Source organism: Homo sapiens, chromosome X (genome assembly GCF_000001405.40).
Source record: "Homo sapiens chromosome X, GRCh38.p14 Primary Assembly".
NCBI classification, from domain to species: Eukaryota; Metazoa; Chordata; class Mammalia; order Primates; family Hominidae; genus Homo; species Homo sapiens.
The window spans coordinates 112622447-112694535 of NC_000023.11; the positions used below are offsets into that span (position 1 = coordinate 112622447).

General features: G+C 40.1%; 1 protein-coding gene and 1 pseudogene across 6 annotated transcripts, besides 3 other annotated features; one reads left to right on the forward strand and one right to left on the reverse strand.

The window, feature by feature from the left end:
- On the reverse strand, window positions 8202-57492 carry LHFPL1 (LHFPL tetraspan subfamily member 1). Of its 6 annotated transcripts, none has more exons than NM_178175.4 (4): window positions 57383-57492; window positions 48563-48958; window positions 38181-38279; window positions 8202-9155 (listed from the first exon to the last, which is right to left on the reverse strand). In NM_178175.4, the coding sequence occupies exons 2-4, from the start codon at window positions 48942-48944 to the stop codon at window positions 8974-8976; spliced, it is 663 nt and encodes a 220-aa protein (NP_835469.1). In that variant the 5' UTR covers window positions 48945-48958; window positions 57383-57492; the 3' UTR covers window positions 8202-8973. The 6 variants fall into 6 exon arrangements, with proteins under 6 accessions (NP_835469.1, XP_011529245.1, XP_016884974.1 ...); XM_011530943.3 differs by having other exon boundaries at window positions 48563-49201; XM_017029485.2 differs by having other exon boundaries at window positions 48563-49396.
- Window positions 19102-19151: an enhancer, noted in NCBI's record as "active region_29862". NCBI's record gives its function as "activates an Ori minimal core promoter by ATAC-STARR-seq in GM12878 lymphoblastoid cells {active_cell/tissue: GM12878}" and the evidence as "EXISTENCE:reporter gene assay evidence [ECO:0000049][PMID:35858748]".
- Window positions 21620-21669: an enhancer, noted in NCBI's record as "active region_29863". NCBI's record gives its function as "activates an Ori minimal core promoter by ATAC-STARR-seq in GM12878 lymphoblastoid cells {active_cell/tissue: GM12878}" and the evidence as "EXISTENCE:reporter gene assay evidence [ECO:0000049][PMID:35858748]".
- Window positions 46195-46840: an enhancer, noted in NCBI's record as "OCT4-NANOG hESC enhancer chrX:111911869-111912514 (GRCh37/hg19 assembly coordinates)". NCBI's record gives its function as "activates a minimal SCP1, AML or CMV promoter by ChIP-STARR-seq in naive H9 embryonic stem cells {active_cell/tissue: H9 hESC(naive)}" and the evidence as "EXISTENCE:reporter gene assay evidence [ECO:0000049][PMID:30033119]".
- HMGB3P30 (high mobility group box 3 pseudogene 30) lies at window positions 67446-68198 on the forward strand (annotated as a pseudogene).
- Window positions 68199-72089: the final 3891 nt, after the last annotated feature.

Consider the following 72089-nt stretch of genomic DNA (forward strand, 5'->3'; position numbering starts at 1 on the left):
ATTGACAAATTCTTCTCCAAAGCGTCTATGCCAATTTATATTTGAGCCAGCAATGATGACAGTTCTTATTTCTTTCCAACACTTGCTATAAATGGGCTTTTACATTTTTACCAAACTTACGGATACAAATTGTATCTTCTTGTTACTTTAATATATATTTCCCTGAGTTTAGGTAGTTAAGCATCCTATCAAGTTTCCTCCTAAGTTAATTACTCAATCATACCCTCTGCCTGTGTTTTATTTTTATTGAGTTATTTATGTTTTCCTTATTGATTTGTAGCTCTTTAAATTGTTTTCATATTAATCCTTCATTAGCTTTACCTTTACGAATATTTTCTCCCAGTCTGAGGCTTACCCTTTCATTTTGCTTATGATACTGTTCATTAATGAGGCTTTTTAAAGTAGCAAATGTATCTTTTTGATCACAGGTGCACCATTAGTTGGCTGGGAGTGCTTCCTCACTCCAGGATCCAGGCTGTTTTCAACAAGAGTACTTTGTGTCACCGTGGGAGAGGGAAAGGAGATCTCTAGAAGGACTCACACTGGCAAATACTAATAATCCAGCTTGGAAGTGGCACACATCACTGCTGCTCACAACCCACTAGCTACAACTAGTCACACGGGCCACTCCCAACAGAAGGGGACCAGAAAAGTCAAGCTGACCTTTTCATTAAACAGACGTTTTCAAATTTTAATTTGGTCAAGTGTATCATTCTTTTGATTTATGGGCTGTGCTTTTTGTGTCTTTTTTAGAAGTTCCTTTCTATATTAAAGTCAAAACAATATTTTTTCTAAATTATCTTTTCAAAGTTTGAATTGTTTCACATTTAGGTCATTAATCCATCTGGAATTAAGTTCTTATAGATAGAGTGTTTTAGGGATATAATTTCATTTCCGAAATATTATCATTTATTGAATTTGTCTATCCTTCCCTCATTGATTAATAATGCTATTTCTATCATATCTATCTAGTTTCCTTATAATCATGAGTGTGTTTCTTGATCCTCTATTCTGTTCCATTTATCCATTTGTTCATCTCTATGTCACTACCACACTTGTTAATCATTATAGCGTTAAGTCTTGAAATCTGAACACAAATGTGAAGATGAGCATGTAAATTTACACTAAAAAAAGATAGAATATTTATTGGAACGGCCTTGAATTTATAAATTCATTCTGAAAAAAACCTGACATGCTTTAAAAAAGATCTCAAGTCTTTCCATTCATGAAACCTATTTATGAATCCTTTTTGTCTTTTCCCATGTTGCTTTATAACTTTTCTGCATCTTTTGTAAGATTTAGTCTTAGGTACCCTATATTTTTTGTTGCAATTGTGAGCTGCAATATCTTTGTCCTTTTTTTCTGTTTTAAACTAGAATGCTTCTAATTTTTTTTTTTTATTTAGTACAATGTTTGCTAGAGGCTTGACAGATATCTGTTACCAGGGTAGAATATTCCTTTTTTAATTTTTTTTTTTTTTTTTTTTTTTTTTTTTTTTGAGACGGAGTCTCGCTCTGTCGCCAAGGCTGGAGTGCAGTGGCGTGATCTCGGCTCACTGCAAGCTCCACCTCCCGGGTTCACGCCATTCTCCTGCCTCAGCCTCCCGAGTAGCTGGGACTACAGGCGCCCGCCACCATGCCCGGCTAATTTTTTGTATTTTTAGTAGAGACGGGGTTTCACCGTGTTAGCCAGGATGGTCTCGATCTCCTGACCTCGTGATCCACCCGCCTCAGCCTCCCAAAGTGCTGGGATTACAGGCGTGAGCCACTGCACCTGGCCAGAATATGCCTTTTTAGTCTCAGTTTGCTAAAACTTTTTTGTCATTGATGTCTTAGAGTTGTAATAGTAGAGATAAGAGAAGTGTGTATATAAGGAATATATTTTGGAAGTAGACTTGTTAAGATTTGCACATGGATTGGAGGTAGCAGCCCAGGGAAGGAAAAACATCAGAGATTATTCCCAGATTTTGGCAGAAGCGCTGGTGGGGTTGGAGGAGAAAACTAATAATTTCCTGTTGCACAGGTTAAATTTGAGCAACATGACTATGTTTAAATCAGAGCATCATCAGCATGTAAATGAGATCACCCGGGGAGATTCTAGATATCGAGAGGAGCTGTGTACCCTGGATCATTTCAACACTGGGAGGTTGAACATAGACAGATGATCCAAAAAAGGATGAGAAGGGCCACCCAAGGAGGTAGAAGGGAAAACCCGGTAAGTATAGTGCCCTTTAGTTAGTAAGATGCGGATGATTACAAGGAATGGGTTTAGGATTGGAAGATTTGGATCTTGGTTATGGATATGTACACTCTGTCAAGTCTACTAGACATCCAAGTAGAGACATGGAGTAAGTAGTTGAACATTTGAGCCTGAAGTTCAGAGACGTTTGGCCTAGAGATATTAACTTGGGAGTCATCAGTACTTAAGTCAGTGGTTATCAGTCTAGGCTGAACATTAAAATCACATGATGGCTTACAAAATTTATATATATCCAGGCCCTACCCTAGACCAATTAAATTAGAGCTTCTGAAAGTAGATATTGGCACTAGAAAATCATAGTTGATTCTGGTTTGCAATAGAAGATGATAACCATTGATGCAGATCAGTGCCTCTCAAACTTCAATGCAAATGAATCACTTAGGGATCTTGTTAAAATGCAGATTCTGATTCAGTAGGTCTGAAGTGGAGCCAAGATTCTAAATTTCTAATACATTCTCAATGTGATACTGACACTTTTGGACCATAGCCCACCCTTTGTGTAGCAAGGGTATAGATAACATGTAAAGCCATGAGATTGAATGAACTCACCAAGGGGGTGAGAATAGACAAGGAAAAGGTGCAAGGTAGCTAGTTTTTCTCTCTAAATAGTTGAGAACTTAGTGCAAGCATCGAGCAGGGAAATTATTACGTTTAACCAGGGCTGGGTTTTTTTTTTTTTTTGATAAATATATGGCAGAATTAAAGAGGGGAAAAGAGTGGAACATTTATGCAAGGGGTGATTACAATGATAAACTAGGGACTCTAGTTGTGTAACTAGGATGGGGTCAAATAGTTGGTAGAGTTGGGATGTTAAAAATCATGAGATGAAAGAATAAGAAGTGTTGGTCAGGAATGGGAGATTTGACATCAGGACTTTAGTGATTGTGTGTTTATTGTTGATGTCAAGAGTGGGAGCTACAAAGGTTGGGTAGAAAAAAAAATATTATTGGAGGTAAAGAAGTCAAAGAGTTTAGAGGCCAGTAAATTGGAAGAGTGGTTCACATGATGTTGAAATTTCTAAAAGGATGAAAGAAATAAAAATAGAGAAGAGACTGAGCCAGGTGCTAAAGTCCTTATGAATGAGGGATGACTAGGAGGTCAGTAGATGATAGCAAAAATAAAGAGAGGGTGGAAAGGTGTAGTGGCATCTACAGATTCTGACTCAGTTGAACTGGGATGGACAAAAGCATGAAAATTTTTAAAAAGCTTCCCAGGAGATTCTAATGTTGACCAGGATTAAAAATCACTACATTAGAATAATCAATGCAAATTAAAATGAATGGGGCCACCGAATGATTAACTCCTTCTATAGTTGCTGAGAATTGTGGAGTCAATAGCCAGTGTTATCTTAGAATGTTAGTAAGCTCAGTTAACTGCCTTGCCCAAGGACACACAGCTAATAAATGTTTGAGCTGAGATTCAAACCTTGATTTGTCCGACTACAAATCCTGGACCGACTTCACTTTACCATGTTGCCTAGGAGGGCAATATTTTAGTGCAGAAGATACTGAGATATCTTCGAAAGAAAGTCGAAGTGTCCCAAATGAAATTCTAATAAGCCACAGTGGGAGGAGACACTGTTTCTCTGGAGTGGTTCTGATATTTACCTCTTTATTTACCCTTTGTCCCTCTTGAACTTTCTACCAGCTTTGATTCTCATCTGTAGTTTCTACCACCTCTTCTAATGTCTCTTTCATGTAGCAGAGACACTACATGAAAGGGAGGCAACATCAGGGTCCTGCCAATGTGGATGCTGGCTGGCCCTGATACCCCCCACCCCCGCCACCCCCTGACTCCCAAGTACTGTTCTCTGGGCCTCGTTTCTAGAGGGGGAGGAAGGAGAAGAATACAGCATTGCCATCAAAACCTAGCATTTTGTCTCCCCCTACTTCTGCCTCCTAACATATCAGCAGCTCTGTATAATGAAAATCTAAATTATTTGTGTGCACACATAGCAACTGTTTATTTGCTGTTAGCTTTGAGGACTCAGTGGGGGTTTGACGAGTTTAGAGAAGAGATCTGGGAGATCTCCCTGGGAGAGCCAAATCTCAGAAGTAGATGAAAAAATGAAGCTTAAAATGCATTTCTCTACATCTGACAGAGAGGCCAGTAATAAGTATCTTTCAACTCCAGCCTCACTGCAGCTCAGAAAATACTCTTTAACCAAGGACACAAGGTAGCTATGATTCTTTGGAAGAGCCCTGACTGCTGTCTACTAAGAAAGCTTTACTGGGTATGGCTGGAGATTGATTGTGAGTTCTAGAAATAGCACACCTTTCCCCTCAAGCCAACAAGTAGGATGCCTTCCATCCTTTACAAAATATATTCAGTATTAGTTTTCTTGAAAGTTCCATTTTTCCCATCACTGGGCTTCCTAGGGACCAAATACCATCTTGAAACTACTTTAAATTAATACGAATGTTTCTACAGAGAGTGAATACCAGACTCAGAAGAAAGTGTCCCCATCATATATTGAAGGAGCTAGACCTTTCCTTAGTACAATTTGTTTGACAAATTTATAAAGCCTCTGCTTCCCAGAAGCTTCCTCATTCCCTCATCCTCACAGGGTTTTCCCTCATCCAGCCAAGGCTTCGTATTGCCATCTACTCTTGCATAAGCCAGAACTCCTTTCCCAGAGACCAGAACCTTTCCATCTTGGCTCAGGTCACACGCTCGCTCCCGCGAGGCAGAACCCACTGCCTGGAAGTCACTAGCAGCTGTAAGTGAATGAAGGAAGCTACTCCTCTGAGAGCAGAGGTAATGAGGTGTGACATTAGAGAGACAGCACCACTGAAGACATACCCTAGTGACTTAACACTTGCTAGCCCAGGTGTAGAAATTTCAATCCTCTAGACACAAAAGCATGCCAATTGGGAAGTTGTTGCCCATCTGAGATTATTTTCTGAAAGGAGTATCTTGCAAAATGGGCTCTTATGAAATACTAAATGGACTGTGAGTTAGCCCAGATGAATCACCTCCTATCTCTCACCCCTCCCCAAGATCTAAGTGGTTCCAGGGTCAGAATGGGCCCATAGTTAGGCACTCGACCTGCATGCCCAGGTAAAGAACATGACAGCCAGCTAGGCATGGGACAAACTGCAGAGTCTCTTAGGTTCTCACTTCATTCATTCAGCCTCCACCTGACCCATGGACTCTCCTTCCTTTCTGTACAATAGCAGCCCAAGATGCAGATTTAGCTTCTAAGTTTGCTCCAGGCCATGGGGAAAAGAACCAAGTCTTGTCAGGCGTCTATGTAAAAACAAGGCCTGGCAGGAGGCAGGAAAGAAACCAGACATAGGCAAGGAGGAATTTTAATTCGAATTGAACATGGGGCTAGATACCTCTTTGAATATAAGCCCCTGAAGACCTGGTTTCTTCACAGAAAAAAATATATATATATCTTTTAAATCCAGTTTCCTTTCATTGGAAAAGAGGAGAAAACATTCCAACTTACTTCACCTGCAACTAACTCCTCCAAGGTGATAGTTATTTAAAGTGTTCTTTCAAATTAACCCCTTCCTCTTCAGTCTCCTTTCCAGGGTCCAATTACTTCACAGTGTGTTTAAGCATCTGGGCCATGGAGGAAAGCAAAGCATATACTTCCTGGGAAGCAGTGCATAAGGCAATGGCATTGTCTGGTGGCTAAGAGCACTCACTGAAATGTTATTTTCCATTGGCCCCTCATAACCCCAATCCCAAGCTTCATTCTCCACCCTTCCCTGCCATGCTCTGTGCCAAAGGAGTCTGACCTCAATGGGCTATTGCAACAGGCTTCTTTGCCAGCTGCCATTTGGCTGGGTCTGGCCAATGATAGGCACTGGCAGGAGATCAAAGAGTGGAAAGAGAGTGAGATATGGGTGTTCATTCCCCTCTCTCCCTCCTTACTGCATTTGGGCAGAGACTACATTGTGCTACCTGAAGCAACAGCTCCTGTGAGGCAGCCCCTCTTGTACATGTGCAGTGCTTACTGGGTGCCAATAACACTGTATCTTCCCTTTGTCCTTTCAGTGTTAGGAGTAATAATAATAACAGCCCCTCACTGTTCATAGTCTTTCTATGCCTCACAATCACTGGTAAGTTCCCTTAACCCTGCACACGCCATCATAAATTGTCCCTTCACTAAGCTCATCTCAGCTAAACTCCTTGAGTATACCATCTGTTTCTCAGCAGGATTCTGACTTATACACTCACTTTGACAAAGTCTATCCTACAGAATTCCAGAAGGTTGCCTAGCCTGAAAAGAGAGATCACCTGATCCAACTACCTTTTCTGAAGTGAGCTATCTGCCTTTTCTCAAATATTTGACATATTCTCTATACAGTGGGTCCTCCTAAATTAAGGTTACATTATTGTGTCTACACAATAAAACTGAGGTTTAAGCTAGTTGCATTTTTGTTTTAGCTGTTCTTAGTCATCTTTCTTAAAGAAAGGAGATGCTGCAAACACATTACATTGCTTCCTTCCCAGTGAGGTATGTTCAAGTTGGCCTTACCTTAAACACTTAATGCAGTTCCATGAGGGATATAATACTTGACATGAATTCAATCACCAGTTCCCTACCACCTGTTATTCATCTTGCATTTGCCATCTTGATGATAGGAGTCGCCCACATACCGGAGTGGTCATCCCAAAATTTTCACTTGCCAATACCTACACATATCCATTAGACAATAAATCCTGTGGCATGTACTTCCTAAATATCTTCTTTCAAATTCATCCATCTGCTCCAGCCTCACAATCACTACCTTCCTCCAGGCCTTGACCATTTTATAGCTAGATTATTGAAATATCTCTAGTTCTCCTTGTCTTTTCTTTCATTCTCCTCACTTTAGCCAAACTTATCTTTGAAAGCTACAAGTTTGTTCATGTCACTTCCCTTTCAATGACCCTTCTTTAGGATAAAATTCAAACGCCTTATTCTGGAGTAAAAGGTCCCACAGAATCTGGCTACTACTTCCCTTTTCAACTTCAGCTTTTGCCACCCCTCTTTTTACACCCATATGTCATTCTAATGCTGTCTCCATGACTTGGGTGCCATCATTGCTTGTCTCGTGTACTCTTTACCTTTTCTAACAAAGCTCCTGCTATTCATCTCTTGGACCCATCTTCTTTGCTAGGATGCTTTCCCATGAACCCTTTCATGCCAAGTTGGTTTAATGGCTTCTCTGTGATCCTTTAGCTACTCTTCTTCACTTTTCTAGCACTAAATACACTGACGAGTACTTATTGACATGTCTCTCAATACCTCACCACTATCCCTTTTAAGGTGAAAAACTGTCTTTGTCCTTTTATCCCCAGAACTTAGCACAGAATCTGTCATAGAGTAACATGCTCAAGAAATGTTTTCTAAATGAGTGACTCAATGAATGAATCAACTATAGATGGAGGAAGCATTTAAATTCACTTACCTATGTAAAGCCAATATAAGAACTCTGACCTCTCATGAGATAGCATATAACTTATGAAGCCAGTTTTTTTCTATTTTCTATCCCTCTAGGTAGTGCTGTACCAAAACCATGCTGGAATTATTAAGAATAGAAACAGATGAGCTGGCCTTTTGAATCACAGGCCCTCCCCATTCCCTAAAGCTGTAGTTACGGAACAATAGAGCTGGCCTGAATTAACTGGGGGGGAGGAGCGAGACAAAGTCTGCCCCCAGGAGACACCAAGTTCTTCTACACCATCCATCGACCTTGAGCACAGATGGGATGGAGTCCAGGCCTAAAAATACATCAGCCCTAGGTGACATCAGTGCTGTGTTCTTTTGTGGCTAACTCGCCCCAGATGGAGGAGAGATCATTTGATGAACAGTCTTTGAAACAGGCAGATGAACTTATGTCACATTAAGAGTGACTATAGGGGGTAAAAGGCCACTGTGGATTTCCTAGTCAATAAAAATGATCTCTGATAGAAATTTCAATAAGTATCTAGCAGAAACATCCTTGTCACTGTCACCATGAATTTAAATTTATTGAGTGCCCCACAAATGCTAGTCTATTCTCAGTACATTTGATGAACACCATTTCTTTATCTCTAAAGGATGAGAGAATATTTGCTACTATATATTTTTTTTGCTCATCACCCAGCCAGAATACAAATGGAACTCCTATGAATATTCTAAAGCATAATGAGGAAGGGGCTCCAGGCTAAATGCAAGTATCCTTGATTAATGTTTTCCCCACCACTGGGAATCACCCTCCCCCGCTCCCCTGAAGCTTCCCCACAAGGTGCGGGGGGAAGCAGGAGAAAAAAAGGAAGAGCCAAGGTATACTCCTGATAACGACACAAAAATTGAGCAGTAGTACTCCAGAGATGTTTGGGGGTGACAATAAATACTTGGGAATGAACTGATGAACTGTGTGAATGGAGTGGTAGGAACCAGCTCTGCCCATCTCGTGCTCCCTCCCTGCACAACTATTCTTACCCAGCCTTAGCTTTGGATCCTATTTTGCATAAAGGGGTACTTTGGGTCTTCGGGTTAGCACGACTTGCCAGTTGGGTAAATGTCTGAGAATGTTTCCTCTGATGAATTTTATAAACAGCCAGTGACCTACTGGCTTAAAGATAAGTGAAAATGAACGACAATTAGTTTAAAAAGCATGCAAACACTAGGCTATGCTAATGACAGTCAGATGACAAATGGCCTAATCCTTAGTACCTCTTTTCAGGGCTCCCTCCTCCCCTTTCCCACCCTCTCCAATCTTCTTTCAAAGCTCAAGGTTTGAGGCAATGGTCAAGCTCCATAGCATAAGAATTGGTATTCCTCATGATGCTCTCCACCAATATGACAGGCTTGGGGTTTCTTCCAGCAAAGCAAGAGAGCCAGGTGCAGATCAACATGGCTGCAGCTGCTCCACCTCCAGCACAGTAATAGGCCCAGCCAAGCCGACAGGTACCTGTGAGAACAGGGACAGAGAATGAGGATTGGGTTGTCTTTTCATATTTTCTCTTTGGTAATGAACTATAGAAATGATTCCAGAAAGTACAGTTTTTATACATTCTCTTTGGGATGCTATGGTTAGGGTGAGAATAGGAAACAGCGAATGTCCCTGGGCTTCCTATTTTCTTCTTTCCTTCTGTGCTGACTGCTGATCTTTGCTTCAGCAAGAGGTTGTAAGATTTTATTTTTTTGTTAGAGTAGGAGCCTGGGGGTGGTATGGGTGGCAATGCTAATGACAATGATGACAAGAACAACTTGATAAGATGTCAAGCATTATGCTAAGCTCTTTAAACATATACCTCATTGATCATTACAGTAATTATATGAGATAGGTACTCTTATTATCCCTGTTTTACAAAGGACGAAGCAACTGAGGCACACACAGCTACAGAAGATGAGGCAACTGAAAACCACACAGCCGGCAAGTGGTAAAGATACAAATGCTGACTCATCCTAACTTCAAAACTCCACACTTTGAACCACAGTGATAGAATACTGTACATGGGCTGCCTGCATCATCAGGGGATTAGACAGGTAAAATAAAATCAACTCCCTCTTACATCATGTCTCTATCCTAACCTAGCCTTTCAACACCCAGGAAAGCAATATGCATTGGAATCAAAGCCAAGCTTTGAAGTGGGTAGTTTTCTCTTTAAAAGGTAATGGGAAAGGTCACCTGCTCAAAAACATCCACCCCGCCACCTGCTATTCCATCAGAGACAGGTTCCTTTGTCTGAAAGATTTGTGACTTTTCAGCCATCCTTCAGAAAATGTCAATGCCTAGAAAAATAAGAGCTATTACTTTACAAGGTATCAAAGTGGCTAACTGCTAAAATAAAGTGCTTAAGCAAACAGGACTCCAGAAATTATGGTAGGGTCCCAGTGATACAAAATTGCAGAGAGTCCCTGAGAAGAGAGATAGGCAGCAACTTTCACCTATCTCTCTCTATCTAAATCTTGAAGAAAGTTAATCCTGACTACAGTCAGTGGAGGATGTCAAGATTGATCTGTATGACAATTTATTTTTTAAAGGCTAAATTCAAATAACTAATTATTTATTTTCACATACTACCTGGTGAACCTTAATTTTACTGCTTTTAGTTGATTAGTTGGTGTCTCCTAGAAAGAGTCTAAGATGGGCCCAAGCTTGGCTGCTTCGCTTTCCCATTCAGGCCAGCCTAATTTATCCCCACATTTCCCATCTCAGAAATAAAATAGTCTACCACCAAGTCATGTCTCATGCTGTTTCTCCTGCCAGAAACATCTTCTCTCCTCTTATTCACCAATTTATAGCTTCCTCAGAACACTATCCAGAACTTGGCACCTGCTTGAAGCCCTCCCTTGATTCACTCCGCTGGGCTCATGTCACCTCAACCAGGTAGCCCTCCCGGAATGTATCCGTATACTCCATTGACAGATGTACCTGCTGGACAAAATATTGGGAGAAAGATTTACATTTCACATTTTTTTATCTGCCCTTTCCTCTCTTCCAGATTGCTGGCTCAATAGTACAGATGCATTTGTTTCTTTTCGTGATTATGCTTTCATGTGCTCTATCCACTGTGGGTACCATTTCAGTATGTGTGATTTAGCCTAACAGTACTTCAAAGCTGAGGACATTGGCATTTTCAACCCTTAACACCTAAAACTATGGCTTAAATTTTGAATTAAAGTTGAAAAACCAGCGAATATAGTATTTTATTTCTTTCTGGAATGTGCCCTGATCCCTTGTACTTTAAGGCTTATGCACATTCTGTTTCCTTTGCCTAAAACATTCACTGCATGTGCACGTGTACGCATATACTTTCCACTACTTTCTTTACTTAGTCAATATTTAATAATTCCTCAGAACTAAACATAATCATTAATTCTTCAGTGAAGTTTTCTCTGACCTTCCTAAGTCAACTTCCCTCATCAGAGGCTCTCACAATACCATGTATCCTTCCTTTCTACTTGAATGGGTGAATGGATCCCTTATCCCCTCTTATGACCAGTGTCAAGTGTTACAGTCCTTCAGAGGAAATAGTACTTTACCAATAGACCTGGGCAGTCTAAAGTTCCTGAACTCCTGTGGTCCCACCCAAAATCATGGTGAAAGCCCAATTACAGCAGCTATGAAAATAGTGCCTCTGAAGGCTCAGAAAGAGCAAATTTGAAAGAGAAGCCTCCTTTGAGAAAGGAGCTCAACTATCTCCAAAGTAGTTTAAACGTGAACAACAATGGTGGACTCTCAAGACAGTAAACTGAAGAATACCATATAGAGACAAGCAGCCTGTAGAGCTGTATCCCCTCCTTGTTGCTCCTCCCCCTGGACACACACACACAAACACACACACTCCCTGGTTCACATACACAAAGTAGGAAGGTTTGAAAAATGTTTTGGAATTCACAGAGTGAAAACTCCAGAGACTGGAAAACCTTCAACTTCTGCCATCAGTGGGAAGAAGACTGCAGACTTTATTGCACCTACTTCACAAACCATAATATGAGGCTCCGGTGATAGCCCTGGGAACTCTCTCAGAAGCAGAGAGGTAGAGGCAGAAATCCAGACCAAGTGTCTTTACTCCCAATTCAGTGCTCTGCCCTCTGCAGTTTTGTTTTCATCACACCCAAAAGCATTTTTCTCTTACAGGGCCCTTGACCTGTAAGCCCTAAGGAGGGGGGGCTCCTAAGTCAAGTTGTAGTAGACTCACCTGAGCTTCTCTTCTAACCCCCTTCAACAAAAATCTCCTGTAGTCACCTGGCAGAGCAGACAGGAGCCAGCTCTGAGGTGGGCCCATTGCCAAGCAACTTCATCCTCCCCAGCTTATTCCAAATCTAGTCTAGACAAGGCATCAGAACTCTCATTCTGTTTCTTCAGCTGCTTGTCAGGTCATCCCCTCATTTGAGTAGCAAGGATATTTCTATTAGGTACATGCCCCATGGGATCAGGGAAAGACTCATTTCTCTGAATGAAGAGAATAAATGCATAGCATGCCATTAGCCCAAAGCCCTAGGCAGGAAGAAAACTGACAGAGTGGTCAGCTCCAGAGTGAAGAGCTGGCTAGAAAGGCCCCAATAAACCTCACTGAAGTCAGAACCAGGTATCACTGAGCTAGGAGCCAACACTAAAGTGCTCCTATTGCCACCCCAAGTGCCTTGTGAATTCCCTCTCACAGAAATTTCTGTTAGACCTCTGAAGGCATCTAAGCCCCAGACTGCTGTCATAAAGGAAACTAAGGAGAAAGAGGGGAAATGTATCTTCCATCCACATCCCTCCCCACAACTCTACCTGTTATCTACCGGAGGAAAAAAAGAGATTATATTCATTGGCACTGTAAAAGAAAAAGAAAAAGCAGACCTTTTAAGAACTACCTTACCATTTGGAAAGCCACTGTCAGCACTCAGTTACTTCACAGAAAACTTGCATGCTGATCTGATGGCCCACTGAGGAAATCGTCTATGGAAGGGTGCAAAAGTAGGGAGCAGGTGGCAATGAGTTGCCATATTTTGCCTCTTGTTGCCTTTTAGTGAAGTCCTATGGACCATCATCCATTCCCAAATCCCATTATTTAAACTACTATTGATCCTTATTTTCATCTGACAAACATGTATTGAGTACCGACTATATGCTAGGCATTTTTAATACACAATCTCATTTAATTCTCATAACAGCCATGATTATTTCCATTTACTGCTCAGGGAACTGAGTTTCAGAAAGGTAAATGACTTGGCCCACTTATAAGTGTCAGAATTGCAATTTGACTGCCAGACCTAACTCAAAGTTCATGATTATCCATTTCAACCATGCTAGGAGAATGAAACCAAGAACACAAATTACTACAGTCCAAGTCTTGCGAGAATATACAATGCCTTCGGCCAATTACTTCACCTTTCTGGACCTCAGTTTCCTTTACTTTCAGTGGAAGGATTTACTGAAGAGAATCCTAAAAGCCCCTTCCAGATCATATTTTCTATTGTAGTATGAATATGATAAGTGCTTTAAGAGATATATTTGTAAAATACTATAGGAATATCCAGGGAAGGAGGAATTATTTGCAGCTGGGAAAATTTGAGCTCAGGTAAGCCTTTGTAGATGCTACATTTCATCTTGGCTTTAGTAGTAGGAAGTGGGCATTCTAGGCAGAGGGAGTGGTTGGCGTGAGCAAAGTTATGTGAGTGAGAAAGCACATGACATGTTTCAGAGAAAGCATAACATTCAGAGCTGTTTCCAAAAAGGAGCTATAGTTGACAAAATAATAAACTGAATCTACACCAGGAGAGGCCATGAAATCTGTCATCTTTCCTACAAGCAGTGTGAAACAATGGAAAGTTTCTGAGCAGGGAACGATACGCTAGAGCAAGGTTTCTCGACCTTGGCGCTATTGACATTTTGGGTTGGACATTTACTTGGTGTGGGGGCAGGGGCAGGGGGCGGTTTTCCTGTACACTGTAACACCCTGGCTTCTACCCACTATATGTCTATAGCAACTTATTCTTCCTCCCCACCAAGTTGTGAAAACCAAAAATGTCACCAGACATTGCCAGATGTCCCCCGGTATGAGGGGAGGTTGCTTTCTATTGAGAACCACTAAGTTAGAGGTATTGCCTGGAAATATTAACCTGAAAGGTCTGTGTCAAATAGATTGGAGGCAAATGGAGGATATAGACAGAGAGAGTTACCAGAGGTCACGGACACTGCTACACATCCAACAATACATAAAAGAGTTCTCCACAACAAAAAATGATCTGGCCAAAAAGTGTCGATATTGTCTACGTTGAGCAATCCTCATGTAGACAAACACCAGATATTTATACTTTAAATTCTATTCAAAATAAATCTTGATGACTAAAAGATTAGCCCAACAGAATGGAATTTCCTCCCTTAAGAACGGCCATGCATGGTTCCTTCTTGACCTGGGAAGCAGACTGGGACTGAGGCATGGTCAGTCTTGAGCATTCTAGTATGTTACCCCATGGAAGGCAAGGGAAGCTCAAGGGGAGAGATCTCACAAGGTATTGAGGAGGAAGCACTGATTCCCTGGGAGTAAGGAGACAGGATAAATATTTGAATAAATGTTTTAACTCCACCAGGTCTCAGCTCTTTAACCCTTAAAATGTGGAAAAATAATTAAGTACCTGGCTAAAGACGTCACATTAAGACCAGATGCGTCCTTAAAGTCCCTTGAGAAACACCAAACTAACTGCTTCCTTGCCTTCAGATTAAATGCACTGACTCTACTTCCACGCTAGAATTGTTTAAAAGTCTGTGTCCTTAGAAGATACTGCAGGGAGATGACATCACACCTAGAAATTTTCTCTATATCCATGCATGGGTGTCTGTGAAGAGAAGGATCGGTGGCAGGATAGGGGGAGAAAAGAGGTTCTAACTGCAAATGAGCTTTATGCAAAGCTTCTGGATGAGCCCTGAGATAAGCCTATTCCTTTTTGTGCTCTTCTGTATCATTTCTAACACTCTATCTGTGAGTCACTGAATTCCAGTGTTGAATTTGCTGTGACAGAATCTCTCATACAAGTTATTAAATCATCACTCAGCAGTGGGCCTGACATTTAAATCAAGACACGTTGCTTTTATTCCAAGTTGCACATCAAATTGGATTGGAATTTGACTCTGTTTCCTTTGATTCAGCACGATGTTATGTTTTACAGCTCACTGTTTAGAGATAAATTGTCACTGGCGGCCACTTAAACTGACCACCCTCCCTAGAGCCGCAGTCCTATGCCCTTCAGGGTTGTGGTGTCTGGCTAGCTGTCAATGGGTCATGATGAGCTATGGGGAGTTAGCCCCAAACCAATGCTTGTGGTGGGATCTAGCATTGCTGTGGGCATCAAAATTATGGACCGGAGTGAGTCAGAATCTGATAGAGTGGCTCCCCCATTCAGGGAGCATGTGCAGAATGCCAGCTTAGAAGCCAAGAATGCTGGAGAGTGAATCCAAAAAAGGAGTTCTCTTTGGAGGAAGAAGGAAACAATGTTGAAAAGAAAGGGCATAAAAAGAGAATGAGGTAAGTCTGTCTTTTGAGTGAGTTGAGTCTTCTCTTTCAGAGAATCATCTGATGAAATTCCAGGCTCCTGAAAGGTTGGAGGAAGAGTCAGGGAAGCAGGGATATAGCAAGCCCATAATGACAACTAACACCTCCAAAACTGAATAGGGCTAGATGAAATGTAATGGAACCTTCAGATATATGAAGATTTAATTTCGCACAAGTGTTGCCAACAGTCATGTTCTGAGAGCTGCTACTGTAGAAGGAAAAAACAAGCATGCTAGGACCCCGGATTATGGTAAGAAGTGTTGGATATTGGTGTGGCAGGGGAGAGGCTCATGAAGATGGGGTAAGAATTGTGAAGTGGTTTGGAGTTTCAGGGTCAGGCAAGAAGGGAAAAATCCATTTGGACAATGTGAATAGTTCAAGGGTGTAGATTGTATTCCACCAGAAAGATAAGATCCAAATTCTAGGAATTATTGGAATTAGAAGACTGGAGGGTGTTTCAGGTAAGGGGCAAAGAGAACAATATTAGCATTTGTTTTTTCGTCTAATATACTCCAATAATCAGGAAGTTTAAGAGACACTGCCCTGGCCTTAGATAGGCAAAAGAAGGGAAGGAATGACACCAAGGATAGAGAAGAACCTAAAATGGGAACCTGCATATCATCCTCAACTTCACCACCCAGTGTAGAGGAGCAGGACAGATATACAGAGAAATCTGCCTGGGAGTGACCTGGGGGCCTTGATGGCTTTCACAGGCTTCCACATATCAAGCCAGGTAGCCTATAGTGGCCCTGAGGACAAAAACCTCAGCTACAGAGAAGCACCTAGGAATCCTTTGGAATTTGATAGAGTAGGGTGTGAGGGGAAGGAATAGAGAGAAATCAAAGAAGAGAAAGGGACTAAAGGAGAATCAATGGGGTGGGTGGAAGATTAGAACAATAGAGATACTAAAGGAGAGTTGATGGGGTGGGTGGAAGATTAGAACACTAGACATAGAGATCATGGCACATGGAGACTGATGGCTGGGGAGGGTTAAGCTTTTACAGACCTCTTCCTATTGAGGGTATTATTTTTTTCTGAAAATAATAAAACAAGTTCAGGAAATAATAAACAAGTTCAGGAAATAATAAACACAGTTCAGGAAAGCCAGCTGTTCTTCTCATCATTGTGGCACCATCTAAAGTCATGAAACCAGGTAACAACCCATCTCCCAAACTACCGTTTGGTACACATGGTAGGGTAAGGGAGGGGTGGTTGCTATTTGCTGACTCAATGCATTTTTGCCATGAAGACCTGAATTTTATGTTAGCAAGAAAAGTAGGGGTTTGGAAGGAGCTGGTGGTCCCATCTATTCAGAGACATACTGCTGACTTTAGGGTCTTTATAGGTAGCAACATAAAAACATTTTTAATGCAGCCAAGCTAAATGAACAGAGAACTTTCTCTGCTAGGTTCAGCAAACACAGATGAATAATCCACAAAGATAAAGCAAAGCCAACGAATTCAAGAGCAATTGCCAAACACCCTACCACCCCCACCCCGGCCCCCAGTAAAAAGACAGCCAAAGCTATGAGAACATCTCTCTTCTCACTCTCCAAGCTGGGCGTGAGTGTCAACAGCAGCCCAGATTGGAGGCCCAGAACCTACTGAAGATTCCAGAAGCCTGCCAGGCTCCTTTGCCAGAGAAGAAGAATAAAAAACAACCCACTGAAAACTTCAGTTGTTCAGGTAAATATGTTATTGTGAGTAGCCACTGACTTTTTGGTCCAGTCAGGTCTGCTGGAGGGGTAGGACATTCTGGGTTTTCAACTTCATCACGGTTCAACCCAATGTTCCAAAGGGTAAGGGAAGACCAGGACACTTGCTAGAAAGTCCATGGGAGTACTCAAAGAAGAGCCAAGTCCTCATGACGACAGAAATGCCCTGATTTGGCTGATTTTTCTTTTCTCTCTCACACACTTCTGCCGAACAAATTGAGTCCTTCGATTAAAATCTTCCTCGCCACTATTGAGCATTAGCTTCCGACCTTTCCTCATGTTTTGCCAACCTGTATTGCTTATTTATATCACTTTTCATATAGCTATCCTGAGTTTTAGCTACTCTGCTCATCTTCCATGTCTCAGGCCAAGTTAAATTGTGCTTCTAGGTCTTTCTCCAGATTTACCTTTAGCTGCCTCTGAAAAACACTTCTGGGTCACCCCGTGTTGCCTTTTATACAGCCTGTCAGCTACACCTGGAGCAGATTCTCAGAAGAGCTTTGGGCGCTCTCCTCAAGGAGACGGGTTAAAACCCATCTGACCAAATATTGGATGTATTCGATTCAGCGCTAGCTCTTGAGGACACTTAGCCTCTAGGAAATTGGTTCCTCTCCCCTAACATCTGCTCAGTAGTCCTCTGCTTGCTTCCACTTGAACTTTCTCAGCTAAATAAGTCAGTTACTGGAATAGTAATAGCTAATATTGGTTAAATGTTTCTATATGCCAGTCACTATAGTAAGCTCTGTAAACATATTGTTTTCTCATAGGTAAGATCAACAAACTAGATGAGTGAAAGGGAGCCAGAAGCAGAAACGGGACAAGGAAATAGACTATTAGTGTGACAAGCGCTCCGATATGGACTGCCACAAGGATATAGGTGAGAGATATCAAATCCAGTTGAAAGGAGCTGGGGAGTTTTCAGGGAAAAATAAGAAGTTAGCTAGGTAAGGAAGGGAAGAAGGGCATTCCCAGCAAAGGGAGTAACACATGCAAAGTTGCAAAGGGGTGGAGGAACATGGTATTTTCGAGGTGGCTGGGCAAGAGAAGAAGACAGGGTGGTGATGGAAGTGATAGCCAGAGTCCCTGTAGGCCTTGCTAAAGAATCTGGACTTTATCCTGAAGGCAATGGGGAACCACTGCTAAAGAAGGATAATGACATCAGATTTGCATTTTAGAAACATCAGTTTGTCCACAGGATGGGAGATAGATAAAGGCGTTGATGTGCAGTACCTTTGTGGAACAGGGAGAGAGAGAGTCAGGGGCTATTTTCAGTAACCTAGATGAGAACTTACATAAAGAGAAGGAAGATAGATTCTAGAGTTCTCATTGTGTGTCTTAGCGTAACAACAGTAATTTACTCCTTCTGACGACACTACACATTTGTGATTGACATCATTATGGCTGCTTTTGTTAGATTCCATCTGTGTGTGTGTGTGTGTGTGTGTGTGTATGGATCATGTCTCCTCAAATTAACTACAGGCTTGTTGAAGACTATATCCTTAAATTCTTTGTAGTTTTTACAATGCCTTATTCAGCATCTTGAATACAGTGAATGTTCAGAATATGCTTTTTGAGTGACTGTTATTAATTTTTGACATAATCCTTGAACATTCAAGAATGCTAGAAAGCCAGACCCAGTGAGCTGATTTACCTCAGGACTCAGAAGTGCATGTTCCCTCATTCTAGCCATTAAATTAGCCCCATACCAGCAATGCCAGCTTTGAACATTAGCTATTTCCATCCATGCTTTATCAGCCAACGGATATACACCACAGAGACTTTTCCAGGTCCAAGGTTCCTGGGTAATGACAAATGCCACAAATAATACCACCCAATATGAGTTTAGTACTTTATCATTTTTAAGGTATTTTGTGATCCATTATCTCATTTATTTATTTTTCATTTGTTTTATTCATTCGTCAAGTCCCAGCCAGAGGCAGGAATTATTATAGAGGAAAGAATCGAACAGCCAGATAAAGTGTCTGACCAAGGTCCCCACTTAGAGAAAATAGAGACTGAGCCCAGGTCTGTGTGTGCTCAGGAAGTCAGTGTGGTACAGGGAGAAGAGTCTGGGATGAGAGTTACAGGGAACTGTGCTAGAAATCACGTCCTTTCACAAAATGAACCTGTGAGGCAAGCCATTTCTCCTTTCTGTGTTTCAGCTTCTCCGTGAGTAAAATGGAAGTGATACCACCTATCTCACAGAGCAGCTCTGAAGGCCAAAAAGATGACACATACAAAGCACTTAGCACCATGCCTAGAATAATTAATACTTCTCAGATCCTCTTTATCTCAGCTCAACACACTCCCAACTGGTCCAACAAGTTCCCAAAAGTGTCTGAGAGAGCTGTAAAATACAGATTCCTAGGCTCCACTCCAGATCTACAAAATTAGTATGTCTGGGGAGAAGGCCCAGATGATTCTGATACACATTTCCATGGGGAACCACTGGATAGGACCATATCATTAGCCCACATCAGTCTAACTTTCAGAGGAAAAGCAAGAGGAATCCACATTTTTTGGAAACCTACACTGTGCTTGATGCAGTGCTAGCAGCTTTCACTTGAAAGATACATTTGTCTCTTTCTCATAATTTCTCACAGTTCACCAGGGTGAGGCTAGGTGACAATGATTTGAAAAAGTTATATGACACAGAACACAGATATAACATATATTTTCATCCCTGTAACTCTAGCCTCGCCAGGGAATTGCTCCTGGGATTACAGTTGACCCTAGTTTTCCTCCTGGTTCCTGCGTTTGAAACCCATTTCACTTTATTAAAAAACCTTCTATATTGTCCAACCTATACTAATAACAATAGTAATACTATCAGTTAATGTCAGGCCAAGCAGCTCATGCCTGTAATCCCAGCACTTTAAGAGGCCGAGCTGGGCAGCTTAGATGAGTCCAGCAATTTGAGACCAGCCTGGGCAACATGGTGAAGCCCCGTCTCAACAAAAAATATTAAAAAAAATAAATAAAAATTTATATTTTTTGTTGAGACGGGGCTTCACCATGTTGCCCAGGCATTAACTGGAAGAAACAGAAACAAGGAATTAAGTGTGTTCACATTCTTTGATCTAAGGACTAGAGGCAGGACTGAGAAAGCAGCAGAGAATGAATTCACCTGACTTTACTGCCATCGTGTGGTCGTCTCATGCATAGACAACTGGCTCACAATTCTGCATTCATTTTTCCAGTCATTGAGCCTACTAGGCCCTCTGCAAGGCAATGTGAAAATAAGGCCAATTGAATCAGAAGACCTGACCTTGAGGCTATTGTAACAGCCTTGCTTTCCTCTGGAGTCACCAAGCTGGAAGTCACCTTAGTCACCAACTACTCCAGGGGTGAGCACCTCATTCTCATGCAGACTATGTCAGAAAAGATAGAAATGTTTATAAGCACCGTCATTATTTTTCTATTCAAAATGAAAGTAGCTTAGTGGCCTATGGGATGTATAGAGTCTCATTACTTTAAGCACCTCACTATTTTTAATAGAAGATGATCAGTGAGAAAATCTAATGGTAAATTAGCTTTCTAATCTGTTATGCCTTGTACCTGTAGAGCATTGTTTTCATAAAGCACATTTATCTGCATGTTGTCATGTTATGGCCAAAACAATTTTGGAAGGTAGGTATATTAGTCCATTCTCATGCTGCTATGAAGAAATACCTGAAACTGGGTAATTTAAAAAAAAAAAAAAAAAAAGCCGGGCGCAGTGGCTCACGCCTGTAATCCCAGCACTTTGGGAGGCTGAGACGGGTGGATCACGAGGTCAGGAGTTCGAGACCAGCCTGACCAACATGGTGAAACCCTGTCTCTACTAAAAATACAAAAATTAGCCGGGCGTGGTGGTGCATGCCTGTAATCTCAGCTACTCAGGAGGCTGAGACAGAAGAATTGCTTGAGCCTGGGGGTCAGAGGCTGCAGTGAGCCGAGATCGTGCCACTGCACTTCAGCCTGGGCTACAGAGCCAGACTCCGTCTCAAAAAAAAAAAAAAAAAAAAAGAAAAAGAGGTTTACTTGACTCACAGTTCCACATGGCTGGGGAGGCCTCAGGAAACTTATCATCATGCCAGAAGGCACCTCTTCACAGAGCAGCAGGAGAGAGAATGAGTGCAAGCAGGGGAAATGCCAGATGCTTATAAAGTCATCAGATCTTGTGAGACTCGCTTATTATCATGAGAACAGCATGGGGGAAACTTTCGCCATGATTCAGTTATCTCCACCTAGTCCTGCCCTAGACACGTGGGGATTATTACAATTCAAGGTGAGATTTTGATGGGGACACAGAGTCAAACCATATCAGTAGGTATTATCATCCTCACTTTAGTCGTGGGGAAACAGGTTTAAAGAAGTGAAATTACTTATCTATGGTGATACAGTCAGATAGCAACAGAGCCACCCTACAATTTGTTCGTTCCATTCAGTGCAACACTGAGCATGCCAAGCACTACGGACGTGCGGTTGAAATCATGTCCTGTCACAAACTTAACCTCTGGGGCAAGTCATCAAACCTTTTTGAGTTTCAGCTCCCCATGAGTAAAACAGAAGCGATACCAACTACCTCCTCACAGAGCAGCTGCTTAAGTTGCCTTTTAACTGACTGATTCCCCCACTGCCTGCTCCAGCTCAGCACAGCTTCTTCTCTGGCTGGATACTCCTCTCTGTGTGGGCTAGATGGGCAACTAAAAAATCTTAAGCAACACCTAAGCCATGGATTTTCAAGGACTGCCTGCCAGGGCATTCTAGCTGATGCTGCAGGAAAATTGTGAGGGGCGGATGGCCTCCTATGGATGAGTTGCTTTGGACAATCCCTTTGGCCAATCTCTGGCCCCTCCTTCCATGGGTGGGTATTACTTTCTTTTTTTTTCTTTTCCTCTATAACTTAATCTTGATGGGGTGGGTATTACTAAAAAGCTCCTCTCCTCTAGAAGGGATGCCTTAAGTAGATTGCTTTAGTTTTTATTGTACATTTTTAACATATACAATATGATGTTTTTATATACCTATAGTGAAATGATTACTACAGTCAAGCAAATTAGCATATATTTCTCCTGTTTGTGTGTGTGTGTGTGTGTGTGTGTGTACACATTAAGAGGACCTGATATCTGCTCTTCTGTTATTTAAATACAAAATAGGTAGACGTGAAATTAGATCAAAGACCTCACCATAAAAGTAGGCATATCACAACACAGGGAGCTAGGCATGTATCTGGGGCCTCTGAGTACTTATCGATCTAGTCCAATGCTCTCTATGTGAAAACAAGGAAACTAAGGGTCAGAGTGCCAAAGTGAGGTGCCCAGGCAAGCTTAGGAAAATCAAAACCCAGGTGCCCTGATACCCTGGCCATGGTTGTTTCTACCACACTTTGATGCCCTGCTATGGGCATGGAAATGTATTAGACTGCTTCTTTGTGCTGTGGTGAGCACAAGAAAACAAACTGTCCATAAAGAAGGAAACTGACAGAAAGAAAAGGTAACAGGAAATGCCTGGAAACTGAACCCACAAAGGTCAAACCCCAAGTCACCATAAAAGGCTTTGAACTGGCAAGAATGAGCAGAAATGATGGGAGAGCAAAGGAAATGAACCTCCAGGAGAGGAAACACAGGGAGCACACACATGGCTTTTGGGTAGCCTCTACTGCAGGCCTTTGCCAAGTGTGTGTTGGAGGGGGTCCCTCCTTCCCTCCCAGAAGCCAAGTCTGGGGCATCCCCTCCAAAAAGGCTCTTGAGACCTAGGCTGCTACTAATAGCAAGTTACATATAATGCAGCCTATTGTGCTTTGTATGTGTCTATACTTCACTTAATCTTCTCATTAACCCTACGGAGAGAAATACTATTACCAATCCTCATTAATGGAGGCTTGCACAACTTGTAAATGGTAAGGCTCATATTTGAACCCAGGTCATTCTACTATTAACCTGTGCATTTAGCCTTCATGCTGCATATACTGGCTCCTTGCTGTAATAGGTCCTTTTTCTGAAAACTAAAGTACTGGGAACATTTTTATTTTAACAACTGGTATCAGGATGATGATGATGATGATGATGATATCAGATATCAACTATTGACTGGTTACTATGTACCAAATACTATACTGTATGTATTGCATGCATTATCTCATCTAATTCTCACAACAATCCATGAGGTAGTAACAAACTCACAAATGCTGAATAATTTGCCCAAGGTCACAGAGCTAAGAATGTAGCTATGCAAAAGCCCGGTCTTACAACTAGGCAATCTATGCCCAACCCTCTCTTTCAATTAGAGGCTTGATGAAGAATAGCATCAATTTAGAATTGGACTTCTCAAGAATTCATCTGTGTGGCATCAAGTCCATAAAATCTTCATTTGATGGCTGGAGTTCAATTAACAAGCAGCAAAGCATTTTTCTCAGCTTGAATTTTTCATTTATTTAATAAAATTAAGGTATATGAAAAGCATTGCACTTGACAGGGCTGTTGCAAGGAGCCTTTACCTGTTTTCTCCCTCTTGTTGAATGGGTGATTCATTCAAGAAACAGATACTGGGTTGCCATTAAGCAGCATCTACCGTATACGTGGGAGTAAGGAAACTAGTCCTAGGTCACTAGTTGTGGGGCCTTCAGAAAGTCACCTGCCCTTATTTGCCCCACTGACTGATCTCAAGGTCCCTCTCAGTTTAAGTTTCAGTGCAGGTTCCCGGTTAATGTTTGTTCATTTTCTGTTTTAAATATTTGGCTGTTAGTTTCTTCTTTAAGTGAAGAAAAGAAGTAAAGGAGTCAATTTCCTAAACTGTTCAACTGAAGACTCTGGTGGGACAGGGTCAGGTACATAATTTTCCAGGAGGGTAGAGTGGACACCAAGGGAGTCCCGGGACAGCAAGGGACCTGGAAGAAGGACTGGAAGACACAAGAGAAGAACCTGGAAACAAAACAGGCAATGGAAGGAAGGAGGTCAAACTTTCCTGGTTTGCGGGGGGAGGGGGGGTGCGGGGGCTGGTAGATTCTTTTTGCAATTGTACGGTTTTGTTTTCAAGGCTGTATCTTCCCCAAACCCCCTCCAATCTTTCATCCTCCCTATCCCCCAAACACATACCCCAGAAGACCAGAGAGAGGCCCTAGATAAACTGTATATAATCTTAGAACATGTGGAACACAAAAATTTTTGTAGATCTTTCTTATTTGATTGACTTTAGCAGGACCATTTAGGTTCCTTTATTAGTGCAAGTCAAATCTAGAGGCATTTAAGAATTTCCCATATATATTCATTCCAATGGGGATCTCTTTCAGAATCCCATCAGGTCCAGCCACTTCCTGATTTATGTTTAATCTGATTATACTAAAAGATTGATGGGGGACTGGGGGTGGAGATAGGGGTTGAGGTGGGGAGACAGGATGCATCACTAGGTACTTTCCATGATGTTTCAGACATTTGTTTCTGAAAACAATAGAGCTGAAGTGTATCCTAAAGAAAAAAAATTCTCAAATGACTCAAGACATACCCTCACCAATGGAGAGGAAAAAAGTCATTGTAGCACACAGGCAGTGAGTTAGAAGATAGGCTCCATTCATTATTCTGCCTTTAATTTGCTGTGTGACCTTACACAAGTCACTTTAGCTCTCCATCTCAGGTTTTCCTCATCATAAAAATGGCATATTACTGTCAGCCATGGTTGAGTTTTTTAGGGTCTTATTATATTGTGTTCATGAGAACATGTTGCGAATGTGATCCATTGATGGACAATACAGACATTACCCTAGAATTAAGTGCTATTTATAACACGACAGTTTTATAAGCTTACTTAAAAGCAGCTGTGTCTCATTAGAGACCTGGAACCATAAAAACCCTAGAAGAAAACCTAGGCAATACCATTCAGGACATAGGCATGGGCAAGGACTTCATGACTAAAATATCAAAAGCAATGGCAACAAAAGCCAAAATTGACAAATGGGATCTAATTAAACTAAAGAGCTTCTGTACAGCAAAAGAAACTATCATCAGAGTGAACAGGCAACCTACAGAATGGGAGAAAATTTTTGCAATCTATCCATCTGACAAAGGGCTAATATCCAGAATCTACAAGGAACTTAAACAAATTTACAAGAAAAAAAACAACTCCATCAAAAAGTGGGCAAAGGATATGAACAGACACTTCTCAAAAGAGGACATTTATGCGGCAAACAAACATATGAAAAAAAGCTCATCATCACTGGTCATTAGAGAAATGCAAATCAAAACCACAATGAGATACCATCTCACACCAGTTAGGATGGTGATCATTAAAAAGTCAGGGAATAAACAGATGCTGGAGAGGATGTGGAGAAATAAGAACACTTTTACACTGTTGGTGGGAGTGTAAATTAGTTCAACCATTGTGGAAGACAGTTTGGCAATTCCTCAAGAATCTAGAAACAGAAATACCATTTGACCCAGCAATCCCATTACTGGGTATATACCCAAAGGATTATAAATCATTCCACTATAAAGACACATGCACACCTATGTTTATTGCAGCATTATTCACAATAGCAAAGACTTGGAGCCAACCCAAATGCCCACCAGTGATAGAGTGGATAAAGAAAATGTGGCACATATACACCATGGAATACTATGCATCCATAAAAAAGGATGAGTTCATGTCCTTTGCAGGGACATGGGTGAAGCTGGAAACCATCATTTTCAGCCAATTAACAGAGGAACAGAAAACCAAACACTGCATGATCTCACTCATAAGTGCTAGTTGAACAATGAGAACACATGGACACAGTGAGGGAAACATCACACACCGGGGCCTGTTGGGGGGTGGGGGGCTAGGGGAGGGATAGCATTAGGAGAAATACCTAATGTAGATGATGGGTTGATGGGTGCGGCAAACCACCATGGCACGTGTATACCTATGTAACAAACCTGCACGTTCTGCACATGTATCCCAAAACTTAAAGTATAATTGTTAAAAAAGAATATCCTTAATAATGTGGTTTAGGGACAGATGGCCATACAAAAATAACCAAGTTTACCAAAATGATGGTTAAAATGCCACATTTCTCTGAACATTGTCACTGAGCAACAGGAGTGAAATTCAAGATTTTTATGTCCTCTTCCTCAGAACTAAAGAGTAAAGGAAAATAACAGTATAAGAATCAGCTAAAAAAAATCTGTTTGCTGATCATTTTATTTTAATTAAACTAAAGCTTTAACATAGGAATATTTTGACTTCTACCTTAATAGACTAGAACTTAAAGTATTAAAAAAAACAAACTCACAAAGCTGTGTTCTCTTTTCCCCTATGCTGGACAAAATAGGACTTCTTAAATTATTTTATCTTCCACCTTTTTCATCTGTAAAATAAAAATTTCAACATTAAAAAAAGAAATTTATGTATTTATTTATTCTCCAAATATTAATGAGGACATTTATTATGGACTCTGTGTTAGGTATAGAAGGTATAAGTTGAAACATATTATTTTTATCTTGCAATCACAACCTAGTCTCCCATACCTTGACAATAGATTGACTCTATTACCAACAAATAGTGCTTTCAATAATAGGAAGTAGTAAATATTGTTCAACAAGGGACCAAGTTCTCTACTAAGATACTTCTCACTTCTTGCATGTACAGTGTTATTTTCTTAAGCTAATTTAATATAAATGAACCCATATTTAAAATTAAAATGTATTCTTACTTTAGCTCCCAATTGTTTTAAAGCATACTTCTTTTTTTTTATTATACTTTAAGTTTTAGGGTACATGTGCACAACGTGCAGGTTAGTTACATATGTATACATGTGCCATGTTGGTGTGCTGCACCCATTAACTCGTCATTTAACATTAGGTATATCTCTAAAAGCATACTTATTTTTCATTTGCTTTATATTTGGACCAGGACTTTCTTATATATTTTTATTGCATGTTTGTTTACCTGGGCATTTCTAATCTTCTTTTTATCTGTCATCTGACATTTTCCTATTCACAAATTATCCTAACCTTTCAGTTAGAATTTCTCCTTCTTCAAGACTCCCTTTTCCTTAGCAACCTTTTCACTGAAGGCCATAAGCCTCCTCCAATTGTGAACAATTGCCTTCTAATGTGTTACAGAGGCTTCATTCATGCTATTCTTCAAAGATTTGCACACTTTATGGTTTCCTGGATTACTTGCCTTCCTCTTTTGGGATTTATTCTCTCCTTTGACTGTAATATATCTTCCAATATTCCCCTATGAAAAATACACGAGAGATAAATGTTATGTGGCCTTCCATGTTGAAAATCTTCATTATTTTATTTTACTTGAATGACAGTTTTTCTGGGTATAAAATTTTAAAAGCATTGTACCTTTTTCATCTAGCATCCATTGGCTTTGATAAAATATATTATGCCAGAATGATTTTGTTATTTATATGTATTTTGTCTTTTATAACTTTTTTCTTCTCTACAAGTTTTTAAGGTGTTCTGTTTAATGTTCTGAAATTTTGTCATAATATGTATATTCATGAATCCTTTTATTCTCATTGTGCAGAGTAATCAGGGAGGCCTTTTATGTTGCTGGACATGACTTCTCACATCCCTTTTTTCATGTGTGGAACAAATAAACATCTAGTTTTTTGTGAAAAAAAAAAAAGTATATAGCTTCTCTAAGTTTTTAGTGGGACCTATTTGGGTGTCCCCTGTCTATATGCCATTGGGTATGAAAGAATTTTCTAGTGGTGTGTGGATTTAAGAGGATTTTGAAAATCTCATCAAAGTTGCAATTAGTGTATTAAGAAATCACTTGAAATATCTGTTCAGGGTTCTTACTTAGATTTCTTTATAATACAGTAGAAAAAAAAATTCCTCCTCATTGCACCCTCGGTTTCTCAGAGACTTTGCTTTTTTGCATCATTCTCTCTCCACTACAGGATCATTCCCATCAGCATCCAAGCATTTGGTCATCTTAGAAAAGGCCTTTCTTCATCCCGCATTCTCCTCCAGCTGCTGCTCACTTTCTCTGCTCTCCTTCTTAGCAAAATTGCTTGAAAGAACTATCTACACACATTGCCTTCATTTTCCTCATCTTACAATACTACCAGTATCTGTAACTCCAAAACTTCTCTTCTAGGTCACCTTTGTCTGACTGACTGCAATGGTCACTTCTCTGTCCTCATCGAGTTTAATGCAGCAGCATTAAACATAGTTGGTTACACCTTCTTTTTTGACATACATTTTTCTCTTGGCTGCTGTGACCCCCACATTCCTGATTTTCTTTTTTATGTTTCTCTGGCTACCCCTCTGAGTCTCCTTAGTAAGTTTCTGTACAGAGAAGCAACTAACAGCACAGACTCTCTCAAGTCGTGCTGTCCAATATGGTAGCCACTAGTCGCATTGTGCCTATTACACTTAATAAAATTACATCAGATTAATTAATAAAATTAGATATTTATTTAATAAAATTAAAAGTAACAATTCAGTTCCTCAGTCCCATTAGCCATATTTTAATTGTTCAACAACATGTGACTAGGAACACATGAGACAGCAACACACAGAACATTTCCATCATTGCAAAAACTTCTGTTAGATGGTGTTGCTTAGATCAGACTTCTATCTGCCACTCCACAGCTGAATGACCTTAGGCAAGTTACTTAATCTCTCTTAACCTCAATTTCCCTTTCTGTAAATGAGGCTAATAATATCTTCTTTATAGATTGTGGCAAAGATGTAATGAGCTCTTGTATGTATAGTGAGTGCCATATAGGAGTTCGCTATGATTGCCCAATCTTTATACATGAAGAATTTCCCATTACTTAGACTGGGCTCTCTTCTCTTCTCACTCAACTCTTTCTCCCTAGCTAAATTCATCTTGGATAAGTCTCTTTACCTTTCTGTGAACTTCTCATCCTCATGATAAGATGAAGATAATGACAGCACCTATTTCACTTGGTTGCTGTGAAAATTAAATGAGATGATACATATAAAACACTTGGAACATTGCCTGGCACATAGGTCATAGTCAGTAGGTGATAACCACTGTTAGTATTACAATCCTCTTTCCCATTACTTTAAACATCATCTATGTACTAAGAACTCCCAATTTCTAAACTCAAGGTCAGAGACCTCACTGAGCTCCAGACTGCTTGCTTGACATCTCCACTTGGATTTCTCACACAGGTATCTCCAAAACCTATCTAAAACTGAGTTTCCTTCTCTTTTCTCAATCCCAGCCACAGTTGCTTCTCCTCTAGTCTTCCCCATTTTTGGACATCTCTTCCATACCCATATCAAATCTATCACCTGTACAATTGATTACACTTTAAAATATATTTTGAAACAGCCTACTTTCCCCAGCTCCACTGTCACCTTTGCAACCCTCATGTCTTTGCCTAGACTATGGCTCAGCCTCCTGACTGGCCTCCTGCTTCCACTCTCGTCACCATCCCCATAGCCATTCTCTACAACACTGCCAGAGGAAACTTCCTAGAATAGAAATCATATCTTATCTCTTTTCTTCCTCAAACCCTGCAATGGTTTCTCATTGCAGTTAGGATAAAATACAAAGTCCTTATATTCTGACTAATGCCTACGTCTCTGAGATCATCTATTACTCTTCCCATTACTCACTCTTCTGATTCAGCAAAACTGGCCTTAGAGTAGTACCCAAATACAACATGTGCTTTCGCACATTAGAGCCTTTATAGCATTCTACTTCTTTGTGTGGAACTCTCTTCTTCATGTAGTTCACTTGGTTAAGCCTACCCACCCTTCAGGTTTCTTCTTAAATCTTACCTTCTTAGAGAGGCCTTCTCTAATAATCCTCTAATTTAAGTCAGATGCCCCTCTAGAATTCTCTCACCAAACCCTGTCTCTTCCTTCATATCATTTATCAACACTAATTAGACACCATCAGAACATCTACCATTTTTATAACCACCGAAGTTCCTTCCCTCCTAGCACAGTGCCTGCCTGCGAGTCAGAAAGCCTACGGTGTGTGATCTTGGCAAGTCCTTTTCCAGGCCTCAGGTTTCTTGTCTTTACCTTGAGGAGGTTGGATTAGATTTATTTGCTCAATAAGCCTCTGTTGAATGTGAAAAAGGACACACAAGGTCTGGGCCAACATGAAGCTTACATTCTAATAAGGAACACAGGTAATCAAATAAGCAAATCTAATAATTATATATTGTGATTAGTGCTACAAAAGACACCAAAAAGATGTGTGATAGAAAAGTATGATGATGGGGGACTTTGAGGTGGTGACATTGAAGATAAATGATAATAAAGAACCAGCCAAACCCAAATGATAGCTAAGATCTATTTTGTTTGGACATTCTATGATTCTGTATAAAATATGCCACACATAGCTAAATATGCCAAGCATCATAAAGGAGGGAGCTGCCTCATTAAAGCTGGCACCAAGGGCTTTGTGCTATCAGTTGAGGTATATGAGAGTCTTATTCTTCCTCTCAGGATAATGTCAGTAGATGAAATCAACCTGACAGAATAGTTTTAAGAAACCAGTATGGTAATGAATTTAACGTTCATAGCACAATCACCATAATAAGTGTATACAACATTTTTAAGACCTCCAAATTCAAGATTGTAGTTACTTCTGGAGGCACAGAGATGTAATTGGGGCAGGATATAGAAAGATTCAAACATATTGGTAAGGTTTTATTTTCTAACCTGGAATTCAAATCCCACCTCTGCCACTCTACCAGCTGAGTGAGTGAACTTAGGCAAGCTACATAACTTTAAGTAGCTACTTAATCGGTAATAGGTACGTGGATGTTCATGGTATTACTTCATATCTTTAAAAATATTTGAAGTATTGCATAATAATTCTAAAATGTAATTAATATGAAGCCTATGCAAGCATTCAATAAATGATAGCAATTATTATTACGTAATGATCACAGCACCTAAGTAATGGTTGAAAGCTAGGGCAATGGAGACTCCCAGGCCTGGGTTTAAATCCTGGTTCTGCCAATTACAAGCTCTGTGCCCTGGGGTAACTTAATAACCACCTTCTCAAGAATTTTGCTCCTTCAGTTATTCCCTCTCTAACTGTCATCAAGGTTTAAGTAAAATAATGTATGGGATATAGTAAATGCTCAAAAACATATTAATTATCGTTAACATCATTTTTATTCTCCTCAATCCCATGCACAGAAAAAAGAAAGAGTTAGGAACAAGTGAATGGAAAGGATAAAGTGGGTCTCCTATTCTCTGCTCCCTCCCTTTCTATTCCTTTTCCTTGCTGAAGGAAGATGGCATATGCTGAAAACTGTTCTCTCCAAGAGAAGCAGCATGAGGTCCTTCGATGGCAAGCCTGCCTGGGAGTTGGAGATGAGCTGCTAGAAAGGGCTTTGACTCCAAGTTAAAATAGACCAAGGCAAATCTCAGGAACATTCTCATCAGGGTCTGAAATCAAAGTAGACTTAAAATAAATGGATAAAAGTTAAGAATTTTTAAAGAATTGTAATTGCAAATTAGACACTGTTACCTTTTAAAGTTGCTAGAGTTGAATATATTATTTGAAATGAGCAATAAAAATGAAATGTTATTTAATCCTTTTCATAATTATTGAAATGCAGATTAAAAGAAGATACCAGAGTGGAAGAAACTGAAATGTTGACAATCCACAAAACTGAGGAGGCTATGGGACATCAGGCAAACTCACATTGTGGGTTGGAGAATAATTTAGTACAGTCTCTTTGGAGAGCATTTAATTCATCAATGACTTCTGAAAATTTAAAATAACCATTAACCCAATCATTCCACTCCTAGGAATTTGTCCTACAGATAAACTAGTATGCTAAGACATATACATAAAGTTGTTCCCTGAAATATGTTTTGGAAAAGCCAAAAACTGGAAGCAACCTAAATGTGCATAAAGAAGTGGTTAATGATCATATGATTCAATCATTCAACAAATATTCAGTACTATTTGGTACTCTTTAAGCAGGCACTGGGGAGATAGCAATAAACAACACAGACAAAAATCTATGCCCTCACAGAGCATGTTATTATGTTATCCCTGCAATGGAAAAATATGGCATACCTAAAATATAGAAGGAAGATCTATAAACATTGATAGGTTTTCAAGAGATATGAATAAGCGAAAAACGCAAGGTGCAGAACAGTGTAGCTAGATAGATAGAGAGCTAGATAATATGATCCCATTGGATATTGGAACAAATATTGGAAAAAATATTTTATATTTATTAAAAATTATATTTATATTTATGTTTATATTTATTATTTATATTTATTAAAAATTCTGGAGAATATAAAAGGAACTTAATGGTCATTTTGGGGAATGGTATCGAGGTCAGAAAAAAAGACTGATTTTAAGTTTTAAACCTTTATATATGTATTGTTTTATTTTGTCACATACATGAATTATTTTTATTTAAAATAACGATCTGAAATATGGTTTGGCATTTTTCTGGTTATCCATTGTTGTATGACAGACTACCTCAGAGCACAGCAGCTTAAAACAACCATTTTATTATATCTCATGGTTTCACAATTGTTCAGAGCTCAGGTGGGCAATTCTTCTACTTTAAATGGCATTAACTGATGTCATTCAGTGATATTCAGTTAACCGGTATGGAGGGTTCAGAACAACTTCACTCACATGTCTAGTGCCTTGGCAGGAATGGCTGTACTAGCTGAACTTTTCTGTCTTTAAGTAACTCTTGGAAATCCCATGTGGTCTCTCCAAGATAGTCAAACTTTTTATATGATGACTCAGAGCTCCAAGAGACCAAGAAGGAAACTGCAAGTTCTTTAGACCACAGGCCTAGAATAAGCTTGATGTCACTTCTGTCATACTCTATTTATCTTCTATAATGAAGCTAATTAGAGTATTAAGTCTAATGATCCAATTAGATGTAATTAGATTAACTTAAAGCAGCTGTACACCAGTGAAGATTTGGGGAATAGGAATTGGAGACAGACCCAGCTTCTCTATGGGAAAAGTATCAAGAAATTTGTGGCTATCTTTAATCCAATGCAGACATCAAGATCAGTGCCTTAATATAAGTTGTATCTTTGATCATTCAAATTAGGACTAAAAAATAGTGTGGATGGTTTAGGATAACTTGAATGAAAACCTAAGAAAAGATAGGTTGAAGACATGAATGTGATCTCTTCATATAGGAGGCTGCAGAAAGCCTATCAGAGTAGCAGAGTGGTAAATCCTTTTTACTTACTCTGATGGATTGATAATGCCCGCCTCTATTCTCCTCCCTACCTTCTTCATCTCTCTGAACCATGTCAGGGTAAAAAGCTTATTCCTCTGGTAGGGACCATGTCTTTTCTTTTTTGGCTCTGTGTATCTCCCTTCCCAAGTAGCTGGGACTATAGGTGAACATCACCATGCCCAGCTAATTATTTTTATTTTTTGTAAAGAGAGGGTTTCACCATGTTTCCCAGGCTGGTCTTGAACTCCTGGGCTCAAGTGATCCATCCACCTCAGATTCCAAAAGTGCTGGGATTACAAGCATGAGCCACTGCACTCAGCCCAGAACTACTCATTTATGAACTAGGTCCTTAGGTGGTGATTAGGGCAAAAAACAAAGTTGGTAATCTCCATGCAAATCACATATCCAACTTTTTACTTTGGCATTTTACCTTAATCAAAGTAGAATCATAGGAACTCATTCTGTAAAGCCAATATTACCTTAATACCAAAAGTCAATGAACACATCACAAGAAAAGAAATATACAGGTCAATATCCCTAATAAATATAGATGCAAAAGCCCTTAACAAAATCGTAGAAAACTAAATCCAGCAAGGTATAGAATGAATTATACACCATGACCAACTGTGATTTATCCAAGAAATGCAAGGTTGGTTTAACATATGAAAATCAATCAATGAAATGCATCATATTGAAAGGATAAAAGACAAAAATTACATGATTATCTCAGTAAATGAAGAAAAGGCATCTGATTAACTCCAACACCCTTTCATTGTGAACACAATCAGCAAACTAAGAATAGAAGGGAACTTCTTCAACCTAATAAAGGTCCTCCATCTATTAAAAAAAAAACATAGCTAACATCAATGCTTAATGATGAAAAACTGGATATTTTACCGCTAACACCAGTGATAAGGATCTCCATTCTCACAAGTTCTATTCAACATTGTCCTGGAGGTTCTTGCAAGGGCAATTAGGCAAGGAAAACAAGCAAAAGACATCCAGATTGGAAAGGAAGAAGTAAAATTGTCTCTATTCTCAGATAACATGATTGTTGTATCTAGAAAATTTTAAGGAATACACTTAAAAGTTATTAGAATTAATAAAGGAGTTCAGCAAGGTTGCAGGATACAAGGCCAACATGCAAAAATCATTTGTACATATACTCCTCAATTTACAGTGGGGTTACATCCCAACAAACTCATTGTAACTTAAAAATATTGTAAGTCAAAAATGTATTTAATATGCCTAATCCACTGAATGGAATAGCTTCACCTAGCCTACCCTAAAGGTGCTCAGAACACTTATAATGTTACAGTTCAGCAAAACCACTGGGCAACACAGTATGCTGTAGAGTATGGGTTGTTGGTGCCTGACTGAGAGCTGTGGCTCACTACTGTGGCCCAGCATCTCAAAAGTGTATCATACTCCAAATCTCTAACCTAAAAAGAGGTCAAAATTCAAAATTAGAAGTACAGTTTCTACTAAATGTGTATCATTTTTGCACCATTGCAAAGTTGAAAAATCATAAGTCAAACCATAGTATGTTGGGGGACCATCTTTATTTCTGTATAATAACAATAAGGAATCTTAAAATAAAATAAAAGCATAAAACAATTCTGTGTTAATAGGCCTGCTTTACTTATTAAAAAATAACAATAAAATACTTATGAACAAATTTATCCAAATAAGTGAAAATGTTCTACACTGAAAATGACAAAACATCATTCAAAGGAATTCAAAGTGACCTAACTAAATAGAAAGTCATCTCAGGTTCATGGATTGGAAAACTTCATATTATTAAGGTAGCAATACTCCCCAAACTAATCTACAGATTCAATACAATTCCTATCAAAATATCAGCTTGATTTTGTGTAGAAATTGACAAGCTAAATCTAAAATTCCGATGGAAATGCAAAGGAATCAGAATAGCCAAAGCAGTATTAAAAGAGAAGGAAAACTCATACTTCCGATTTCAGAACTTGCTACAAATCTATGATAATCAATACAGTGTGGTACTGGCATAGGAATACACATATATATCAATGGAATAGAACGAAGAATCCAGATATAAACCCTTACATTTATGGACAATTGACTTTTCAACAAGGATACCAAGACCATTCAATGAGGGGAAATAATAGACTTTTCAAGAAATGGTGCTACAACAACTGGATATTCACATCCAAAAGAATGAATATGGACCTATATCTCATACCACTTTCAAAATTAACTCAAAACAGAACAAAGGCCTAACTATAAGAGCTAAAATTATAAAACTCTTAGAGGAAAACCTAGGGGTAAATCTTTTTGATGTTGGATTTATCAATGTATTCTTAAATATGACACCTAAAACAGAAGCAAAAAAAAAAAAAAGAAAAAGGAAAATAGATAAATTAGATTTGATCAAAATTATTTTTGTACTTCAAAGAATGTCATCAAGAAAGTGAAAAGACAACCTACAGAATGGGAGAAAATATTTAAAAATCATATATCCAAAAAGGGTCTTGTATCCAGAACACATAAAACAATCTTACAGCTCAACAACAACGAGGACAACAACAGCAAATAACCCAATTAAAAATAAGCAAAGGATGGCTGGTTGCAGTGGCTCACACCTGTAATCCCAGTCCTTTGGAAGCCGAGGCAGGCAGATCACTTGAGGTCAGGAGTTCAAGAATGCCTGGCCAACATAGTGAAACCCCATCTCTCCTAAAAAATACAAAAATTAGCAGGGTGTGGTGGCAGGTGCCTGTAATCCCAGCTACTCAGGAGGCTGAGGCAGGAGAATCACTTGAACCTGGGAGGCGGAGGTTGCAGTGAGCAGAGATCGCACCACTGCACTCCAGCCTGAGTGACAAAGTGTTACTCCATCTCAAAAAACAAAAAAAAAAAAGAAAAAAGAAAAAAAAAAAACCAAGCAAATGATTTCAATGCACATTTCTCCAAAGGAGATGTAAAAACAGCCAATAAGTACACAAAAAGATGTTCGAAATCATCAGTCATCAGGGAAATGAAAATCAAAACCACAATAAGATAGCACTTTACTCCCACTAGGACAGCTATAACAAAAAGTGGAAAATAAGTATTGAGGAAGATGTTGAGAAAATTGAAACCATTGTACATTGTTGGTGGGAATGTAAAATGATGCAGTCATTCTGGAAAGCCTGGCAGTTCCTCAAAAGGTTTAAACATAGAGTTAATATTTGACTCAGCAATTTTGAGATATATACCCAAAAGAAATGAAAATATGTCCACACAAAAATGTGTACACAAATATTTATAGAAATATTATATAATAATAGCCAAAAAGTAGAAACAATTCAAGTATTCATCAAATGATAAATGGATAAATAAAATGTGTTACATTTATACCATGGAATATTATTCAGACATGAAAAGAAATAAAGTACTGGTACATGCTACTACATGTATACATCTTGAAAACTTCTCGCTCAGTGAAAAAGCCAGACACACAAAAAAACACATATTATATGATTCCATTTACATAAAATATCCAAAATAGGTAAATCCATATTGACAGTGGTTACCAGCAGCTGGGAGCAAAGGGAAATAGTCACTGACTGCTAATGGGTAAGAGGTTTCTTTTTGGGCTGATGAAAATGTTCTGGGGCAGGGTGCGGTGGCTCCCTGTAATCCCAGCACTTTGGGAGGCAAAGGTAGGCGGATCACCTGAGGTCAGCAGTTTGAACCATGGCGGAAACCCCTCCTCCACACCCTGTCTCTACTAAAAATACAAAAATTAGTTGGGCGTAGTGGCGCGAGCCTGTAGTCCCAGCCACTTGAGAGGCTGAGTCAGGAGAATCGCTTGAACCTGGGAGGCAGAGGTTGTAATGACCTGAGATCGCACCACTGCACTCCAGCCTGGGTGACAGAGGGCGGCTCCATCTCAAAAAAAAAAAATTCTGGAATTGGATAGTGGTGATGGTTAGACAATGTTGTGATTATACTAAAACCCGGTGATTATATGCATTAAATGGGTACATTTGATAATATAAGAATTATATATCAACGAAACTGTCATTTTCAAAAAGTAGAATCAGTCCCACAACCAACTAGGAAAAATTTGCTGAATCTTTAGCTTTTACCCCAGCTAGCAGGACTAGTGGCTTGCTTCCCTTTCTTCAACACCTGCCCCAAGTATTTACTCATTCTTTTATCTATGGCAGAAATATTATGTTTACCAGTCAGCCTTGTCCTGAGTGAAGAACACTGGACATTTGAGCATCCACACTAGTTACACCTTCCCTCATGTTATGTTTGCACAGGGAACAACTTTCTCAAAAATGAGTCAAGCAAGACTCAAAAATCAATCTGAGGCAACAGAGAGAAAGGGAAGTATTGGAGCACAAGCTATATGTGGTTGGATGGCCTTGTTGTTCCCAAATCCTTTTGTACAATTGAGAATACCCAAGGAAACCTAGACATTCCCTCTCCTACTCTCTTTCATCATGATAGGTGGGGGAATATTTCTGAAGTCTTCCAATTAGAATCTAATATATTATCAACTCACAATAGTGAACCTGAGACATTCTCAGTGAAAACTGGCAACCAGAGAATGGTTCAGGGCTACTTCTGTCACCTACTCTAATATTTAACAGCTCTTGCCGTTAGAAACAATTTTGAATATTTATCTAGGTTCCTCATGCTTCAGGTAAACTAAATAACCTCGTGTTACATCTTCAGTGGAGATTGACAAACGATACTGTTGACTTACATTTGAAAAATGGTGCCTAGAAGGAAACACCAGTAGGAACTAGGATTTATTCAGAAGATGGCAGATTGTTAGTCTCCAAGCATTTTAAATCCCTCTGAAGATAGGGTTGCCCTAAACTGGTCATAGGTCCCCGGGCAAAACTGCATAAATTGTATGGAGAGATAGTTAAAGAAGGGGAATTTACAGCCAACTCTTGTGAGTTAAGCTACCACTTCCCATAAGCTAACACAGTGAGAGAGATTCAGGCAAGTACCACTAGCAGAGTGCCCTCCAAGTGGTAAAGCACTTTGGAAAACACATTTCCCATGAACCATCACTGCCATCTGCCCAGGCCACCTTACCTAACTGAAATTGATTGGAGACATTCCCACATGTTTGCATTATCTCCGGGCTATTCCATCCTAAAGGGTATAAGGCACAGCCTGAGCTTATCAGCAGCCCTAGAAAGAAAGCATACACACAGACAGAAAAAATATAACGTCTTCTGTCACCCCAACATTCCCTTTGGATTAGTTCAGCTCAAATTCTGCCTCCTCAACTGAGCTTACACTTCCCCCTTTACCCTAAATTTCTATGAGAGTACCAACTCAACAGGATTTTATTTTTGGCCATGCCACAGGTAGTGGAGTGTAATAGGTAGCAGAGGGGACAACTCATAAATTTAAAAAATGTTGAAAAATGAGACAGGCCAATATACTTTTTACAGCCAAAATACTTTTGTCAATGACTTACAAGGCTGGGTTGGCTTTTCCAACCTCTTTTGCCTTGGTCTGATACACAGAGAATAACAATGTAAATGTTACTACTCTTTCCCAAAATCCAGCTGTTTCTAAACATCAGGCAGGTCCCTACCAGCTGAAAATATGTAATGATTCCTGTAACTTGGAGTCAGCTGCTGGACCGATGAGCAGGGAACCACACTCCTCCCCCGATAAATCATTCCAGCTTTATACCAAGCAGTCCTCCCCTCTTTGGTTTCCATATGCCTTACACCATGACGCCTTACGCTAAATAAAAGGATGAAGGCCCTTTTATTTAGGTTTTTTAGTCATTACAGGGAAATTTTGTTGTACCTTAGTGATAATCTTATTCTTCCAACCAGAGATACAAATCTGGGTCTGCTTGCCAACACTGCCTTCTAAGGGCAACTATGTTGCTCACAACTTTTTCTTGCTGCGTACGTTTTCACATTTTATATCCTACGGCTCTTACCCTGCCTCTGGCCACAGAGGATTGTATCAAGCATTGGCATCTGACAACTAAGACAAATTCATTGGCTGGTCAGTGATGGGTGACATTGTAGCCTGGCATGAAGAGGTGACCTGGGCTAGTTTCTTGTTTCTGGAATTTTTAATTGAGAAGCATAAAGATGACTGGTCTGAAGGTAGTGAGTTGTCTCAATTGATTGTTCACAGTCAGTTATGGATTGAACTTATTGTTCTACTCTTTCCCCGTTCTCACTACTGCACTTGACTAGTCTGTTTAAAAATGGAGGGGAAAAAATCATAAAGATGCTGAGCTAGTTAACAGATAATGCAGAAGTTGAAAACAACCCCACAACACCAGAAGGTAGAATCAAGTCTGTGTCAAGCTAAAGCCAAGTTCAATTCAAAGTTATGAGTGAGTATCAATTCTGGATAAGCTGAGCAAACTGATTGGTAGAGGGAGAGAATAGAGGAGAATAGTGACATGAAACAGACATACCATGAGAAAAACTCCATACTGTCAGTGAAACTGCTAGAAAAAAGAGAAGCCAGGCCTTCCTGATGGCTTTCCAAATCTACTTTCCTTATGTTATAATAAATTCCCTTTTCACTGAGGCAACTCAAGTGAGTTTCTGCTACTTGCAACCAAAAGAGCCTAATTACAATCACGCCATACTTGGGTGCCACACTAATGAACATGGGAGGGACACTTGTCATGAATGTGGACACAGAAAGTAAGACATAGCACAGAACCATCACAAAGCAGCTGCTTGATCAATGGTGAATGAATAGCATATTTATAGGTTCCAGAGCTCTGGGGCTCAACTGGACAGTGAAAAGCGGGCTGCTCTAGGGACTGCCAGCTTCATCTTCACTTCTCTTTCCTCACTGAGGAAGAGTCCATATATACTCTAAGAAACTCATATTGCCTTCAGATGAATCCTTTAGGAAGATCTCAAAGTAGCCTCCAAGCTTGGCTGCCCCACGGCAACTAGCTTTTCTCAGTACTCATTGAGGCCGCAGAAGAAGAGAAGGACCTTAAGAAATAGCAAGAAGGATTTAAATAAGAAAATAGGGAGAATTTACTGACAGTGAGAATGGTTTTAGAAACTAAAACAATGACCAATTAAGGTTAGAAATTCTCTTCAGTGGAATGCTTAAAATTAGAAAGCATTCTTATCTGTCTCGTGGTATCACAGGAAGTGAAACTGGTCACTCAAAGACCTTTCTAGGCCCTGGAATTCATCCAGTGGCAATACAACAACACCCCCTGTTTTTTCCACAGATAAACTGAAATCCTAGGATATGAAGAGGTCGTCCAGAGTACGCACATTGGGTTAAGGACAAAAGTAGAAATGAAACCTAAGCCTTTTCCTGCTGCCAGTATATACCCTTTGAGGGAAAATTTAATAAAGACTGAGTTTTCCCACACAGACTAGGAAGAAAAGAACACAAGTTTATAAAAGAACACCAGCTCTATTTTCTAACCTTCACATTCAGATCCCTGGGACTGGCACGAACTCTGCCTTCTCAAGCGGAAACTAGAGCTGGCCAAGTGCCTTTCTTGGCACAGTAGAGGGAACCTTCCATCTTCTTCAGACCCCTGCCCCTCAGATCTTACCATACTGAGGAGCCCAGGTCAAGGATTTCCTTCTCCAGGAAGTCTTCCCTCGCTATCCCCAACCCCCAGGCTAAATTACACGCTCCTTCTTTCTGTTCCCATAGCACCCAGTGCTTACTCCTGTGACTAAAATAGCCTGTAATATATATTCTTTACAAAAGTTTATCATCTGCCTCCCTCACTAGAGTGTGTATTCCTTGAAGGCAGGAGACATACTTATCTTCAATTCTGTGTCCTTGGCACATGGTAGATAATAGGTACTCGATAAATGCATCTGTTTCAGAGTATGCACAGTCTATATAACAGACAGCTTCCTTTGCCCACACTGCCCAAGGGGAAAGTCCCTTCTGAAGGGACTTCCATGTCAGGGCTGGGAAATCATCCCAGACATCTGACACCATAAAAAAAAAATAGAAAGGAAAACGTTTTTGGACATAACCTACGCTAATCTCTCCTTGTTACAGATGTGAATGTTGAAACACAGAAAGGGAAAATGATTTACCCAAGGTCACATAGCTAGTAACTAGCAATGCCCTTTTTCCCCGATCAAAGAGATCATCAACAACCCTTAGAGGCTCTGTCCTTCTAGAGACATGTGTCCTGGGATGATTACCTCTTGGCAACAATATCTCTAGCAAGGCACTAGGAATTTGCTAGGCATTAGATTGAGAGTTGCAGCACAACATGGTGGCTTAAAACAATGGGTTCTGTAGTCAGACTGCAGAACTAGACCTGAATTCAAATTCCAGCCCTGCCACCTGAAAGCTGTGTGAGTTTACGCAAGTTACTTAATTTCTCTGTGCCTCATTCACCTCATCTGTAAAATCAGAGTAATAATAATACACTTGTCCCTCGGTATTCACAGGGGATTGGTTCCAGGACCCCTGCAGATAGCAAAACCTGTGCATACTCAAATCCCTTATACAAAATGATGTAGTGTTTGCATATAACCTAGCACATCTTCTTGTATATTTTAAACCATCTCTAGATTACTTATAATACCTAATGCAATGTAAATGGTATGTAAATAGTTGTTGTATTCTTGTTGGATTTTTAAAAATATTTTTGAGTTATGGTTGGTTGAATCTGTGGACACAGAACCTACAGATACGGAAGGCTGACTGTATTTTATGGAGGTGTTCCAAGAATTAATATACATAAAGTGCCTCGTACATAGCAAGTGCTCAAGAAAAATTTATTATTCTTATACAGCTGACTCTCCCTGTGGCTCCTCTCCCAGTTTCTACCTGTGTTCTCCATGCTAATTTCTTCCTCATCTCTTTAACCTCATAACAAACAGCTAAAAAGTCAAAACCTGAACAGGGCTTGATTCAAAAGCTGCCTTGTTGGAGTTATCTTGCAATTTTGCACAGGTACCCGCTGAAAGAACAGGAATCTCTGCAAAGCATTTGTTCAGGTCTAGTGCATGTAGCTCCGTGCTCTGCCCAACCTGCCCTCCCACCCCCGCCATCTTCCCCAGTACTCCATCCTCCCTTTTAGACAGGTGAGCACATTAGGTTGTAAACATACTTCATGGACATATTTGACTTGTAACTGACAGCTGATTCCATTACATTTTATCATAGCTGGAGAAAGATGCCCCTGGGAACACATTAAAAATAAAAATGGATTCATAGAGTAATTCATTCTCAATTATATTTGTCTCCAGCAGTTCTCATTAATTTGGAGTTGTGAAGATGTGCTTCAAGTAGCAACAGGGAAGTCATTTACAAGTGTCAGTCCCTGCCACCTTCTGAAAGAATGGAGGTTCATTAAAAATGTGGATTCTTGGACCTCAGCCCCAGGTATTTGATTCAGTAACTGCAGCCCAGGAATATGCATTTTAAAAGCACCCTGTAATGTGGACGTATCTTGTCCTGGTACCAACATTTAAGAAAAACACCACTAAAAATGTTAAGAGCAGAAGCTCTGGTGGCAGAGAAAACTTGTTTAAATCCCAGCCCTGCCACATATGAGCTGCAGCCCTGGCTCTCACTTCTCTTCTGTGTCATTGCTAACTCCCAGTTTGACTTCCCCTCCAACCACATATGCCCCTTGAAGAAGTCTGTCTCTTTTTTTTTTTTTTTCCTTTTTTTTGAGTCGGAGTCTCACTCTGTCACCCAGGCTGGAGTACAATGGCACGATCTCCGCTCACTGCAACCTCCGCCTCCCAGGTTCAAGCGATTCTCCCGTCTCAGCTTCCCTAGTAGCTGGGATTATAAGTGCGTGCCATCACACCTGACTAATGTTTGTATTTTTAGTAGAGACGGGGTTTCACCATGTTGCCCAGGCTGGTGTCAGACTCCTGAGCGCAGGCAATCCACCTGCCTCGGCCTCCCAAAGTGCTAGGATTACAGGCGTGAGCCACCGCGCCAGGCCTGAAGAAGTCTGTTTCAACTGCATATGCTTAGCTGGGAACTTTTCTAATCTCACATGCCTCTAGGAAGGAAAAGAAAGCCTTTAGAGTGTGTTACTGTCTTTACTCCCCTACTACACGTGGGAAGATGTCCAATAGGCTGCCATTTTGTTTCTCTTCCTCAGCTGCTCCCCTCCCTAAGAATCCCCTATCACAAAACATACCAAATGTTCTCCCCGACATAGTTGCCATGGTTTGAATTTACTGAGCTGACCAAGAAGAGGGCTGGAGTTAGACATTTTATTCAGCTTCAGCCCTTGTGGAAACTGGGACACCAATACACACCTTCAGGTGCAAAATCTGAGACAGAACTTGGAGCCCTCCTTCCAGCCACACCACAGCTGCCTTCAACTTTCCCCTGTTCCCAGCATTACTAATTGCCCATATCCCAGCTGCTATATAATCCTCTCCCAACTACACATTCTCAAATAGGTAGATGCCTAATCTTTGTCTTCTGGCAGGGATAACCTCCTCATTGGGTATTACCAACTCCCTTTGCACACCCCTCCACTATTCACAAGTGCAACTGTTGGGTGGGCATTTGTTAAACTTCCTGCTCTTGTTCTCAATTCCCTTGTCTTTGCATAGCTGCCAATCCTACTTTCCAAACATAATTATTGGGTAGCTTGGATTTACTGCCCTGAGCAGAAGCCTAGTATGGGTTAATTTGTTATTATAACAACTTCGACTCAAACACAAACCAGTGGAAAATTTACAAGCCTGACTTTCAACTATATCTCAGCTTTCCCTTCCTAGGGAGTTCCTTCACTTACCACCCCCCCAGCCCCCGCCATTCATTCTACCCCATATTCCTCTTGGAGTTACAGGATCGTTCATATCTGCTAAAGATGTCAAAAGTAGATCAGGGAAGGCTTCACAGAAGGGCTGCATTGGACCTGGCCTTTGAGAGATAGGTAGATATTTACAGGGAGGGATAGAAGAAAAGGGAATTCCAGAAAGAAGCAACACCCTAAACAAGGCTGAGCAGAGTTTCTCAAATTTTAGTGTGTACTGGAATCATGATAGTGAATGATAAATAACAACTCCCAGACAGTTGTTACCTTTTCAGTGGGGACAAGGGAATGTGATCAGGGTATAAAGGAGGCTTCAGCTATATTGCTAATATTCCATTTCTTACACAGAGTAGTGAGTACATCTGAAATATTTCATAATATATTTTCAAAAATATATGAGCATGAGAGGTTGTGTAATACGCACTTTAGCAGGCACTGGTGCAGTCTGCAGCACTAAGGAATCTGTAATAACAAGCACCCCAGGTAATTCTTAATCCAAGCGGTTCATGGACCACTGTGGAAAACACTGTGATAGCATTTCTTTTCCAAAAGAGAAAAGAAAAAAAATTCAAGAGCATCAGTGTATGAAGCACAGGACTGAGAGTCAGGAGCACTGGACCATATTCCCAGCTCTGCTCCAATTTGCTACATAAGTCTTTGCTAGTGGGTTAACTTCCTTGAATACCACTTCCCAAACAGAAAATCGCTTTCATAATCCTTTCTCAGCATGGTAAGGATAAATAAAATGATATCTGGTAAAACTCTGAAGGACTTTCCAGGAAAAAAATAGTTTCCAGAGATGATGATGGTTTTTAGAAACATGGCACTCTTCCTGAAATCAAGTTCTCAGTGATATGTCTCCAATGGCAACTTTTATTCAGTTTGAAGCATGTAATATTAGGACCTTACATGGAGAAAAGCACTGGTGTGTTGAATGCTGTTCTCTTAACAACAAAAAAATAATGTCCAGGGTAGTGATCCTCCCTTAGGCTGGGGAAAGGGAACACACATACACATCAAAGTCACTGGGGAGATTTGACTAAATATGCAACCTTACACCTGTTGTTGTGTACATCAGAATGGGAAACGAGACCAGAGAGTTGGAAAGCTCACATTTTTAAGCACCCCAGGTGATTCTGATACATTCCTTGGTCGAGAAAGATTCTTGGCCTCCCATGAGTAACCTGATTCAAGATCTTACATTGTTTTTCTGCCAAGAAGTTCCTTATGTGTACTACTCACCTATTTGTTCTTTGTTTAGCTCTCACTGAAGATAGAGGATCTCATAAGCATCTTGCATATGTATAAACAGGGGAATGTGAATAGTGGCTATGTTCTCAGGGACTGGGGGCCAGCTGTTTAGAAATCTCAGCATCCCCAGTGTTGACATAATCTCCTGGCCAGGTGTTTCCTTCATTGATTGGAGCAGGGCATGGAGGTCCCAGTGGAAGGCTCTCTGGACCCTGGGCTTATCCAGATGGATCAGCTACAGGTGGAGCAAATGGGACCCATGGGCCCCATCAGGTCACTTTGCTGAGTATGAGTCAGGCCAGCAGCTCTTTATTTCTTCCTGTCTCTCCCACTTCCCACCACTCATCTCTGTGGGCAGCCGCCAAACTGGGGAGCAAGAGTCAGGCAGGGGAAGGGGGTAGTTCTTAATGGATACTCCATCTCTTCAGTGGTTTGGGGTCTGGCAGAGAGAAACCAGACCTGACAAAAATTGACTACTCCCCCAATGTATTTCGGTTAATGCGCTAGCTGCCAAGAAGCAGCCAGACCTGAAGCAACAAAATCAATTCCCCTCAGCTACACAAGTTTGAACTTAATCCCCCAAACTCTTTCTCTTGTGTCTTTATCCATGGGGCCCAAAATGCTGCCCAGCCTTGGTTTCCTTCCACTGGCAAAGCCTGTCTCAGAAGGTCAGGCCGAAGATGTCCAAAGATCCTTAGGTCACAGTCATATGTCAAGGGGCTCCTAGTGAGTTCATCCAAGCAACCCTCACCATTCTTTCACATCTGATATAACCTGGACAGCCACCAGTCTCTAGAAAGGAGGCAGGAATGGTTCTTAATTGGCTGGTGTTACAGATGGGGAAGCTGTGGAGGTCTAGCGATCTGTCCCAATATCAATCCCCTGCCCAGGGATAAACCTGATAGCACACCCAGGGTCTTGAAGACTTGTAGGACTACTGCCAAATGGCATTTTCTTCTTCAGCTTTAAAGACCCTCATCTACATGTGAACACTGTGACTATGTTCCTATGAGCAAGGCTCACGTGGATATAGAATGGCAGAATCATGTGAAACTAAAATGATGCTCGTGTTTTTATTTCCTCTATGTGACACCTGCCACTCAAAGTTCTGTCCCGCCTAACCTGTGAATATCCAAATCTCCACTACCTTCCTACATCCCCTATCAACAATTTCCTTTGAGTTTCTATACCTAGTAGGTGAAATCAACTGAAATGCATCATATGGAGAATTATGAATGCTTTGTGAAAGTCTCAGTTGAGCCCAAAAGAGGAAGCAACCTGGGGGTATGGGAGCCACTTTAATGTGTGGAATCTGATGGAGGCTGTTGCTAGGCTTTCTGATTCCTGACAGTTAGCCCCTCCTCACTCTGCTGGAAACTCTTAGAAATACAAGTGAAGCTAAACTGTCACTCTTTTGTCAGAAGAGAAGAGAGCTCAGGGTGCTAACAGCCCTGCATGGAAGCCTGGAAAAAGAGGAAAGGATGTGAACTAATCCAGCTCTCACATATTCAGTTTATCCCAACATATGCTAGATATTGCCTTAGCCATGCATTCATTCTTTCTACAGTTACTGAACATCTGCTTTGTGCCAGCCAGGCACGGAACTGGGCTCCAGGGCTATAAATATGAATTGCAAGGATGACCCCTCTGCCCTATCAGCCAAGTGTCACTTCCTGAAATAATGTGTTCATAGCAGTGCTGAGTTAATTATAGCGTGTTTAAAAATAAAAGTGAAAGGTAAGCCTAAGACCTATTTGTAATACCCATGGAGCTTCCAAAGCCAGCTAAGATAATTGGCTTAGATCAGCCTTAGCAACTGGTTTAGTATTACAGTTTTCAAAGGGAAGAAACTAACTTAATTGTACATTCCAATGTGGCTAAAAACCCATCAGTGGCTAAACGGTGGGAAAAATTTTAGAAATGACGGAGGCTAGAATGGTAATTCAGATTTAAAACTTTTACAGCTAGTCTGAGAAAAGAGGAAACCAGAAAGCATCACTTTAATTGGTATCACAAACAGAATCTGATGCTTTTCATAATCAAGCCAGGAAAGCTTGGTAGCCTAGCCCAGGGTTTCTCAAACTTAGAACTATTGACATTTTGGCTGGATACCTCTTTGTTGTTGTGGGTGAGTGTTGTCCTCATCTTGTGCATTGTAGACGTTCATCACCATCCCTCACCTTCACCCACTTGATGTCAGTAGGACCTTCCCCAAGTTGTGACAATTTAAAATGCCTTCAGACATTACCAAATGTCTTCCAGGGGGGAGGGGCATGCAAAAGTAGTCCCCATTGAGACCCACTGTCTTAGCTCATCACTGCCATCTCACTCCAAGGCCACATGAATGCAGTCATTGGACAGAAGAAAGAAAGATCAGATCTGGGCTATATCACCAGGGGACAAATTCAAAGGAAGTGAAGCATAGGAAAAGTCATGTCATTTTCCCACTATGGTCACAGAGCAACTTGGTGAAAAAAACAGAAGTGAAATCCAAGTTTCCTGGCTCTAGTGACCCACACTGTCATGCTAATGGAGATAATAATGATAATGAATTGGGTAATAATTCTAAAACTCTGTAACAACAAACTTCAGCAGTAGATTCTACCAGCACTTTTTCCCAGTGCCCAATCTAGGTTTTGCAAAATACTCAAATATTCACATATATGTTTTCCTGTCTTTCTAAATTTGTTTTTTCTTCTCAGACAGTTCAAATTATACAGCTGTCACTGTCTTCCTGAAGTCTGCCATTTTTGCATTTTGCTCTTTTCTAGCCAATCCAGACACTGCCAATATCTCAGGTTCCCTGCACTAAAGTTAGGGGGAGCCTGAATGAGGGGAAGGACAAGTAAGGTGGGTCAAGGTCACAAGAAATCTGGGTAGACTGCTAATAGCTGCCAGACAGGGCTAGCCTTAGATGTGGTCCAGATAAGTAGTCATCTACAGTTTTTGTGGTACACAACATTTCACTATTAGAGGTGTATTTCTTTGATGAGAACTGTTAGTAATTTGCACCTGTGTGTATGTGTTTATTAGATCACTGTTCTCTGAGATAACTACCAGAGAGCAGGGCTCCTAGAAATTAAGTTTATGTTGGAGCAGTAATACTACAGTGTATGTTGCTGACTCTGGAAGGCAGACATATTAATAGATAATGTTTTTAAATGGGCAACCTGCAGGCAGATGAAGGTGACAAAAATAGAGGGTAAACAACAGATATCAATTCTGCCTACTAGCCAAATTTGCTGTGAATAAAACTCTGATATTGATTGCACTTTGGGAAGTCCTAGACTAAATATTTTAAAGGAGACTTCATTCATAGCCTTAGAGTTGGACAAAGTGAAGGGGGTGAGAATGGGTTTCCCCATAAGGCTACACTCCCCACTCCTCCCTGCCCCAAAGCTACCCAACCTACCCAATCCCAGAAGCACAGTCTTACCTCCAACAAACTGCGCTGCTCCCATGCAACGTCCCATCATTCTGGAGATGAGCTCCTCCATGCAGCAACCCAGGACAGCAGCTAGTGCCACCAGGAGCAGCAGAGCACAGCCGGCACCTGTCACCACTGTGCACATCTGCCAGGCCAGGCTTGGGATGGCATTGAAGCTGGCATAGCGCCCACATTCTTCCACCATGATCAGACTGTGTCCCTCTCCCCGCACAGGGTAGTTGCACCTCCGGAATGTGCTGAATGACACTGGCTTCCCCATCTGGGATCCAAAGAGCCAGTAAGGTAGGAAGTAACTGGTAGAACTGGTCACAGCAGTAACAAGGGACAGGAAGGCCCAGAGGGTTCCCACCATGGTCAGGCTGCTCCTCATGGTCACAGGTTTCTCTGCAGGGATGGGGAGATGAGTTGGATCACAGCACCAAATGCAGTAAGTTACCATGTAGGCTCCACTGGCCTATTTTTCATCTGGTTGGCCAGTCCTGGGGCTCAATTATGTGCCACTTGGTCATTGCTTCTGGATAAGATTATTCTCTCGAGGACCATTTGGATCCCTGTGGGATTTTGCTTTTCAGTACTTTTCCCACCTTCCCTTCCTTCTGCCTGATTTAGAGTTCTATGGTCTTTAGGCTGCAATGGAGGAACCAGATAACTGAATTAGGGTCTGCTCTGCCAATTCAAATACAGCCGGATCAGACAGCTTTTAACTCTTGACATACATCGTGGAACAAGTGGCAGGAAAGGAGCCTAAATGAAAACAAGGTTGCTGTCCCGGCTTCCAGCTGAATGGACTTCCTGGCCTGGTAGCTTGGAAGGAGGCAATATCTGAAGAGGATCAGGAGCAAAGTTGTTTTCAGTGAGTGAAGGAGAAGGAAGACAACTTATCAAGACCCGCCCCTACTATAAGGGGTGAGAGGGAAAGAGACCTCGCCACAGAGTTACAGGTTGTTCCCATTTGACTTGGGTAACATGTCCAGCAGTGTGTTAGTGCGCGCTTTTCAACTGGGATGCATCAGCCAGGTTTAAATGGATAGAATAAAATAAGGAGTGTCTAGTCTCATACCCTATACTTGTCACTGAGAGAGCACTGATCAGTCACTTTTCCCACAATCAAAATGGGAGGCAACTTTCCAACCAGGAGAGGTTATCTCTGGAATGGCTATTAAGAAAAGCTTCCTTGTCCTTTGCTGGATATAATCCAAAAAGCTTCTCAAAGTTCTGAAATAGATCAGGATCAGGCACTCCCTACCTTGCAGCAGGAACATATAGCTGTAAGGACCTTTCAAGGTCCCTTTTGGAACAAGTAATCTTGTAATCAAGACGCTGAGAGTCTTTCCAGATCTAGTTCTTCAGCTCAGCTCACAAATGGTTTTCACAGACCCCTCTGTCAAAAATCAACCACTTTCCTCCCAACTCCATTAATCTGCCATTGCTTTCTGGCCTGTTTCTCTATTGGGCCGGCTAGAGACCACACTGCAGCTTGATGACAGCACTGTGAATGTCTCCAGCAGGCAGATGGTGGAATATGTTTCAAAAACTTCTCCATGATTCACCACCATTACTTAAAGTTATATGTGGTGGTGTAGAGGACTGGGAAGGAGGTTGGGGGACCCAAAGCAGGGGAAGCGCAGGAACTGGCTGTATGGGGTCATCGCCACATTGCCAATTTTAGACACTGACAGGAACAAGCAGCAGAGGCACTAAGTGTCTCAGGGTCTCAGTCATGAGCCCTTTCACAACCATTGTCAAACAGTGCCTGACACAGAGCAGGCAGTCCATTTCAAGTTTGTTTAGTGAAACCCATTTCATAGAATCATTCAATTTCCAGATGGGTAGGGAACTTAATGAATCATTTAATCCAACCTTCTTGTTTTACATATGGGAGAATTTTGCCCAGTAAAGGAGGAAGTGATTTTCTTCAAGTCACAGAGTAAGTTAGCAAGCAGCAACATCAGAACCTGAAACCTGATCTGCAGATGCCTAGGCCAGTACTTTTCTACCACACAATGTTAAACTACCCCCTCTCCATGACTTTACAGGTGGGAATATGGAGAGGAAGTGATTTACTCAAGGGTGAAGGGCTAGTGAGGTACACTGGCCAGATCAGAGCCCAGTTATTTGATTCTTAATATAATGCTCTTTTTTTACTCAACCACAATTCCCCTATTGATACATATGTATTTTGTGCTACGTGTTTTGTGCAGGAAGGGAGCAGAGATCGTAAATTGCAGGTGCTTACTCTGGAATGTTAGGGCTTGGGAAGAAAGTGCCCTGAGCTGGGCCCCTGGGAATTAGGCTTTGTGGCTGAGAATGGGAGAAATGAGAGAAAGATGTGATGAGGGATTGAAAGGCAACAGGGGGAGAAGTGGAACTAGTTTTGAGTAATTGCTGTTAGACAGCAGGTATGGTTGGCCGCAATGAGGTAATGCCTCTGCTTGTTGTATTAGAGTTTGTAAGATTACAAAAAGTGCAAGCAGCCCTCCATTACAGACTCATTTCCTGATGAAGCAGCCCAGGCCAGAGGAGGAGAGGAAACAAGCTGACAAACAGTTATTAGCTGTGTCATCACAATCCCTTCCAAATCCATTATTATATGTGCTCTGCCCAACGGTCTTCTTAGGTTAGTAAGAAAGATATTATCCTAAATTTACAAATGAGCAAATTGGGCTTCAGAAAGACAAGCGACCTACCCAAGGGTACACAGTGATTCAACGGCAAAGCCATAATTTCTCACTTTTCTTTTACCTGAAGCCTTCCCCTACAGTATTACCCCAAAAGTATTACAATTAAAAGCCTCCATGATTTCCCATAGAGATTTTCAAAAAATATTGAAGACAGAAGGAAACCCAATTTCTCCAGACATAGTGCAAACACCATCAGGGCAAGTATATAATTTCTTTCAATCTCAGCACTTGTAGTCAAAACTAACTCCGAATGTCCCTCATGGACATCATCACCTGGAGATGAAAAGTCCCAGTATGAAGCAAAAAGAACAAATCTGGAAGCATCATACTACCTGATTTCAAACTATACTATAAGGCCATAGTCACCAAAACAGCGTGGCACTGGTATAAAAATAGGCGCATAGACCAATGGAACAGAATAGAGAACCCAGAAAAACCCAAATACAGCCAACTGATCTTCAACAAAGCAAACAAAAACATAAAGTGGGGAAAGGACATCCTTTTCAACAACTAGTGCTGGGATAATTGGCTAGCCACATGTAGGAGAATGAAACTGGATCCTTATCTCTCACCTTATACAAAAATCAACTGAGGATGGAATAAGGACTTAAACCCAAGACATGAAACCATAAAGATTCTAGAAGATAACATTGAAAAAACCCTTCTAGACATTGGCTTAGGCAAGGATTTCATGACCAAGAACCCAAAAGCAAATGCAATAAAAACAAAGATAAATAGCGGGGACCTAATTGAACTAAAGAGCTTTTGCACAGCAAAAGGAACAGTCAGCAGAGTAAGCAGACAACCCACAGAGAGAGAAAATCTTCACAATCTATACATCTGACAAAGTACTAATATCCAGAATCTACAACGAACTCAAACAAATCAGTAAGAAAAAAAAAATCCCATCAGAAAGTAGGCTAAAGACATGAATAGACAATTATTAAAAAAGATATACAAATGGCCAACAGATATATGAAAAAATGCTCAACATCACTAATGATCAGGGAAATGCAAATCAAAACCACAATGCAATGCCACCTTTCTCCTGCAAGAATGGCCATAATCAAAAAATCAAAAAACAGTAAATGTTGGCATGGATGCAGTGAACAGGGAACACTTCTACACTGGTGGTGGGAATGTACACTAGCACAGCCACTATAGAAAACAGTGTGGAGATTCCCTAAAGAACTAAAAGTAGAACTACCATTTGATCCAGCAATCCCACTACTGGGTATCTGCCTAGAGAAAAAGAAGTCATTATTGCAGCGACCTGGATGAGATTGGAGACTATTATTCTAAGTGATGTAACTCAGGAATGGAAAACTGAACATCATATTTCTCACGGATATGTGGGAGCTAAGCTATGAGGATGCAAAGGCATAAGAATGACACAATAGACTTTGGGGACTTTGGGGACTTGGGGGGAAGGCGAGGGATAAAAGATTACAAATACGGTGCAGTGTATACTACTCGGGTGATGGGTGCGCCAAAATCTCACAAATCACCACTAAAGAACTTACTCATGTAACCAAATATCACCTGTACCCCCAATAACTTATGGAAAAATAAAATTTTTTAAAAAGTCCCAATATAACAACCAGTAGGAGGGGCAGAGAACTTAAGGCAGAGGAACGGACTATCTCTGTGTAGTGCCGTGACTACAGTAGAAATGAGGGGAGGGGTTGTAATATATGGTTGTCCTCACCTGTGACAAATGAAGCTGTTAAATTAAACTACAATACTATCAACTACTGTCACCATGATTTCAGTTTAAAAGCGACGTTTTGAAGCCAAGACATAGGAAGACAAATTCTCAAAATTCAATTTAAATTAAATGTGTTTAGCTTTAGAAAAACTCATTGTCCTTCAGAATTTAGATGAAGTACTTTCAACTTTAGGAAAAACGCATAGTCCTTATTTCATTTATGACTAGGGTGACCAACTATGTCAGTTTTCCTGGGACTCAGGGGTTTCCTGGGATGTGGAATTTTTAGTGATAAAACCAGGAAAGTCCCAAAAAACCTTGGATGAAATGGTCACCCTATTTAGGACTAGAGATGTTGTGGGCTAGCACAATCCGTGGACAGCAGGTTAAGAATCACTGCCACAGATAATTCTCTAATATTCTCTTTTCAGGACTCAAACAATATAAAGTTAAAAGTGACTATGGAATTAAACATTGAAGATATGAAGCTTATACACTTTAAATGCAAACCTTTCTAAATCATCGACTTGACTTGAACGCAATCAAGAAAGAGATCTCAGAGATCCAATTACTTAATAGCTTCTGAACACAATATGAGTCTCAGCCCAACTTCCCTTGTGGCTGGATAGAGAGGCTGCAGGGCACATGGAGTCTGTTCACACACTGCTTTATGTTCACATGTGGTGGACAGTGAAGTGTATTCTAGAAAATGCTTTTAGTTATGCCACCTGCAATGGAGTAATCTCCTTCATGACAACCCTCCAAAGCAATCCAAGTTCATTCCCAGAAACCGGTTAAGTCGCTTTATATTTACATAACTAGAAATCACAAACAATGCTATATTTTATTCTATCTTAATTCCTGTTGTATACTTCATGTATGTAACAGCTTTGTTTCCCTGTCCTGGAATATCCAGCCAAACAGCCACACTGGATTTCAGGAACCAAGAACTCACCCTGATGCTCTTGTAGAGTGGTCAAGTTACCAGGCATTGATAGGATTGCAGTTGAACCTCTCTCTTTAGGTGTCACATTATCCCTCATTCCTCAGGTTTTTAAATCTGCTAGATGGGCCGCAAGCCTGTTTCCGAGATTGGTTGTATGAGATGCAGTGGATGTTGCCAGAAAGTTGTAATAAATAGGATAAAAATATGAGTTCTGTTCTGAATTTGCTATCCTTACTAAAGCCTAATGTTTGCTCATCTTTAGAGATAATGCTAGCCATTCTAGCACAGCCTCGTGGGTAGAAGTCACCTCAACCTATATGATGCAGGAAACCCACCTAAACCATACATGGCAAATGGTTATCTCCATTACTTTTAAAGAACTCTAGGAAAGGGAAATCTATAATATCTCTTAGTAGCTTAACAACTCTCACCGTCAATAAATAATTTGTTATATGCCTTTATAAACTTTTCTTGTTGCAACCTAAGGCCAGATCCTTTTGTTGGGTCCTCAGAGGTAATGGAGAACAGCTAGCCACCATCTTCCAAATGAGAGCCCTTCATCAACTCAGATTGCTAGCAGGAGACCTTTAGCCTTTTTCCCCATAATGAGCATTCTCCCTCTCCCTGTGGTGTCCAATTGCCAAGCCTTTAATCATTTGTTCTCACTTTTTTCACTTTCTTGTATACCTACTAATGTATGGGCACTTACAATGAAGTATCAATGAAAGTGAAACGTTGCTTTTATATTTCTCTTGGTGGAGAAAAACAAAGCTATTCCTTCCTGTATCACCTCCTCCCCAGTACCCACAGAAAAAGACACAAATCCTTTTGTTTCCACTTGAGCTTGTTGTGCAACTTCTGAGTTAAGGAAAGCACTGCCTTTCCCAGGGTAAGAGGGTACAGGCAAAACAGTAAGCAAATTAAAGACTAGAACATGAAGTGGTAAGAAAGGGAGTCAGTGACTTAACAGCTGCTGAGGGAAACATGCCTGCAAGACTGCTGGTTTAGGACTGGTCTGTGAAGAGCAGCTTTCTTGGCACTGGTGTTGGCAAAGGAACGTGAACAGGCCTTTCTCCTCACGCCCCCAGACAGTGTGCATTGTCTTCCTGCCAATCCTGTTACAAATACATCTTACTCAGAGTTGAGACTTCCCTAGGAAATGAATGAGATATGCAGGCATATGTTTCCAGTGGGTAAATAGAGTCCTGCTCCAGAGAAACGTGTTGGACCGATGTGACTCCTTATATCAAGTTGGGTATATAAGCAGCCTGACCATGCTAGATCTTTCTGTTTCAGACAAAGCTTCAAAAAAAAAAAAAAATACTGCTACTCCCCAAACATTTCTCTCCTCATGTTCTGCTACCTGTCTCCCTCAGGGGTTTCTTCTCCTCTGGCTATCTCCATTATGAGAAGTGCTCTGAGTTCTCCTGTGCCTGAAATCATCTCATGATGTACTCACTCATCTTGGTGACTCTAAGAAGATCTCTCTTTTGACTTGTGTCTTTTATTTCAAATTCCTCAGATTTCATGTTTGCTGAACTTCTTTCTGGGCCTTCTTCTTCCTTCCCTCCTTTTTTAGTTTGGGGTAGAAAGACCAGCAAAACTGTGTTGGGTGAGTTTATGTGTTTATTTGCATCTCTCCATCCAGAGGTGGGAATGCTCACAAGCAGGTAAGGCATTAAAAGGCAGGAAGCCAGAGACTAAGTGGAGAGAAAGGACTAACTGAGCAATTGATAACTTTGAAATGATCAACTCTAAATAAATATATTTGACCATGCAGAGACAAAGAGAGCTCATAAAAAGAACCTCCACATCAGGCCCTGGGCTATTTCCTTTCTCCAGAGTTTGAGACTGGAAAGGTAGGAACTGGAATAACCTCCCCAAATTTCATATGAGCTTCTCTCTCCTTCCCTCTCCCCAAGATGCTGCTCCTTGAGCTCCCCATCTATCCTATGATTTTAAAAGTGAGGTACCAATGAGAGATCTTCATCTCAGTTCTTATTCTGGCTAGACAGGTGCCATCATCTTCAGTGATAAGCTGGTTGGCTACGAGTTCTATCTCACACTCTCAGCTGGTTAGAAACTACCCCTATCAAGATCCCTGGCAAGACATTGTTAAGCCCTAAACCCCAGCCCTGTTATTGTTGCCCATTAGTCTCTCCACTCCATTGTATAAGCTGGGAATAAAATGTCACCACAGCTGACCACTTCTATTGAGTGAATCTGGCCCATATGGGAAGAAGATGGGCTGATTGCTTTTCCAATCACTTCAGAGAAGTTGAGAGGCAGCATGGTATATCAAGAATGTTTGTCTCAACAGAATCACTTTCAATGCTTGTTCAGAATCACTTTCAATGCTTGTTCAAAATGCAGACTATGTCACCCCCTCCTTGATTCACTGAATTCGAATTTATGGGAATTCATATTGTTAAAAATCCTCAATTTATTCTAATGGGAACTAATGATTGAGGAATACTGTTTTAGTGGAAAAGTCACAATTTTGGAATCAGATCAGAGACAGAGTCCTGAGGTCTGCCCCTTACAGGCTATATGCACATAAAAAGATCACTTAAAACCTCTGAGTTTTGGTTTCATTTATAAAATGGAAATGATTAAGCATAAAATTCAAGTGAAACATCTGCACTATACCTAACACCAGAGTAGGTATCAATTCTCTCCCTTTCTACCAGAAAAGACCCTATTCTCTCATAAGTAATGGAAAAGACTTGAAACCACCTAAGATTTAGAACATCTCTCCTTTCCCCTTTCTCTCCCCACAACCACTCCATGGGTGATTTTTCCTCACCCCTAGGCTTCATTCTATTTTCAGTTCCCCACCACAAAATGAAACCACTTGGCCAAGTGTTCTTTGCAAGAATGGATTTATAGTTTAAGTATTTCAGGTTCTTCTGGAAATTGTCATGCCTTGGCACATAGTAGGAACTCATAAATATTTACCAAATGGATGCATTCTTTTATTTCCAGCCTGAGAGGCCTCAATATTTGCATTTCAGTTTAACTTCATTACCCCATTTCCGTCGCATAACCCCTTAGATTTAGGCAAATCCAGGAGATCAACCTACCACATTAGCAAACCGGATCCATTTTTACTTGTATAGACAGGTCATAACAAAATCACTCTCTCCACTCCCAGAAACAGGCACTTCATCTCCTCAGGTTACCAACTCCCCTGGGGAAACCAACTAGCACTTAACCCTTAGGTCCTCAAATCTTGTCAATATGAAATAGGAATCCAGCCCTGATTCATCTTAGCCTCTGTGCAAACAACGGACTATGAAGAAATAAAAAAGCACCAGGCTGCCCTCGGGTAGAAAACGGCTTCTCTGAGCTTTGAGATGAAAGGACAGGAAACCTGAGAAAGGAAGGGGAGAAGGGGGGGCTGAGCAAGGGGAGAGCAAAGCAGTTTCTTATCCAGCTGTTTGAATTGCATTTGGCCCAAGTTGCATATTTACCTTCTGACCACGAAGGCTGACTGACTTGTTCCCTCTCTTCAGGCTCAGATCTCAGAAACAACTTCTCCTTACAGCTTGTTAGACAAGGATGGGAATACTAGCTGCCCTTTGCAGTGATGCCTGAAAACCTTGCTTTACCTTTGGGAGAAAGGGGCGGAGTCCAACCTAATGGGGATTAACTCCAAACACGCTGGAGGCTTCAAACCCAGCCTCAGACATACAGGCACTTGAAATAGAAAGTAGCTTAGTGGGCACAGAGTCCCCAAACCTCCAACCTCACAGCGGACAAAGCAGCTCTGTGTGTGTGTGTGTGTGTGTGCGCGCGCGCGCGCGCGCGCGCGTGTGTGTGTATGTGTGTCCGCGCGAGCGCGCGCGCATGCGCGCAGGCATGCCCGCGCTTGAACTGCGTTATCTTACTTCCTCACTTGCTGCCCAAAAGCCTGCTGAGGAACAGAGATTTTCTCTAATTTTCCTCCAATGCCCTAGATAATCTCTACCATGGTAGGTAGCAGACCCATGTGGCTAGAAGTGACTGAGAGAACACATGCCTAAATAGAATAAGACAGAACAACCTCTTCTCCCCAAACTGATTTCCATTGCCTGATGGGGAAGATGCTCCAGCAGAGCAATCTTTGGCTCCAAGATGTAATGAGCTTACATTTCAGAATTTGTGGAAATCATACATTGAAAGGAATAACTAATATATTTTTATAGTAATAATACAATCAAAAGTCAGTGTTTAATTTATCCCAGTGCACTAATAACTGCTACTCTGCTTGGGAAAAGAGCTGAGTGGTCTGGAGATGAATGGAGCTTTGCCTGATGTTCTACTCCAACCCGATGTCATATTTCCCACCTGTGAATGTCCCTGACACTTCATATTTGGGGAAACTTATTATCTTCTACCTAGTATCATTATTATTATTATTATTTTCGTACATGTCTCTTTTCCCCTCCTAGATGGCCTGTGAATGGGGAACTTTGCTGAACAAATCCAAATGATTTAGAAGGAAGAATGGTTACATTAACAGAGCACACTGGACTGATCCAAAGTATCCATGCTTCTCTGATGGCCCAGTTCCCTCACCAGAATGCTACAAAGGTGATTAGGCCTATTTTCTAGCATGTTGTGGCAATAATTCAAAATATGACCGTAAATTAACATATTAATTGTACCGTGATTATTTAATGAACTTACAAAGTTTCTCCTGCCTTCTGTGTATACCACCTGTGTCCTGCCTTTTATCAGTGATATGATCCTATATTCATGCATGTATTTGTCTATCTAGCAACTTTCCATCAGCAATTTTTACCGTTTTGTTCTACAACACAGTGATAAATCCATTCCCATCTGTAATCATGGCTTACTGAGGCCATCATGTTTCTGGGGGAAGCACAGATGACTCCTTAGGTGGAATGTTAGACTTTTGGCAGTGTAAGCCCCCCAACTAAGTTTTATAACCTCCCAGCTGTCATTCCCTTAAGAACCATTGCTTCAGACATAGGATTATGTAAAAAGAAATGTTAGGCCCTCCTTCATTAAATATAGGTTAATATTAACTGACACGTAGTAACTGTGTGAGATACGGCTGAAAATGTTGACATATAAAAAATAGATGATCCCCACTCTATGCACAGCAGTAAATATTGCCCTTTGCTTAGTGACTACACCTGTCATTTGGGGAACCTATCATTATTTGAAACTCTAAGAAGAATACCATTTTACTTTCCTCTTTTATCCTCTTTTCTCTATAGACACTTAAGTGTATAATAAATAATAATCTAATTTATTGGACAAAATTTTATTTCCTGTTCTTAACAGTTGAACGCTCTCTCAGAAAAAAATTGCTTGCATCTTGTGGCTCTTGATATGTTTTCAATTAAAAATGCTCTTCAGCCTTGCTTTCGTAAGATTATGTGGAAAGGCTTGAGAAAGGAACACTTCTTGTAATGTATTTAGGGGACAGGATGGTGCTAAAATGGGTATTGGAAAGGAAACTAGGGAATACCTAAATCCTGCCTTCAATCAGTCTGGAATAAGAGATTCTGCAAGGGTAAGATATGGGTAACAGGTGATTCTGATATATACCCCCATCCCCATCCTTCATTTGCCAAACACTGTTGTATACAATAGCATTTCCCAAATGAGATGAACACCCCCACAGCATTTTGCAGTCTAGACAAGGGGTCAGCAAGCCGGAGACTGTGCATGCCAAATCCAGTAGGCTGTCTGTTTTTGTAAAGTTTTATTGGCACACTCCCACTGTTTATTCACTTATGTATCATCTATGGCTGCTTTCATGCTACACTTGCAGAGTTGAGTAGTTGTGACAGAGATCTTATGGTCCACAAAGCCTAAAAATATTTACTAAGTGACTCTTTACGGAGAAAAGATGTTGACCCCTGGTTAAACACACATCAGTATATTATAGTAGAGACATTGTGTTGATTACGAGGAGAAAGAGGTTGGAAAGGAAGGGAAAATTGTGAAATAAAAATAAATGCTGCTTGCTGTCAGCTTTGTTAAGGTGCCAGTTAACCCACACTAGTTAAAATCTATTCCCTGTGAGTTAGCAACACACAGGAATTCAGCTAAGCCAAACATTTGGTAGTTTTATGAAAATATATTTTTCTGTTAATTATCCTTTGAACCTCTGTTGATGTTGTTTTCCAACATATTTTAAGTTATTTTTTCCTCTTTTGTCAGAGCGTCTTCTTCTCTTATTAGTATGTTCTGTTCTAGTCTTCCAAGACAGAAGCATTTATTTTGTAAAAAAAATCATTTCTAGAATCCCATTGCCCTTGAACTTCGGGAAATTTGTATATATGTGTTTGCAAATTTAAAACCATGTGAACTCCATGACCTGTCACCAATACAGATTGGATATGGAAGGTACTCCTTGCCTAAACTATAGTTTCAGTTATAGATTGAAAACCTAGAGATGAAACTTATATTTCTTTAGTATATAAAAATGAGAACCAATAACTCTTTTGTTGAGTTTCCTTTTTGACCTCGAAGGATGAACTGATAGTGTTAAGCAGTGATGTGGTGTGTTGGTAAACATTTAGTAACTGGCTTCAGGAGGTGGGAGGTGGAGGGCTGCAAAAGAGCCCTGATTTGTGGCATCTGCTGATTGCCATAGTATAAATACTCCCATCACAGCCAATTTCAAGCTACCAGCTTGACATCAGTAAAAGTAGAATTGGGAAGAGATACACACAATCGATTCTTAGAAGCTGCTACAAGCCAGCTTCAGCATACCACTGGAACTCGGATTCAAGAAGTTACTTCTATCTTGGTCTGTGTAGATTTATAAGCTACACACAATATTAACAAAAATGGGATTGCTGTTATAGTTGTTTCATATGTTACACATAGGCTTCTCTCCACTACACAATATGTTTCAAAATATATTTTAAAATGCATTTCAAAAATATTTTGCTGCACCAACTTTTAAGCTTTTGCAGTGCAATTTGTGTATTATTCAGAAGTAAACCAAAAATAAATTTGCTCATGGATCTTGCTGCCTGCTTTAACAGCTTTTGAGGGAGGATTTTTATTATATTTATAGTAGATGAAAATAAAACAGATTGCAAATCCTTTTTTTAACTAAAATCATGTACCAAATTTTGGGTCCAAATTGAATAGGGTAAGTTAAACTAAATTGCATTATATTCACACTACTATGAGTATCTTTCTGTAAGCATATTTATGTTTAAGTAAACTTTAAAAAAACAGATTTAGGAAGATAGAGAGTAGATTGATGATTACCAGAGGCCTCGGAAACCAGCGGGGAAGGAGGATGAGTACAGGTTGGCCAATGGGTATAAATATACAGTTAGAATAAGACCTAGTGTGTGATAGATCAGTATGGTGACTATAGTTAACATTAATCTATTGTACACTTCCAAATAGCTAGCAGAGAATAATTCAAATGTTCCTAAGATAAAGAAAAGAGAATTATTTAAGGCAATAGATGTTCCAATTACCCTGATTTAATCTTTACACATTATATGAATGTATCAAATTATCATTTGTGCTCTGAAAATATGTACATGTATTATGTACCAATACAAACAGATTTAGTGGCCAGGCGCGGTAGCTCATGCTTGTAATTCCAGCACTTGGGGAGGCCGAGGCAGGTGGATCACTTGAGGTCAGGAGTTTGAGACTAGTTTAGCCAACATGTTGAAACCCCATCTCTACTAAAAGTACAAAAATTGGCTGGGCATGCTGGTGGGCACCTGCAATCCCAGCTACTCGGGAGGCTGAGGAAGGAGAATCATTTGAACCTGGGAGGTGGAGGTTGCAGTGAGCCGAGATCACATCACTGCACTCCAGCCTGGGCGACAGAGTGAGATTCCATCTCAAAATAAATAATTAAATAAATGAAAACAGATTTAGTGAAAATTTCCATCAAGATGTTAATACAAAACTCTTTTTTTATTATTATACTTTAAGTTCTAGGGTACATGTGCACAATGTGCAGGTTTGTTACATATGTATACATGTGCCATGTTGGTGTGCTGCACCCATTAACTCTTCATTTACATTAGGTATATCTCCTAATGCTATCCCTCCTCCCTCCCCGTAGCCCACAAGAGACCCTGGTCTGTGATGTTCCCCACCCTGTGTCCAAGTGTTCTCATTGTTCAATTCCCACCTATGAGTGAGAACATGCGGTGTTTGGTTTTTTGTCCTTGCGATAGTTTGCTCAGAATCATGGTTTCCAGCTTCATCCATGTCCCTACAAAGGACATGAACTCATCATTTTTTATGGCTGCATAGTATTCCATGGTGTATATGTGCCACATTTTCTTAATCCAGTCTATCATTGTTAGACATTTGGGTTGGTTCCAAGTCTTTGCTATTGTGAATAGTGCTGCAATAAACATAACGTGTGCATGTGTCTTTATAGCAGCATGATTTATAATCCTTTGGGTATATGCCCAGTGATGGGATGGCTGGGTCAAATGGTATTTCTCGTTCTAGATCCTTGAGGAATCACCACACTGTCTTCCACAATGGTTGAACTAGTTTACAGTCCCACCAACAGTGTAAAAGTGTTCCTGTTTCTCCACATCCTCTCCAGCACCTGTTGTTTCCTGAGTTTTTAATGATCGCCATTCTAACTGGTGTGAGATGGTATCTCATTGTGGTTTTGATTTGCATTTCTCTGATGGCCAGTGATGATGAGCATTTTTTCATGCATCTGTTGGCTGCATAAATGTCTTCTTTTGAGAAGTGTCTGTTCATATCCTTTGCCCACTTTTTGATGGGGTTGCTTGATTTTGCTTGTAAATTTGTTTAAGTTCTTTGTAGCTTCTGATATTAGCCCTTTGTCAGATGGGTAAATTGCAAACATTTTCTCCCATTCTGTAGGTTGCCTGTTCACTCTGATGGTAGTTTCTTTTGCTGTACAGAAGCTCTTTAGTTTAATTAGATCCCATTTGTCAATTTTGGCTTTTGTTGCCATTGCTTTTGGTGTTTCAGTCATGAAGTCCTTGCCCATGCCTATGTCCTGAATGGTATTGCCTAGGTTTTCTTCCAGGGTTTTTATGGTTTTAGGTCTAACAAGTAAGTCTTTAATCCATCTTGAATTAATTTTTGTGTAAGATGTAAGGAAGGGATCCAGTTTCAGCTTTCTACATATGGCTAGCCAGTTTTCCCAGCACCATTTATTAAATAGGGAATCCTTTCCCCATTTCTTGTTTTTGTCAGGTTTGTCAAAGATCAGATGGTTGTAGATGTGTGGTATTATTTCTGGGGGCTCTATTCTGTTCCATTGGTCTATATCTCTGTTTTGGTAAAAGTTCCATGCTGTTTTGGTTACTGTAGCCTTGTAGTATAGTTTGAAGTCAGGTAGTGTGATGCTTCCAGCTTTGTTCTTTTGGCTTAGGATTGTCTTGGCAATGCAGGCTCTTTTTTGGTTCCATATGAACTTTAAAGTAGTTTTTTCCAATTCTGTGAGGAAAGTCATTGGTAGCTTGATGGGGATGGCATTGAATCTATAAATTACCTTGGGCAGTATGGCCATTTTCACATTGTTCATTCTTCCTATCCATGAGCATGGAATGTTCTTCCATTTGTTTGTGTCATCTTTTATTTCGTTGAGCAGTGGTTTGTAGTTCTCCTTGAAGAGGTCCTTCACATCCCTTGTAAGTTGGATTCCTAGGTATTGTATTCTGTTTGAAGCAATTGTGAATGGGAGTTCACTCATGATTTGGCTCTCTGTTTGTCTGTTATTGGTGTATAGGAATGCTTGTGATTTTTGTACATTGATTTTGTATCCTGAGACTTTGCTGAAGTTGCTTATCAGCTTAAGGAGACTTTGGGCTGAGACGATGGGGTTTTTTAAATATACAGTCATGTCATCTGCAAACAGGGACAATTTGACTTCCTGTTTTCCTAATTGGATACCCTTTATTTCTTTCTCCTGCCTGATTGCCCTAGCCAGAACTTTCAACACTATGCTGAATAGGAGTGGTGAGAGAGGGCACCCCTGTCTTGTGCCAGTTTTCAAAGGGAATGCTTCCAGTTTTTGCCCATTTAAATACAAAACTCAAAAAGTCCTATATACCAGAATTCTATATACCTTGGGCCCCTGTATTAAAAGTACCTCAATGCTGAACTAATTATGGGATTGGTTTGCTTAGGAACAGAAAGTCCACTCTCTCATGGTCCAGTTAATGAAGATTTGAGTAGAATTTTACTCTTCAGGCAGTGTCCTAAATGATGGTCCAGAGAGCTGAAAGAACAAATCCTCTCCCAACTTTCTCAACAGTATTTCCTCTGTCATTCTTCCTCATCCCACCTCTCTTACCACAAAGCCATCAGTGTCTTTCAAAGACTTTCTAACATAAACATCCCTCTCTTCTCAGTCAGCCAAATCATGTGGAAGAGTGGCCATTGGTGGCATGGCTGATTTTCCAGACCACCCTAATTCATTTCATGGAGAATTTTTTCTAAAACTCAGTTTTAGAAAATTCAGTGAAACAAGAGAAACAGCATTCCAGAACCAAGAAATTATTGTTCTTGCCTCTGTCTCCTAAAGCAAGTCATGGAGCTTTGTCAATTTTGGGACCTCACTCACAAAGACTTTGGTTTCTAGGCATCTCGTTGGTTATTACAGCATTACAATAGTTTCCTGGCTTTGCTGAATAGTATAGCCATCCAGGCTCCTCCAAAAAACCTGGGCAACCACACCACAGAAGGACATCAAAACAGCTAAAAGGATGAACATGTCTTCTGCCATTTCAGTGCTCGCTTAGAGGCTGAAGGAAAAGTGAAGGCTACAAGATAGCCTCCCCCATCCCCCAAAAAATGCTCAGGAAATGAGACACAGAGCTCAGAAAATACATAGCAACCTTTTCTACGGGGAAATCTGATAGGGCCAGTGGCTGGCCAGCGGAGGCAGTTCTACAAACTAGACTACTTGCCCACCAAATCCCATGAAGCAACAGCTGCAGGAAGCAAAGATGATACAATAAGAAAAGCCCTACTCTATAAACCTCAGCTTTGTTCTCTGGCTAAGTATTTGGGTGCTGGCTTACGACCACCCCAGAGCACATTTGGGCATTTGCCTAGTGACCTACAATATAAACCATGTTTTCTTGGCAGCAATGAGTAAAGCAATTGACAGCCAAACAACTTCGTTTCATCACTTCTTGGTATGTAATTCTGATCTCTGGGGAAATCATAGGCACATTGGTGGATTCTAACATGCCTTCTATTTAGAAGATCTGCCCAGGAGGCTGTCATTAAGAATATTTGCTGGGAATTACAGGCAAACATTGCCTAATCCTTGCAAGCAGGCCTTGCCTTTTAATGAGTAATGATTCCTAAAATTTGAATAGTAAAGTTGATCCTCACAATAAACTTATGAAATAAACATTACCCCCATTTTCAGAGCAGGAAACTGAAGCTTAGAAAAGTTAAATGACTTTTCCAAAGCCACAGAGCTCTTAGGTCTGTTGAGTAACAGATTCAGAAAAAAAAAAAAAAACCTGGAGAAAGAAGAAAGGCTGGATGAGGACAGAAGGCAGGGTCCAAAAGGGTGTAAGGGAAAGGGAGAAATATTTTATGAATCCTAAATTTCTGCTTTGAGAAAATCGGTGCATAGATATATCCTTCATGAAAATAAGAACACAGGCACACAGCAGTATCCCCACCTCTCCACACTCTTTCTCCCTGGTAGTGGACAGTGAGGATCAGTAAATTATTGAGATCAGCTTGGCTATTAGGTTCAAAGCATCTCTGTACATCCCAGTGGAGATGTACAATAAACATAGTTATATGGGTCTAGGGCTCAGGGGAAAGTTCCAGGCTGAAAGTTCATGTGTGGAAAATACAAGCCTAAGGGTAGATGATAGAACAAAGGTATTTGTCAAATACGAGGGCCAGGGACAGGAGCAACCCTGAGAAACACTCACACTTAAGGGATAGGTAAAGAAACAAGGACTTGTGAAGGAGACAAAGATTGGTCAGACCTCCTCCAACCACCCTGTTTCCCACATACCACAGCTTCTCAAGGACAAGAGGTGGCTCAGGAAGAAGTGGCTCAGGAAGGATGTGGGGACTGGGGGCAAAGTGGTTACACATCCTTCCAGCTTTAAGTGCTGTATCGACCAACTATTGTCCGGTGGTAACTAGGGATGAGCTGTGAGAAACCAATCTTACTCAGAAATGAAACAGTATTTCCAGCTTCCTTAATCATTCTTTTTCATTTTTAATGAGTTCTAAGGGGCGACTCAATGGCTGATACTTGCTGTGCTTGGCAAAGAGCCATCAACTCTGGTACCACCTGGTTTTCTTTCTTGAATTTAGACAAACTTTGAGGAAATACAGGGAGGCTGGAAGCAGGTCCAAGCACCTTGAATTTGGCCTTGAGTAGCTTCAAACCATGTGTCTCTTGTGTCTTTCTCCCTTTACTCTTGTGGGATACCACAAGCTAAATTATTGCTGTGAGAATTGCTCCACAAATCAAAGATTCTCTCTTTCACCTTGGGCCACCACTTTCACCCTTCTCAGGACTTAATTCTAGGGAAAAAAGTTTAAAAAATTTTAAAAATTATCATTATACTATGGGAACAAATCATTAAGTAGCAAAATAATTTTGAGGTAATTGTTATTAGTATTACTACTACTTGTGGGACCACTACATTCATTCTATAATAATTTGTTGACCACCTATTATGTGTCAGAGACTAGAAAGACAATGATAACAGGACAGACAAGATTCTTGCTCTCGCAGAGCTCACATATTAGTAGGAAAGACAGCCAATAAAACAAGTGAACATTAATGAAGTAGAGAGATAAGTTTTAAAACAAAAATAAAATTTGGTGATAGGATAGAGTGTTGGAGTGGGAATAAGGACAACTTTAGATTAGATGGGGTAGTTAGGACCCTCTGATAAGGTGGTATTTCACATGAGACCTAAAAAGTCAGAAGCCAGCCATACAAGGAAGAGAGGTAAGAAAATTCCAAGCAAAGGAAACAGCAAATAAGGAAACCTCAAGTTATACAAATGATCAACGCGTTTAAGGAACAAAAAGCAGGTTAAGGACAACTGTATATTTATATGCAAAAGAATAAAGTTGAACCTCTACCTCATCTCACACCATATACAGAAATTAATTTAAAATGTATCAAAGAATTCAATATAAGAGCTAAAATCATAAACCTCACAGCATACATAGGTATAAATCATTGTGACCTTGAATCAGGCAATGTGTTTTAGATATGACACCAAAAGCACAAGCAACAAAAGAAAAAAAGATAAATTGCACTTCAAAATTAAAAGCTTCTGTGTATCAAAGGACACTATCAAGAGAGTGAAAAGATAACCCACATGGGGGGGGGGAATGTTTTCAAATCATATATCTGATAAGGGCCTAGTATCTAGAATATATAAAGAACGTGAAGGCAACCTAATTTTAAGACACCCCAAAGACTGGAGTAGATATTTCTACAAAGAATATATGCAAAAGGTCAATAACTACATGAGAGGATGCTCAAAATTATTAGTCATTAGGATAATACAAATAGAAACACATGAGATGGACTAGGGAACAATACAGTCAGGATGGCTGAAGGTGACCACAAGAAACCAAAGGGCAAGATGTCTGCTTATGCCTTCTTTGCGCAGACATGCAGAGAAGAACATAAGAAGAAAAACCCAGAGGTCCCTGTCAATTTTGTAGAATTTTCCAAGAAGTGCTCTGAGAAGCGGAAGACCATGTCTGGGAAAGAGAAGACCAAATTTGATGAAATGGCAAAGGTGGATAAAGTACACTATGATCAGGAAATGAAGGATAATGGACCAGTTGAGGGAGGCAAGAAGAAGGACCCTAATGCCCTCAAAAGGCCACTGTCTGGATTCTTCCTGTTCTGTTCAGAATTCCACCCCAAGATCAAATCCACAAATCCTGGCATCTCTATTGGAGACATGGCAAAAAAGCTGGGTGAGATGTGGATTAACTATAGTGACAGGGAAAAGCAGCCTTACATCACTAAGGCAGCAGACCTGAAGGAGAAGTATGAGAAGGATGTTGCTGACTATAAGTCTAAAGGAAAGTTTGATAGTGCAAAGGGTCCCACTAAAATTGCCTGGAAAAAGGTGAAAGAGAAAGACAAAGAAGATGAGGAGGAAGAAGAGGAGGAGGAAGAGAAGAAGGAGGAGGGGGAATAAAAAAACTGTTTATCTGTCATCTTATGAATGCCTTAGAGTAGGGGAGTGTCATAATTGACATATCTCTTATTTGAGAAGTGTCTGTTGCCCTCATTAAGTTTAATTACAAAATTTGATTATGATCATATTGTAGTCTCTCGAAGTGCTCTAGAAATTGTCAGTGGTTTACATGAAGTGGTTGGATGTCCGGAGCATCCTGAAACTGTATCAAAGTTGTACATATTTCAAACAGTTTAAAAATGAAAAGTCACTCTGGTATTCTCCCTACTCTGTGTACATTGCAGTTGGAGTGACAAGGCATTTAAAGATGTTTCTGGCAGTTTTTTTATTTTTAAGGTGGTATTAAGTCTATGGTTATTGGCTAGAAATGCTGAGTTATCAACTGCATATATCTATAATTTGTAAAAAAGAAAAAACAACCCCGACAAACTCTTCATGCTCCTTGCTTGGCATTGAGGCTGTGGGGGAAGACGCCTTTTGGAGGGGCTGTAGCTCAGGGTGTGCTGCTGTGAGGCTCCACCTGTTGACTCTGCATGGGCATCCATTTAGCTTCAGGTGGTCTTGTTTCTGTGTATAGTGACATAGCATTCTGCTGCCATTCTTAGCTGTGGACAAAGGGGGGTCAGCTGGCATGAGAAGTGTTCGGTTTTTTGTTTTTAGTGAAGTGTGGTAGTTTCAAAACTGTTTTTAAACAAACTCTAGAATTCTTAATTGCTAGCAAAATAAAGAGCCACTGGATCAATGAAAGTTCAAGAACCTTCTGTACTTAAATACGATTTGCAATGTTCTGTTATTTTTTCCTATGTTTAGAATGCTGAAATTTTTTTTAAGTTAAATAAACAGTATCATACTTAAAAAAAATGAGATACCACTTTAGACCCACTAGGGTAACTATAATAACAACAATTTTAAAAACAGAAAATAAGTGTTGGGAGGGAGTAGAGAATTTGGAACCCTTGTACTTTTCTGGTAGAGGTGCAAAATCATGCAGCTGCTGTGAAAAACAGCTTGGCAGTTCCTCAAAAAAGTCAACACAGAGTTACTATGTGACCCAGCAAGTCTACTTCTAGGTATACACACTCCAAAATCAAAGCCAGGTACTCAGGCAAAAACTTGAGCATAAATATTCACAGTAGCTATGAGTATTCACAGTGTTTATAGTTTCACAGTGGCGAAAAAAATAGAAATAGCTCAAATGTTCACTAACCAATGAATAGATGAAATGTGTCCATTATATACAATGGCATATTATTCAGCCATAAAAGAAGGAAGTACTGATAGATACTACAACATGAATGAACCTTGAAAACATTATGCTAAGTGAAATAAGCTAGACACAACAGGCCACATATTGTATGATTTCTTTTATATGAAATGTCCAGAACAAGCAAATCTATAGGGATAAAAAATAGATTATTTGTTGCCAGGGCCTGGGGGAAGGGAGAATGGACAGTGTAGGGAAGGAAGAATCATTTTTTTTCAACTTTCATAAATTCCAGTTAAAGCAGATGCCTGTAATAAAAGGCAGAGGCAGATTAACAAGAGAAAAGCAAAAGGAAGTTTATTACTATATATATATAATATGTATTTATATTATGCATATTATACATACATATTATATAGACATGTATAATATATGTGTTTATATAAATATATAAATATAAATATATTTCTATGACTATATAAATATATTTCCATAAATATATAAATATAAATGCATATTATATTATATATGTATACATAATGTATTATATACTTATATAAATATGAATATATAATACATTCTATATACATGTTATATATTATATAACATAATTTTATATGTTATATATATTTATTTTTTATATGTTATATATAATATTTATTTTATATATGTTATATATAATTGTATGTACATATATATTATATATTATATAAGATTATATATGTTATATATTATACATAATATATAATTACTTATATGTTATATATAATATATAATATATAAAACATACATATGGAAGATACCCAGGGAATTAGTAATTCTCAAAAATGTGGCTTTTAAGTCCACCTTATGTAGCACCATCAACAAACAGTCAGTTTTTAGAGAAGTGACAAGACAAAGAAAGAGGACTGTGAGTCTCTAGGGGTGATAACTTGTGGGAAGGTAAATAATGGCAGATAAAAGCTTGTTAGTAAAGCTTGTTAATGTAGATTTCTGTGTTGCCATCTCAAGGCTTATGAGAATCTAAAGTTTTCTTCAGTGGTTAGCCTTTGTTCTCCCTGGTAGAAAGGAGAGGTGGTGTATCTTTGTCTTTGTAAATTTATATTCTGTTTTTAGACAAAAAGAGGGAGGGCAGAGAGCTTTCCTACATCTGCTTTTTCTCAGTTGCCTTCAGCTTAAGACAATCCTTATGCCAAAGAGGCATATTTGGGGGTAGTATATTCTGGTCTCCCACAGAAGAGATTGCTCAACATTTACACATCGTGAAAAAAAAGAAAAATAAATCACCATGAAAAAATAAAAAGAAAAATAATTTAAAATATCGTGAAAAAAATAAAAATAAAAAGAAATTAAAATCAGTTTCAAAACCAGAGGATTTCATGAAAAAATAAAAAATAAAATAAAAACTAAAAACATTTACAGAGTTTCTTTCAGGGCAATAAAAATACTCTAAAACTAGAAAATGGTGATGGTTGCACAACTCTGTGGTCATACTAAAAACCATTTTAATTAGGCGAATTGTACAGTTTGTGAAATATATCTCAATAAAGCTGTTATGCATTTTCAAAAACCAGGCTAATGTGATAGGAAAATAGTAAGCAAGAGGGAAAGTGACAGAAGGGGCAGAAATGGAAATTTCCTAAGGATATAATCCTCCTATGGCCCCATGAAGGTCTAAGTCTCATCACGCTAAGTATAGGCTTAGCAGCTTCCTTAACTTCCTTGAGCTAGGCAAAAGGCCTTTTCTTTCCTTCTAGAAATTAGCACTCCAAAAGAAAGGAACATAGAACCCTGTAACAACTCAGGGAGAAAAAGAGTATTTGTCCCTGTTTCTAGAGTAAAGGTAGTCCTAGTACCCTCCCTAGTCCTATAAATGCTGGGAATGTCCTCCCAACTCCCCACTCCAAACACTCTAGACACAAAAAGTGTGTCTAGAGTAATCAAAAGAAGCAATGGAGAGTAATCAAAAGAATCAAAAATGGAGAGTAATCAAAAGAATCAAAAGTAATCAAAGAAGCAATGGAGAGAGGCTACAATAGGGAGAGGATATCCTTCTTGCCACAAAGACATGGAGGTTTGTTTAATGGCTCCCTACATCACATCAGTTCTCTCCAGAACGGTGGCTCAAGGATCACTTTGGTTAACATTAACTACATTTTATTAAATGCTTACTGTGTGCCAGGCATTAGGCTAGGTGATTTTACATAGGTTATATCATTTGATTCATACAACAATCTAGTGATTATCTTACACATTTATATCCCCAATTTAATAGCTGAGGAAACTGTGGCAGAGGTGGTTCAAAAACCTGCTTAAGATTTCAGAGATAATCAGAACTGGCATAGAAGTTCTGTCCATCTTAACTTGTTCTTCAGCATCACATCATACTACTTTGTCTCTTCTGACCCCCAGGAGTACTCCTATTCTGTGAGGTTATGAGAGGAAGCTCAAAACCTTTATTCTGGAATCATAGCCTAAAGTTGTCTTAGCTAGCAATCATAGCTAAGAGATACTAATCATTTACTATCTAGTAAGTGCTGTAGTAAGCACTTTTACATACATTATCTTGTTTGATCCTGACAACAAGCCTGAGTAATAGGTAGTATTTTATCATCCCCTTTTTATGATTGGGAAAACCAAAACATATTTACAAGAACAAACTTATCCTAGATTGCTCAGCTTATAAAAATACTGACACTGAGGTCCATTTCATACCACGGGACCCTTACTTTTTTTCTTAACTTTTTAAAATTTTGGTAAAAATACACGACACACATTTTACCACCTTATGGTATTTGTCTTTTTGTGATT

Coding starts and splice junctions, on each gene's coding strand:
- LHFPL1 (XM_011530943.3), bottom strand. CDS start 49,013: ATGGTAACTTACTGCATTTGGTGCTGTGATCCAACTCATCTCCCCATC. Junction 38,280..48,562: donor AGCAGCGCAGTTTGTTGGAG/GTAAGACTGTGC, acceptor CTTTCTTTCTAG/GGCTGCTGATAAGCTCAGGC. Junction 9,156..38,180: donor CTCCAATCAATTTCAGTTAG/GTAAGGTGGCCT, acceptor CTGTTCTCACAG/GTACCTGTCGGCTTGGCTGG.